The sequence below is a fragment of the Eleutherodactylus coqui genome, chromosome 12 (genome assembly GCF_035609145.1).
Source record: "Eleutherodactylus coqui strain aEleCoq1 chromosome 12, aEleCoq1.hap1, whole genome shotgun sequence".
Taxonomy (NCBI): Eukaryota; Metazoa; Chordata; class Amphibia; order Anura; family Eleutherodactylidae; genus Eleutherodactylus; species Eleutherodactylus coqui.
This window is the reverse complement of record NC_089848.1, coordinates 100,424,756-100,496,844: the sequence shown is the minus strand read 5'-3', so window position 1 is coordinate 100,496,844 and position 72,089 is coordinate 100,424,756.

Genomic DNA, 72,089 nt, shown 5'->3' with positions numbered 1-72,089 from the left:
TGATAGGCAATCTGGTAAGGCAGTACGGGGGGCTTTCATTAGGCCCCTGGCTGCCATGACACCTGCACGGCTGCCCCGATCTCACTGCGGGGGGGGGGGGGGGGGGCTGTGCGGGACCCCAGAACATCATTTGGGGCATTTTAATGGTTAATAGCCGTGATCGGCCAAACGGCTGATAGCAGCTATTGCCTGCGGGTGTCAGCTGTTATAAACAGATGTCGCCCGCACTGTATGAGGAGAGGTTGCCACGCAACCTCTCTTCATACATACCCCGCCGCTCCATGACGTACCGGTACGTCATGGAGCGGGAAGGGGTTAAAGAAAGGAAGACAGAATTTCCTGTGGCTGAGCATTTTTCTAGTTACAAGCACAACATAGAAAATATGAAAGACACTATATTAAAAGGCAATTTCAAATCACAAAGCCATAGAAGAATTTGGGAGTACAAGTTTATAAGCATCTATGACACTTTCAACGAAGGCCAACATTTTTCAAGAGGATTCATGTGTGAGTGGGTAGTATGAGAAATCTATAGCACAGATAACACTCTGGTCTGGTGACCTCCCTAAAGCTCCATTTACACGCAATGATTATTGCTCAAAATTCATTCAAATGATGGATTTTGAGTGATAATCTTTGCATGTAAACTCTTTCATATTTCACTGTTTGGCTGAACAATGATTTTTAGGTGAGCTGGAAATCCATTGTTCAGCCGGGGGGGGGGGGGGGGGGTAGCAGGGACCGCACGCTGTGTTCTTTATACCCTTTACACTCCCTTTACACTAAAGACTCGTTTAGACAGGACGGATGTCGGGCAAACACAGAATGTTGCTTTGTACAGGAGCGGGTATCGTTGCTTTACAGCAGGCAGCTGGAAGAGATTTCTCTCCTCGCACTCCCTCACCCCTTTCTATTCACTTAACATAGTGGCCATTCAGTACTGAACAGCTGCTATTTACACTCATCGCTCATCGTTCAGGTTTTTGTGGAGTTTAAAATCCTGTAAATAGCAGACATTCGGTACTAAATGGCTGCTATGTTAAGTGAATGGACAGGGGCGGGGGAGCGTGAGGAGAGAAATCTCCAGCTGCCCCGCTGTGAAGCAACGATACTCGCTCCTGTGCAAAAGCATGTGAGCGGGTACTTGCGGGGACGAGTGTCGGGCATCGTTTGCCCGACATTTGTCCCGTCTAAATGGGCCTTTATGCAGAGACCATAAAACTTTCACATCTTTATCAGTGGACTAATTAAGTATTTACTTTTCTACTCATCCTGTTCTGGTATTTTTTTAAAGTGCAAATTAATCACACTTTGTCTGTGCCTTTTCATATATATGTGTATATAAGTGCATGTTTATTCTATTCTATAAGCCTGGAGAACCGTAAGGAGGTTCGAAAGCTCGCTATAACATCATGTATTTTTGTTAGCCATTAAAAGGTATCATATCTACAAGATTACTTGGTTTTTCTGATTACTTCAGGGGGATTGACAGTACAGGAGCGAGCATCCAAGTTAAATAAAGTTACAGTTTCTCCTCCCCTCATGGATTGTATCTATGAGGGGAGGTGAAAATACTCAACCCCGTCCTCCGTGATGTCCCGCGGCGATATGGTCCTTCCAGGACCTCACGTCGCCTTCTGCGCAAGCGTGCCTGACGGAAATGTTGGGCATGTGCACCGAAGGGCTCATGCCTCAGGAGATTTAAAATCTTTCTGCTCCAGGCCAGCATGTACAGCCTGGAGCAGACAATGGGGACCGCTTTTTATTCCGTTTCTTTCTAGAGGCAAGATTAACAAAATCTGTACTTTTTTTTTAACAATATATATATATATATATATATATATACACACACATACATATTCCTCTTTCCTAACTTGTAAGATATGAATCAATTCTTGTACCCTACCCAGTTAAGCTATGATAAGTAACAAACTTGTCAGGAAGACAAATATGGATCCACCTTGCCACACACAGATTTGACTTTGGGCTAACTGGGGAGGCAATACAGGGGGAACCCTGGTTTTTCCCCTTGACCCTTCCAAGTAGGAGACAGTCTTTGTTATGGGGACCTAAGCTGTTACTTGTCCAGATAGTCCTAGTAGTCTGGCTGCTGACACTGCACATAGCTGAGGCACAGTACTTGATGGTTCAAACAAGGGCTTATCCAGAAAGGTAGCAGAGGTCGAGGCTGGCAGCAGAGGTGCAATAACAAGTTGCCAGAAGTAGAGCAGGAGTCAGAACTAGAATGCAACTAACAGGGGCTTTATCAGAAATTGCTTGCTTTATAGTCTTCCTCCTTTGTTTGGACCTCTACTTGACTCAAAAAATTGGCACAAAAACTGCATGTGTGGCTCCAGCCTTTAGAGCAGAGTAGGCTACTGATATGTTGGGAACTCCTACCCCAAGACCATTTCCATATAAGCCTATTACTACTGCAAGTTCTGGTCCAACCTTGGGTCTAATGAGCCAAGCTATGTGCATCATAACAATAATACTGTTAGTTTGGGATTTTAGATCTATGAACGGGTAGGAATTTGTGGCCATAATACACTTCTGTAAAATAGTGTCTTAAAATACATTTATATAAAGTTTATTTTGTGGTTTAAAAAAAATGAATTTTTATGAATCTTAAAGGGAATATATCACTTATATGTGTTCTATGTTTTTTTCTATTGTTTATACAAGACAAAGGGGGCAGCCATCTTGCCTGAGCTGCAGTTAATGCAGCATCCGAAGAGCTGGCCCACAGCTGAGGAGATAGTGGGGTAGATAAAGACCTTGTCACGGGTCTCTACCATTTCCTTTCCTGGGGGTAGCTCGGGACCCGACCAAGTTACTGCTGGGAGAGGTCACAGGGAAAAGTAACGAGAGGTTACCTGTAGTCTTCTTTGTCACTCGTGATGCCACCGTTCTGTCCTCTGCGGTGAACCTTGACAGTAGAATAAAGTAGTCCACACACAGGGAAACGTTATGGACAAACCGGGTACGGTCGGTAATGTCCGTTTACTGTAACTTCAGCAAAGTCCACTTTATAACAACAGTTTGGCACAGTTACATCCAGAGAAGGTGGTGTGACAGGAAGGATTCTCAGGGTATTCCGGACAATCCACAGTCCCAGTTACCTGTGTGATCCAGCTCCCGGCTAATCTCTCTCTCTGCAACTCTCTACCGGTCAACACTCACGCTTCTGGTGTCTTTCTCTCGCCAAGCAATGGTCCTTCCTTCTCACTCAGACCTTAGTGGTAGCACTGGAATATCCTGGGTAGACTGGTCCCAAGCCAAGCAGAAGGGAATCGTTCAGCTTCCACCATTCTCTCCACACACAGGCCGATCACTGAAGTGTGGGTGTGAGACTTCTCTCACTTGCAAACTCAGACTACAAACTCTTGGAAGACTAACCTAGCATAGACTGCCTAGCATAACATCCTTGCAAACACATTCTTGTGTCACACGACACACAACATGATACATTTTCCAGACATAACCCAGACATTCACTCATTCAGTGCTGTAGAGGTGCAATACACATAACTCTGATGCATTTCACAATTAAGATACTGACAGGACAATGGCACGAGACAGACATATAACATTATGGAGGGTCCCCACTAACTCTGGGCCACTACATTAACAGCATTTAGAGAGATGCTTTACAGCAGCCTCACCTTATATATATTAAACGCAAAATTCATTTGTTTGTGTCATATACAAATTCACAGTTCTGGTCCGATTTGAGTGTAATTTTGCATGAGCGTTCTTCAGCACCCGGCAATGAATACTAGGGTAAATAAAAATACTGCTGAGGTTAAATGAAAGCTGCACTGTGATTGGTTCCAATTTCTTTTACTGCTGAGGTAAAATGAAAGCTGTGCTGTGATTGGTTGCTATTTCCTATACTGCTGAGGTAATATAAAAGCTGCTCTGTGATTGGTTCCTAGAGCTCAGCTTTCATTTCTTATACTGCTAAGGTAAAATGAAAGCTGCGCTGTGATTGATTGCTATGGGCAACGCAGATTTTCTTTTGGACAGCTTTCATAAGAGTCTGGTGCTGGACTCCTTTCTGTGGCCCACTTTGTATATTCCAGGACTGCTATTCATAAATTCGCTGTGCAATGCACCGGTATATCTCCTACTGGATCATAAACACAATGGACAAGAACTGACCTATTGACTTCTGTGGGAGAATGTTGCGAGCATGCTCTGTGACCTGTGCAAAGAGGGAGAGGAGGTGAGCTGTGACATCAACTATTGTGAAGGGAGGATCCTGTGTTATCTATATATAGATGTCACCTCTCACTGTAATCCTGTCTGTGATAATGAGATGAGCACTGAGAAATTTTCTCTACAAAATAGGAAGTGTCAAACTATTATTAGGCTTAGTGATCAGCATGTGAACTGCAGGATTTGGGGATTTTTTAAATCTATAGCGACATCGCAAATTTTAAAAAAACTGAAATAAAAAAAAAAAAAGTTTTACCCCTTAAGGGCTCAGTCACACAGGCGTTTTAACGTGCGTTTTTCCACACGTAAAACAAATCGCACTAGATAGAACCAATGCTTTTCAAAATTATAGGACACCGGTTTGCAAAACGCATGTAACTGTGGAAAACCGGTGTTTTGTGTATGTGAAACCCCTGATGCTGTCGCATCCAGGGGTTTCACCTTGTGCTCAAAGGGGCCGGCGGCAGCAGCACCGATGCCATTGAGAACATACAGTGAAGATTGCGATCCTCTGCCACAGCTGTCACAGCTGTGGCAGAGGATCGTGATGTTCTCCCATTGAATTCAATGGAGCCGGTAATACAGCCAGCACAATTGAAAGCACTGGGCTGCTTAAAATATAAGCCCTTCCTGAAAATCAATCCAAAAATGTGTAAAAATTTTTAAAAATCTATATTCACCTCTCTGCAGCTACCGAGGGTCATCTGCGTCCAGCCGGCTCTTCTCCTGCACTGCTATGAGGAACTTTCAGCAGGCGGGGATTTAAAATCCCGGCCTGCTGAAAGTGCTGCCTCTGATTGGCTGAGCACTGTGACCAATCAGAGGCAGCTCTCAGCTATTGAATGACAGCTGAGAGCTGCGTCTGATTGGTCCCTGCGCTCAGCCAATCGGAGGCAACACTCACCCATTCATGAATTCATGCCACCAGCCCCATTGACCACAGGCGAAACCCCTGGATGTGACAGCATCCAGGGGTTTCACATTCAAGGAATCTCCTTCTGCAGCTGTCACAGCTGCAGCAGGGGATAGCGGGCAGCCCTCTCTTTGAGTGAATAAACGCTGCTAGGTGCGGTTTTTCCGTCGTGATACCTGCTTCGGTCACACGAATTTTTGAACGCATCAGTTATGCGCACATAAATTCGTGCGGCAAAACGCCTGTGTGACCGAGCCCTGAGGATGCAGCCATTTTTTCAAAATTGTTGTTTTCTCCCTATTTTTTTAAAAATCATACCTTTTTTATTTTTCTATTGACAGCCACTTAAGAGCTTGTTTTTTTGTGGCATGAGTTTTTGTTTTTTTTATAACACCATTTTATGTACCATATAATGTACTGGAAAACTTTCAAGAACTTTAAAGTGGGATGAAATGAGGAAAAACACTCAATTTCACAATTTTTTGGTGTGTCTTGTTTTTACGGTGTACCCGACATGTGAAAAATAACATTTCAACTTTATTCTCTTACAGGGATACCAAATTTATATAGATTTTTCGTACTGCTTTCAAAAAATTAAATATTTTTAGTATCTACATATCTATATTTTAAATTGCTCTCTGTCGCCATCTTCTAACCACCATAACTTTTTAATTTTTCCATCAATTTAATTTATTGAAAACTTGGTTTTCACGGGACAACCTGTAGTTTCTATTAACACTATTTGGGTTATATATGAATTTCGATTGCTTTTCATAATATTTTTTTCTTGGAGAAAGTGTGACCAAAAAAAGCACAATTTTGATGTTGTGTGTTTTTTTTTACTGCATTCGCTGTGAAGGATAAATAATACATTATTTTAATAGATCACATTTTAGAGATGCGTCAATACGACACAATTTTTTTGTTTGTTTTTTCATGTTAGAATTGAAAAAAAGGGTTTTTTACCTTTTAATATTTTGCAGTAATTGAGAAATGTTTTATTTAACTAATTTTTACTGTTTTATTGAAGACCCTATAGGAGACGTGAAGTACTGATCATTTGATCACTTAAACAATATACTGCAATACTCTGATATTGCAGTATATTATTTCTTCAGGCATTCTATTAAGACAGACCACAGGCACATCTTAGTAGGTCCCAAATGCATTTGAGAAGCAAAAAGAGCAGGCATTGTAATAAGACAGGCCATAGGCTTGTCTTAATAGGCAGATGTACATGACAGCCCAGGGGACCTTCACTACTTGAGTGAGTAGTGCCTTTTGCGAGTACCTGCCCGCTCATCTCAAAACATTCGTGTGCCGGCGGGGGGGAGCGGTGAGTTGCGGGAGTGAGCAGGGGGGAGCATGGGGGAGAGAGTGAGAGAGAGATCTCCCCCCTTTCCTCCCCGCTCCCCCCCGCTGCTCCCCGCCCCCCGCTGGCACCCGAATCTTGCTTGAGTAGTTTGCCTTAGCGAGTACGCTCGCCCATCTCTAGTGGCATCTAAATAGTTAACAGCTACGATTGATGTTGTCTCCAATCACAGCAGTGGCAGATGGGTATCAGCTGTCAGACAGCCTGAACCTGCCATGTATGGAGGAAGCTTGGCTTCTGGGCCAGCTCCATACATACCGCAGCACCAGAGGTATATATGCACACCCTTTAGGGGTTGATAAGTGATTTATACAAGAGGTAATTTTTTGATAGCCGATCCGCTTTAATTATCTTGTCTGCAAATTTGCGGTTCTACTTTCTCTGTCCGTTTGCAGTATATTCTAATTTCTTATAGACAGGCATTTATTCTAACTATGATGAATTCTGTAAAATCCTTTAGTCAAAAGTTTAAGTTTTAGGCCAAATTCTAAAACATAAATTCTATGTACAGCATCGTCATTAGAAGCCATTAGTCATAATAGTGTTATATAGTATAATCTCCTATGCTATTGTTGCACATGATGCATTTATTATAAGGACACAGTTCATCCCCCATGGCTAATGTTTTCTGGAAGAAACGTGGTCTTTTTTTTTATCAAGTCCTCGAATATTTTAATATTGAGCAGCAGATGGCGCTGGATGGTAGTTTGATTTCATCATGAGTTAGCGGAGAAAAGTAATTGTGCTTCATAAAACGTATCTTACAACCCAGTGCAATTCTATTCTGACTAATGAACTATTGTAGGCATTGCTAATTTTATAATACCTCCATAGTGTATTACCACACAGAGGCATATGCAAAGTTAGCATTAAAAAGCTGAGGGAAACAAATTAGGGGGTAATTTGTATTTCATAACTGTTTTCTATATTATATGTCTGGAAATTACTTTATGTATATTAGAAATGCATGTGTAGCAAAGGCATGTCATATATAATGAATGGCCCCTTTATTAGAGACCCGCTCACGATTGGAGCTTCCCTGCATTGAAATTAGAGCCGTGACCTCGGAGTGCAGCATTAAGGCATGTGAAAAGTTTTCTGAAGATCAGCTACATTGTGAATCCACATAGGAATAGAAAAATCCAGCAATTTGAGTGACTTACATCGAGGCCGGGCAATTGGTGCTTGACTAGCCAGGTCCAGGATTTCAAAGAGCTAAATAACGTGACAAGCAGACGTCATAAAAATATGAAGTATGTATCAACACAATGAAAACACAAATGCAGTGAGAGACTTGCCATAAGATGACAGGGGCATATGGCGGTGATAACCGGATGATGAGGATGAAAATGATACTGATTAATATAATGAAACTTCTTGTGGAGACTGGAAAAGATGGTATGGACCTGAAATAAGAGCTAGAGAAATGCTGACCTTGCGCTTGACACCAGACCCCTAAACAGTCCGACGTTTTCCCTATCGATGACCCTGTCTAAAACACTATCCCTGAAAATAGCTGGAACCTAGGACCCAGACAAGAGGCATAAAAAGCAAATGCTGGAATGACCCAGGACAGACAGAAACTAGTCAAAAAAGATTAGACAAATCACAAATTAGGACACACAGGCTGGAGTATAAAATCAAGGAACAAGAAACACTAACTGGACGGGCTAGATAAAATTGGATTGGAAAATCAAGGAGCAAGACACACTGACTTGCCAGTTTAGATAAGGCTGAAGTAGAATGGGTACTAGAACAACTATATACTGAAAAAATGTAACTATGTAAAATTGTTTGCTTCAATACACCTTAGTGGATCACTCACGGCTTTTGGAGTGTTCCTCTTCTCCAACAAATCCTGCATTTGGAACATTTGCCATCTTCCATCTCGAATTTCATCTAATTTATGCCCCAATGGTCTTCTCTCCCTGCACTCGCTCTTGTTCTTTCCTCTACCTGCATTTTCACTCTTTGCTCCCTTTTGCTTATTCCTCTCTCTTTCCCCATCTCTGGTGGTGTATATTGTGAGTACTGGTTATTATTTATGGAATCAATCTGAATGATAATCCTACTTTTTATATAGTTGGCAGGTGCCAAATAGTTTCTTATTTTTATTTAAATTAGATTATTGCCTCTAAGGCAACATCTTGTCTTGTCTTTAGTACTAAAGTATATTCTAAGCTACATGGGCCTTCTATACCTTTGCTAACCTCCACCATATAGTATAAATAACATGTTAAAGGGGTTGTACCAAGATAACAAGTTATCCTCTAACCACATGATAGGGGATAACTTTATGATTGGTGTGGGGACCCCATCCTCCTCACTGTGATCTTACTGCACCCCTCACAGAAAACTCAATGGAATGATGGTCATACAAACGCGCTGTTGATCTTTTCACTTACAATGGGATTATTAGAGATAGTGATGGGGCAAGCGCTTGGGCATTTCCATCAGCACCATTAAAATGAATGGAGGTATAACCACGCATTCTCTGCCAGTACTCCCTTCATCCTGACATCACTGCAAGAAAAGAAGCGACCCCACGGTGATAGGTAGAGAGGGGCACGGGAACCCCGTTCTCAAGATCAGCGGGGTCCTTATCAGTAAGACCCCCCCTGATCAGCAAGGTATCCTCTATCCTGGATTGGGGATAACTTGTGATTATGGAACAACCCCTTTAACTTTATTCTGATAACAGTATGTACTGAAAAAAGTCTTTGTTGTTTTTTAGTGGAAATAGCAAATAATCAGTACTTCTGCATTTTTTACAGTGTTCACTCTAGGGTATAAACAACGTTAATTTTATTTATTTTTTGGATGGTGAGGTGACCCAAAACAGTAAATCTCACATTGCTTTTTATTTTTTCTTTTTTTAAATGGCATCCACCATATAGGTCGGTGTGTTAGTTTTATATTACAGGTTATATGACAGGTTGGGATAATATGATAGTTCGAATATTCTATATTGCAGTGTATTATACCTACCTGGCAGTGTAACACAATAGGAGTACTAAGTTGGCAGACCTGGGGGCCGTTGACAGGCCTTGCCTGCCATAGAAAACCATCAGCACCCCAAGATCACGTTGCAGGGGACCAGCGGTGTGACACAGGAACCTCCTTCATCTAAGCATTTATTGATCGTGACATCTCAGATATTAAAGGGGTTGTACCAGGGTCACAAGCTATCCTCTTTCCAAAAAATAGGGGATAGCACGCTTGTTGGTGGAGGTCTCACTGTTGAGACCTCCACGGATCCCGAGAACAGGGGTCTTGTGTCCACCTCGGCCTATTTCTAGGGGGGGTCACTTTGGCATTCTCTGGCAGTCTCATTGAAAATGATTGGAGAGGCAGCAAGCTTGCACGACCGGCACTTCATTCTGTCTCTTCCTCACTGCGAGGGGTAAGCCTATAGTGAGGAGGACAGGAGATACAGGACTCCCATTCTTGGGATCATGGGGTCTCAGCACACATCGATCAGCAAGTTATCCTCTGTTCTGTGGATACAGGATAACCTGTGATTCTGGCCATTGCAGCAGAATGCCAACTGTAATATTCAGCTGACACCTGCGACTGCTCATGGTGGCACTGCACTTTAAATAGGATTAGATAGCTGATGCTGGTTCATTTGATGAATGGCCAACCATGTCATTCATAGATGGGATTGGGTCCCCTTTAAGATGCCCATATGTCATAATACCTGCAACAGTGACTTCCATAGTGATGCATCTGTGGCTGGTGCTGCAGGCCAGACCCATTTAAGTGAGCAGGGCCGAGCATGGTTAAATTGCAGTACCAGCGACTGTCACACTAGTCTTGATGTCACTGTACTGGATACCACAGTGGAGCGGCTGCAACGCTCTAGCGAGCACCATTGTCCCTTCCTTCTGCTGACCAGTGGAGTCATGGGGACCTAAGAATAGCCCATCAATGTAATGTCACTGAAAACGCCTGTAAAGCGGTTGTCCAGTGAAACCCTCCAGAATGCACCACCACTCTGTTTCATTTCAATGGGGTTGCCGAAGGTAACGAATTCAAGCATTCAGCTATCCCTGGCGTTCCGACTGAAATGAATTGACCGGTGGTGTGCATGCTTGACCATATATACTATGTATATATAATCCAACCTAAAGTGTTTAGGCTCCCCTATCAGTAGAATGAATTGTGTTATATTAGAATGTCACATGTACTAGACCGTACTACATAAGACGCAGACCCTTGGAAGTGTCAGCCATAATTTGTGACGGGAACTGTGTACTATTGGATATATGAGTTATACTGCTGCACACCAGCCGTCCATCACGAAGCACAATTTCCACCCTCCACTAACCGACCGCATCCTGACATCTCCATCTCAGTGTGTGGCATCACCATATCTCCCAGACAGCATGCCCGCTGCCTTGGGGTCATATTTGACTCTGATCTATCATTTACCCCCTACATCCAATCTGTGGCCCGAACATGTCAGCTGCACCTCAAAAACATCGCAAGAATCCGCTCTTTTCTCACTGTAGACACGCTAAAAACGCTCACTGTTGCCCTCATCCACACTCGGCTAGATTATTGCAACTCGTTGCTGATCGGCCTCCCCTGCACCAGACTCTACCCCCTCCAATCCATCCTGAATGCAGCAACCAGGCTCATCTTCCTGTCCAGCTGCTACTCAGACGCCTCTGCCCTGTGCCAGTCACTGCACTGGCTGCCCGTCAAATACAGAATTCAATTTAAGCTCGCTACCTTCATCCACAAAGCCCTCCACAGTGCAGCGCCCCCCTATATCGCCTCCCTCATCTCAATCCATCACCCAGCCCGGGCTCTCCGCTCTGCTAACAAAACTAGACTGCGCACCCTTCTAATTCGAACTTCTCATTCCCGCCTCCAAGACTTCTCCAGAGCAGCACCGGTCCTCTGGAACGCATTACCAAAGGCTACCCGAGCAATCCAGGACTCGCAGAATTTCAGGCGTGCTCTAAAAATGCACCTCTTCAGGGAGGCATACCGCATTCCCTAAACAAACCCCTCTGTACTCCACCTGATAACATGCTGCCTGACCTACTGACTGCAATCCCTGCTAGCCATCATAAACCGCTCCTGCAGTCATACCGATTCTGCCGTCACACGGCTTAATGTCTGATCATTGTCTGTGTGTATAGCATCCCTCACTCTCCACCCCGCCATACCGTGCACATCTCCTGCCCCTTTACCTTCTGTATCACCCCATTACTTGTAGTATGTAAGCTCGTTGGAGCAGGACCCTCACCCCTATGGTTTCCATCAGCTGATTACTATGTAACCGTGGTTCTGTAATGTTTGTATTTTGTCTTTCTGTATCCCCCTGTCTATGTAAGCGCTGCGGAATATGTTGGCGCTATACAAATAAAGTTTATTATTATTACAATGCATCGGCCCATCTACAATAGTGCATGAACCATCATTGGACAGTTGAGCAATGGAAAAATGCTCTATGAGTGATGAATTACACTTCTCCATCTTCACATCAGATGGTGGTGCCTGGGTGTGGAGGATGATGGGGAACGAGTTCTGCCTGAGTGTGTTGTGCCAACAGGTAAGTATGGTGGAGGCTCCATTATGATCTGGAATGTTTAACATGGCAGGGTCTTTGTTGGTTGGTTATAGTGACAAGAACCATAAACATGGAGGTGAACCCTGACATTCTAGACAATAATGTCCTGCTGACAATGTCATAATACTCTGGGAATGGTCGGCCATACTTCCAACGAGGCAACGCGCCGCGTCACAATCCAATGCTGTTTTATATTGGTTTGGGGACATGGATGTTCTATGATTGGACCGGCTGCACAAAGTCCCAACCTGAACCTACTGAACATCTTTGGGATGAAGTGAAACATCGAGCCAGGAAATAAGAACAGCAGCCATCTTCTATGAGAGAACTCCCAGGATGAATGGAGGGATATACCAGCTGAAGTGTATCAGACGTTAGTAGAAAGTATGCCACGGCGAGTATCTAATGTCATTAGGGCCAAAGGAGCCCCACTAAGTATTAACATATGGAAATACTGATTACTACTACTGATTCTTGCTCAAGTGTCCAATGACTTTTGGTAGGATAATATACAGTGTATGTATACATATATATGTGCGCGTATATATTCTTAGCTTTAAATTTCACAACGGTATTACTTTAGGAAAATATTGAGGTGAACCTAAAGTTCAAAAACTTCTACAAAGTTTGAATAGATGTGGGGAAAAAAATGACCGAAAACTGAGTTGGAAGCTGCAACTTCATGAATTGTTAGTTCTTATTGTGGTGTCAAAAAAATGAAGCGTGCATGTACATTACTATTGACTGGTGCCCTTTAAGCAGCTGTCTGTTTGCCTTATTCCCGAAACAAACCTCAAATGTCACAATGCAGCAGAAGCTGCCACATCGGAGACGCTCCACCTTTCCACTCAAGCATAAACTTCTCCTGTGATTATAAACCTCCGTTAATGTATTGTACTTTGTAATATGCTTCAAATAAAAGACAAGGAAATTGTCTGGAAAAATTAGCAGGAGAGAACAGAGAATGAGGCTCGCTATTCAAGGATGCCAAGTTCTCAGCGTGAGTGTGCATTCCTTGCCCAGCGTGAAAATCAAGGACAGGTTTTTTCTTTTTTTTTTTTTTTTTTGAAAGGGTTAAAATTTTGTAATGTTATGTATGTGTCTTGTAAGAATTCTACGACTTGCCTTGTACAAACCTGTTTCCCTTTCTTGTAAGAAGTTCTTGGCAGCTTAGCATGTGATCACTGAATGATATTGTAATTAGTATAAGTATACAGTTTAGATTGCCTTCTAGTGGCCCTTCACTTCATATGTAGTGGCTCTTGGGGTTTGGTTATTTTATAGCCTTGAAATCACCTCCGCACGGCCTCAAGCCGGTAACACAAATTCATTTTCAGTTGTTTGCTCAGTCTTCTTGTATCACTGGGTGTTGGGTTAAAGGGGTTGTTTGCCAAGAGCACCCCTCCCCCCCTGTTCATATGTCCTATTAGGGCATATGAATGTTATAAAGCAGGGTCTCCCATTTGGGATCTCCCTATATGTCCCAGAACGGAGAGTCGCTCAGTAATAGTAGTTTTGGCAAACCTTTTGTCATCCTGGTATTACCAGACCAGGGATGGCCCTACCATAAGGTGGTCTGAACCTGCTGCCTCAGGCTGCAGGCATCGGAGTGGCGGTACTGGGATTTCCACCTAGCCAGTATTTATTTTTTACCAGCCATATTAATGGTTGTTGAAAAAATAACAGGCAGCCGTCTGATAAACATTTTACTAACTCTGCGTGCAGATCTGGTTCAGCGACCCCTGACCTCTCCCCCTGGCATCTGTGTTCCTGTATACAGATGCTGCTGATCTGTAGGCAGTGCAGATGCTGGGGGGAGAGGTCAGGGGTTACAGTCTGATTACAGCAGACTGGAGCTGCACGCAGAGTGAGTTAAATGTTTCATGTTGTCGGGTTGCTGTCTAGTTGAAAGTCCACTACGGGGTTGCTATTATTACTGTGACTACTATGGGGGTCACTCTTACTATTGGGATCACTATAGGCGACAGTATTACTGATAGAGGTACTATGGGGGTCACTATTACTACTGGGGCCACTATGGGGGCCACTTTTACTACTGGGACCGCTATGGACTCACTATTACTACTGGGACTCCTAGCAGGGTCACTAAAACTATTGGGGGCCTTAATGGGTTCACAATTACTGCTGGGACCAATAACAGGGTCACTATTACTTATGGGGCCATTAAAGGGGACAGTTCCTATTTATTTGAATGTCCGTCCTGTAATACTACATTTCTAAAATGTGCAACTGGCCATAGCTTCACTCGGCAAATCAGCTGATTGCTTTGTTTCCTGTCTACAGCACCCTAGGCAATCAGCTGATCGCCCCAGGTCCCAAATTCTGGGAGGGTTTGTGCATCTGGCACAATCGCTATAAATGTCTACAGAATAATAAAGACATACTGCATAGCGTACTATTTTATAGGGTTGCTGCCACACAGTTTATTTTGCTACCTTTTTTTGCAGTTGTTTTGTGTCACTTTTGTTTCTCGCTTTTTGTGCCTCTTTTTTGGATCCATGGCATTTTTGCTAAATTGCAGTATGTGCTGAGTCTGACATTTTTTAGACATTTCCCAATAGGCTTTAAAAATAAAGCCAAACAAAAAAAATCCAAGAGTGAGTAGTAAATGCCACGGATAAAAAGCTGGTTAAAAGCAGGCATCATCCAAAAAGTTGCAGGTGATTCTTCTGGTGTTTTTGTTTTGCTTTATAAAAAATGTCACAAAGAGACTATTTAGCATATTTAATAATTACACCAAAATTCTAGTGGCAAAAAGTCACAACTGTAGCCCCCAAATTATGACTTTTTAATTACGCTATGCCCCATGTAAGGGCATACTTACTCCACATTATGGGTACTGTTCCCATTAGGGCTCACCATTTTTAAACTCATCAGATATTGGTATGTTTTTGGAGTGTGAGAAGAACACGTGCATACACAAGGAGAACAGCCAAACTCCATGTAGATGTTGCTCTTAATCAGATTTGAACCTAGGAGCCCAACATTGCAAGGCAACAGTGCGAACTACTGAGCCACCATGCTGCTTTCTCTAACTGTGTGATCACTTTCCCGTTAATCTTTTTTGGTAGACAGTGACAAAACATCACCACAGTTCTAGCATTGTGTTCACTGTGTGGAATAAATGCTGCAATATTTTAATAGTTTAGACTTGTTGATACCAGTTATGTGTTTGGTTGGCTTTTTATTGTTTACATGTAGAGATGAGCGAGCACCCAAATGCTCGGGTCCGCGTTATTCGAGTCGAGCTTTTCGTAAAATTCGAGAGCTCTACTCGAGTAACGAACCTCATTGACTACAATGGGAAACTCGAGCATTTTTGCATGTGGAAGCAGGGTCCCGAGCTTTTCTCTCTCTCTCTCTCCCCGCCAGACCAAAAATTTTCAAATGATGCGCGCTGTGTCGTGGCGGGGAGGAGCCAAAATCTGGGGCGGGGGTCGAACGCGATTTAATGCTCGTTCGAGTAACGAGCACCATCGAGTACGCTAATACTCGAACGTGCATCAAGCTCGCCAGAGTATGTTCGCTCAACTCTATTTACATGTTTTTTGGTAAAAGCTTTTTTTTTTAACTTTTAATATTATTTTGAATGCTTTATGAAACTTTTTTAATACTACTTTTAGCCCCATCAGGTGACTTCCTGTGACATCATCTGCCACAACAAACACTAGAAGGATGGTGGGGCTACAGCACTTGATCCCTGTAGCAGAAGAGGGGTAAGAACTGCTCTTTTTGTTAATTGAACACAATTGGTGGTATAGGGGCACTGTTATCTGTAACATCCCCTTTGACCTATTAAGCCTTGCCATTGGCATTAATACATGGCAACACTGGGAACAATCACTAGGTTCTGGGTTGTCATGTTAACCCTTTGGCACCCTGCTTACATACAGCTCTATGCTTCCTCCTTGACCAGATTATGTATATCTACATTTTGTGGTAAGGGTAAGGGATTAAAAAGTAAAAAACAACGCTATAGAGTTACACAGAAGCAGAAAAAAATTCTATTAAGAATACAATTTGTTGCTTCATTACATGAACTTGTTGACAGTTGTACCCCCTGCTACGGCTCTTCTGGCATTGCTGCCCTTCCTTGTGATCCCCCGCGAATACTAGTCCTGGCACAAGACTCCTTGGCGCTATCTTCTGAAGAAGCAGAGAAGAAAAAAAAAATAGATGCTATTTCCCCTTTAAGTATTTATTGTCACTATGCTCTTAGATGAATTAAACATTTAAATGTAATTAACAAACACAGACGTCTCCCCGTATTTGCATGTTAGCGTTATTAAAAACGTAATTAGTAATTAGAAATGATTCATAACTAAGCAGAACGTTCTCCGTAACATATTACCAGCCTGCGCTTAAGCTTCGGGGCCACTATTTGTCTTCAACACACGGCTTCGTCAGAAATGTGTCAGCCCACCATTTGCCAGGTGTTTGGAAGGCCATCTGCAGACATATGTAAATTTCTTTGGTTATTTGCATCCTGCAACATTGGCACAAGCGCGATTTTGTAAAGTACGGTGCTATCCGGAGCCCGAATCGCGCACATGTGACAGCTGCTCGTATTCTTACCCAAGTTTGATTTATTCTGGATTTTAATTCAGTTGTACTAAATAATAGACACAAACCGTGTTGCCTCTTTGAACTTCTTGTACGGCCCTCCAGCTTTTTCCAATATGCAAATGTCTTGACTGCTAATTCTATTCATTACGGCTTTTCAAGAGGTGTGCTAGTAATAAGTGCTTTCAGCGCTGTCCTTTACTCCCAAGTCAATGCGACTTAAATCACTAAATGCTTATGTCAAAATGTGCAGTCGGTGACAGGAAGAAGGAGGATTTTACTATTCTGTATCCTTAGAACGAATACGTCTCTTGATCCGATTATTGTGACTTTCTAGTATGGATGTTTTCATAAATGTTGCAAAAAGAATTCTTCATGTTGCTATTAGAGCCAGGCGATGCAGCCGAGAATTAAAATCTAGATTTAGATACTTTTTGGCTAAACAAGCTAAAAGAATATCAATAAACATTTTTACATCAGGGAATTGCATGTAAAACAATTCCTTAACCCTTTCCAATCCACTATCTGACGTCTGAAGACATTATGATTTAAGGCTGTACAGCTCCGATTTTGCAAGACGTCCGTCAGGGTTCTCTTACTGTATATTGCCAGCCTCTCTGCTGTCGGAGCCATTCCAACGTGTCACCTCATGCAGTACTGGCTTTAGCCAGCAGATAGCGCCGTTGTATAACAGCAGAAAAAGGGTAAGCCCCCTAGGAAAACCAGGATACAAATTGGATTGGAAAGGGTTAAGCCCTTAATGACACAGCCTATGTTGGACCGAAGATTTGCGGGGATTTTTATTTCCACTTTTCAAAAGCTATAGTTTTTTTATTTTTCCATCGACATGGCTGTATGAGGGCTTGTTTTTTCGCCTGGCAAGCTTTAGCTTTTATTAGTACCGTTTTTTTAGTATATTGTAAAATTTTTATTCAATTTTTTTGGAGGGCAGGGAGAAAAAAACACCTCAGTTCTACCATAGTTTTTCTTTACAGCATTCAACATGTAGCCTAAAGAATATGATACATTTTTGTGCGAGTTGGTACAATTATGTCAATAGGAAAATTACATTTTTTTTAAAGTTTTTCCACTCTTTGTACAATAAAACACCTTTTTTTAGGAAAAGATTATTTCCCCCTATCACTAGATTCAACGTCACATAACTTTTTAAATTTTCCATTGATAGATCTGTGAGAGCTTGTTTTTTTCCGTGACAGGCTGAAGTTTTTATCAGTACCATATTAGGGCACATATGGCTTTTTTGGTTGTTTTTATTGCATTATTTGTGAGGAGAAATTGACTAAATAAACATTTTGTCTCGTTTTTTAAAAAAACAGTTAAAAATGTTTTTTGAACAATATGTTCAATTTATTGTACAGGTCGTTATGGATGCAATGATTAAAAACCCACAAATTTGTTTTTATTTATATTTTTTTAATTTATAAACATAGAGCGGAACGTGCAAAAATAAAGATTCACTTTTAATTACTATATTTTTACGTTTTCTTTTTAACTCCGTTTTTTTTACACTTGAACCTGTGAAGCTATGATCGCTATGATTATACATTGCAGTACTTCTGCACTGCAATGCATTACTGCTTTTATTCGCGATCATGGGCAAGGGCAGACCAGGACGCTATTGTTTGGTGGCCGATTACCATGGCAAGTCATTGACCTTACATGATTGCATCATGGCGGGCCGATGACATCACCCTCTACCTAGCACCCTCCCTCTGTGAACCTTTTCACACAATGATCAGCATTGATTGCGCCATGTAAAGGGTTAACACGGGGGCTTGGGTCTCAACAATCCTTATTGTTACAACTGGCTCCCACTATGGATGGTGCATGCTCATCTTCTGAGCCCATGCCCTCCATGTGACATATGTTTAAATCCATTTGCAGGACCACCTTCCCAGCCAGTATGTAGATTTATGTCCTGCAGTGGGAAAGGGTTAATATATTCTGGTTAGAACTGTCCTTTAACCCCTTCCCAACAGCATCACGGGAGCTAAGTCTGCTTCATACGCGTCATCAGCTGTTTTTGATAGCTGCCAGAAACTGCTGTGATCAGAGTCAGTTCAGATTACTGCAGGTAACTATTTGGATGCCACACTTAAAACTTGCTGCGCCTAAACAGCCAGCCATGGAAGGGGGTCACCCTCCAGTACCCCATTGGCTCCCCTTGGTATGCAATCATGGGGGAACGGTAGGTTAGTATGAAAGCCCAGGGCGTATTGAAGGCTTCCACGGCTACCATATAGGGATACATATTAATCCCTGCAAAGGGCAGAACTTAATATGCAACATTGAAAATTACTATATATTACAACATTGCAAAGCTGAAGTGTTGTAGTATACAATACAAACGATGACTGCAAGTTCAAGTTCCCTATGGGGCCTAAAGAAAAAATGTGGAAAAAAGTTTGATAAAACATTTTCAAACATTAAAAAAAGTCTAAAAACACACATATTTTGTATCGGAGTGTTCATAAAATTCTAAACTACTCAAATATTGCACTATTTATCCTGCACAGGGAACACTGTAAAGGAAAAAGTACAGAAAGCCAGAATTGTGGGGTTTTTTTTTGGATACCACGGCTCCCAAAAATTGAATTAACAGTAATCAAAAAGTTTTGTGCACCCCAAAATGGTGCTAATAAAAACTGCAGCCTGCCCCGCGAAAAATTATCCCTCATTCAGCCCAACTGACAAAAAAACCCCAAAACATTATGAGTTTCAGAATACGGCGATGAAAGCAATTTTTTTTTTTAAATAAAAGTTTCTTTACTTTTAAAAGTAGTAAAACATTAAAAAACTATATCAATTTGATATTTCTGTAATCATACTGACCCACAAACTAAAGTACAAAATAACCCCCGAAAAATGGAGCAATTGCAGTTTTTTCATTAGACCCCACATTTTTCTTAACTTCGTTTTATTTATATATCAGAAGTTGTATACAATACAAGAAAAAGGAATCATTATCCTGTACAGCAACTCAGCATTGATATAGATTTTCATTTTCTTCATAGGCCGCCTGCAGACGGCCGGGTTGGATCCGGCTGCGAAAATTCTTGCAGCGGGACCTGACCCGAGTGTCTGCAGAGAGCACCGCGGACTCACCCGCTTCCGCAGCTCTGGCTCTTTCATGTGGCGGCTGCCGGGCAGCCGGCGCATGCGCAGAGCGGAGCCGGTGGCCGGGCAGTGACGTCTCTGTGCGGGGCTCCACGAGCCCTGCACAGAATTAGAGCATGTCGCGGTTTGTTTGCAGCGCGTGATTTCACGCAGACAAACCACTGCCGTCTGCATAGGATTGCATGCTGTAATGCAATCCTATGCAGGGAACCCCACCATGGAATTTCCCCCCATCTGCAGGCGGCCTTACTGTAGGGTAATTATTCTAGGGTCAACGTAGAATTTGCGCCAAGCCAAGAGCCCAGATCTCCTGGAATTTACCCGGGCAGCCTCTATTCTGGTAAATAACTTTTTCATATGGAATTGCAGTGTTAGGCCTTAGTCAGACGGGCGATTTTTCGCGCGATTTGCGGATCGCATGACGGATGCGCATCCGCAAATCGCGTGACCGGTGCGCGCAAGTCGCCCGCAAATCGCCCAAAAATCTGCTCCTAGCCGCGTTTCATTAGAAACGGGCCGGAGCTGTCCAGCGCATTGCATTCAATGGAGACGGCAATAGAGCCGCCTCCATTTAAAGCAATGCGCTGCGGGCGAGCCCGGGATGAATTGTTGGGAAGGGCTTAAATATATAAGCCCTTCCCTGCAATTCATCCTAAAATGTGTTAAAATAAAATAAAATTGTATACTCACCTTCTCCCGGCAGCCGGAGCTCCGCGCGGCCGTCCTGCAGTGGGTGTGAAGGGGGTGTGAGTCAGACCTGCCCCCTGATTGGCTCAGCGCTGAGCCAATCAGAGGCATGCCTCACTCACACCCATTCATGAATTCATGAATGGATGTGAGTCAGACCTGCCCCTGATTGGCTCAGCGCTGAGAGGCAGCAGTCACTCACCCATTCATGAATTCATGAATGGGTGTGTGAGTGAAACCTGCCTCTGATTGGTCAGGGCTGTGACCAATCAGAGGCAAATCATTCAGCAGGCGGGGATTTTAAAGCCCCGCCGGCTGAATAGTGCCCAGAAGCAGTTCAGGAGAACTGACAGCAGCCGCGGCTGGACTCCGGCTGCAGCGGAAAGGTGAGTATACAATTTTTTTTTTATTTTAACACATTTTAGGATGAATTGCAGGGAAGGGGTTATATATTTAAGCCCTTCCCGACAATTCACCCCGCGCACGCCGGCAGCCCATTGCTTTCAATGGAGCGGCTGTATTGCCGGCTCCATTGAATTCAATGGGCAAACATCGTTCTTCTCTGTCACAGCTATTACAGCTGTGGGAGAGAAGAATGATTTGTCTTCTATATGTTCTCCCATTGAGCGCATATAGAGAAGAGAACAGGAATCGCAGATAGCAGATAGGTGCGATCTGCGATTTTTTGTTCTATTATTTATCGGACGAGCGCATAAAAAGCGCTCATGTGTCCGATACCATTGCAAAGCAATGGTTTTATAAAATCGCCGGACGCATGCGCATGCGCAAATCGCGGCTAAAAACGCCCGTCTGACTAAGGCCTTAACCATCTGGATCCAATGTGATATTGATGCGGCTCAGCAGCCATCCATTGCATAGCCACTCCTTTATGTGTTTTTTTCACGCGATATCGCTGCGTTTTTTTCATGCGATTGTCAATGGGACCCTCTAATGTTAAAAACGCATCGCAAGTTGATTTGCAAATTTTGTGCGATGCCTGTTTAACATTAGAAAGTCCCATTGACAATCGCGTGAAAAAAACACAGCGATATCGCGTGAAAAAAACTCACAAGAAAAACGCAAGTGTGCAGGAGCCCTAAGAAAAATATGTACGTATTTTGGTAGTGTTCTTCTGCTGATAGGCCAAACAAAATGATTTGAGGGTGTAAGTTTTTTCAGTACATTATATGTTATATTAAATAGTAAAATAAAAAAACTTGTCCCACAAAATACAAGCCCTCATACATTGGTGTCGATGGAAGTTGGGATTAAAAAATGAAAATGAAAAAAAAAAATCTCTGGTCTTAAAGGGCAGTAGTGCAGTTTTACCGACATTTGTAAGGCTATAAGTAGAGATACGAGGGGCAGCTGATAAGTCTTTGGCTTTACTCAGAAAGAAACGAGATAGGAAGATAAAACTTTGCATTTATTCCACATACTCTCCACTGATGTCAACAAACGTCTTATATCGGTATTCCAAGTTTTGTAAGCCTTGCAAAAAGAAGGATTTTGGTTGCGCCTCAAACCAGTCATCCGTAGCAGCCATGGCATCAAAAATGGTGTGAAATTTGGTCCCTTGAGGTGTTTCTTCAGGTTTGGAAACAGATGATAGTCGGAGGGAGCTAGATCTGGTGAATAAGGCGGGGGTCAACCAGCTGGAAGCCTAGCTCAACCAGTTTTGCCGTGGTTGCTTGTGCAGTGTGAGCGGAGGCATTGTCTTGCAGGAACAAGATTCCTTTGGACAGCTTGCCTTTTGGCCTTCAGAGCTGCTTTCAATTGGTCCAAAAGTTCAATGTAATACCTTGCATTGATGGTGGAACCATTGTGAAGGTAGTCCACTAGCAGCAGGCCCTTCTTATCCCAGAGCACAGACGCCATCACCTTAGTGGCTGAACCTCTTAGGGCGAGGAGAACCACTGTGCCTCCACTCTTCTGACTGCTCCTTGGTTTCAGGGTCATACAAATAAATCCAGGTCTCATCCATAGTAACCAGTCGATCCAGGAAGTTCTTGTCAGTCTGGAAACGCTGACAAACGGACTGGGACGTTTTCACTCGCATGCTTTTCTGATCTGTTGTCAAACAATTGGGGCCCCACTTTGCAGATAGCTTCTTCATGTCCAAATGTTCATGGATAATAACACAAACTCGTTCACAAGAAATCCCCATGATGTCTGCTATTCCTTTAGCTGAGATTGGCCGATTCTCCAGTATGAGGTTGTGCGCAGCATCGACGATCTCCGGAACAACAACCTCTCTCGGTTGTCCAGGACGTTCCTCACTATTGGTGCTGAAGTGTCCCGTTTAAAATGTGGCAACCCAGTTCTTAACTGTAGAATATGAAGGGCATCGATCCCCCAATGTCTGCGACATATCACCATGAATATCCTTCGCGGACTTTCCTAGTAGAAACAAGAATTGTATCACTCCTCTGCTCTCATTTGGTGTGAATATCACCTTAGACTCCGCCATTTTGTTTTCCCGCGTGTCTAGATCACTGTTGCCATAAGCTACAAACATAAAATTTTGAAAACATACATAAGACATATAAGGCTTTCACGTGATTTAACATTCGTTACCATAGAAACAAAAAAGAACACAAAGCCAAAGACTTATCAGCACCCCCTCATATGCAGAGTAGCACTGATGCAATTTCGGTGTGGCTTAAAACTGTGTTAGCTTGCGGCCACTGCAGGTTTCCAATAAAGTGGCTACATGATTCACGAGAAAACAACCGTTTCACCTGCAAAGGCGAGCATCCATTACAATTATCCATATGGTTTTGTAGGTGAAGCAGAGTATTTTTGAACAAAATTATGTGGCCACTTAATCAATTTAGAAACCATATGCCAATGTGGTTTTGGGCAGCATTGCAGTTCTGCCGCTTGTGTCTCTAGGCTATGTAGACTTAGTCTAGCATTTTAGCTGTGGTGCAAGCCAATTATCCTTTCTGTGAAATTTCGATCCTCTTGAACGAGTTTCACACTCCATATCCAATCAGAAGTGTTTCCCATTGATTTCAAAGGGAAGCCTCGAATCGCATGGCATACGAGAGCCATGCTATGTATTTAAAATTCCACTGAATGCGAGGAATGCAAAAAATAGAATATGCCTTCGCCAATTTTTGCCTTTGCCACATCTCAGTGAGGGAGAACTTTGCTCATGTGTATGATTCCGTTTGAAAGAATGGAGCTCATATTCCGGCGAGCTTTGTGAGTCTCGCAATGCACAAAACTCGCGCGAGATACTCGGCCGTGTGAAACCAACCTTAGGGCGAGCACCCACTGGCGTTTTTTTACCTGCGTTTTGCGTTTTGCGTTTTTCCTGCACAGGCATAGAGATAACATGTGTTCCTGTCCACTGGCGTTTTTTTTGCGTTGCGTTTGCGTTTTTAACATAGGAGCTGTCAGTTGCATATGTGTCCTTATTTTTCTCCATGGAAATTAATGGAAAAGCCGCGAAAACGCCGCGAAAACGCCGCGAAAAACGCCGCGGAAAACGGGCGGAAAAAACGCGGGAAACGCGGCGAAAACGCTGCGTTTTTTTCCCGCGGAGAACGCAAACGCCAGTGGGTGCTCGCCCTTAAGGTTACATGCAGACTCCCTGAATGACAGCTGCTAAGAATACATACAAAGTAACTTAAACTCAGATTATTGATGTCTTGAGTGCTCCGGTTCTCCTTTGCTTTACTCTAGCCTCTGTCTGCTTTTGGGTACTATGGTCATGCACCATCTAAGTGGCCCCAATGGTAATGTCATGGGTTGCTGTATGACAGCACAAGGCTCAGGATACGATGCAGCAAATACAGTAACCAAAGTGTAAAATATTTATTTGAGAACACAGATATAAAAGTAAACAATTGGATAGTAATGATCATGCAATTATTTTGACCTCCTATGACTTTTAAAACACAATGGAAGAGATTTATAAAACTGTTTTTTAAAACACTGTCTCAGTTGCCCCTAGCAACCAATCACAGAAATCTAACAGAAATACAAATTATGGAATATAACACACAGTGTTTAGGACTTGAATCGTGAACCTCTGGAGCATCCCTCAGGCTCTGATGTCCGCATGGCACTGCCTGCAAAGTTCGGTGGAGATCGTCGTCAGTATGGAGGCTTTCTTCATTATTGCCAGATTTGTTTCCAGATGCAGCCCACCTTGCTTACCAACAATAGAAAAAAGGTGTTTTCCATTAATAACCTCCTCATTAGGCCTTAGGGCGAGCACCCACTGGCGTTTTTTTACCTGCGTTTTGCGTTTTTCCTGCACAGGCATAGAGATAACATGTGTTCCTGTCCACTGGCGTTTTTTTTGCGTTGCGTTTGCGTTTTTAACATAGGAACTGTCAGTTGCATATGTGTCCCTATTTTTCTCCTAATGCACCCATGAATGTCAATGGAAATTAACGGAAAACGCCGCGAAAACGCGCGGAAAAAACGCGGGAAACGCGGCGAAAATGCTGCGTTTTTTCCCCGCGGAGAACGCAAACGCCAGTGGGTGCTCGCCCTTAGTCAGACGGGTGTTTTTTCGCGCGATTTGCGGATCGCATGACGGATGCGCATCCGCAAATCGCGTGACCGCTGCGCGCAAGTCGCCCGCAAATCACCCGAAAATCTGCTCCTAGCCGCGTTTCATTAGAAACGGGCCGGAGCTGTCCAGCGCATTGCATTCAATGGAGACGGCAATACTGCCGGCTCCATTTAAAGCAATGCGCTGCGGGCGAGCCCGGGATGAATTGTTGGGAAGGGCTTAAATATATAAGCCCTTCCCTGCAATTCATCCTAAAATGTGTAAAAATAAAAAATATATATGTACTCACCTTCTCCCGGGAGCCGGAGCTCCGCGCGGCCGTCCTACAGTGGGTGTGAAGGGGGTGTGAGTCAGACCTGCCCCCTGATTGGCTCAGCGCTGAGCCAATCAGAGGCATGTCTCACTCACACCCATTCATGAATTCATGAATGTATGTGAGTCAGACCTGCCCCTGATTGGCTCAGCGCTGAGAGGCAGCAGTCACTCACCCATTCATGAATTCATGAATGGGTGTGTGAGTGAAACCTGCCTCTGATTGGTCAGGGCTGTGACCAATCAGAGGCAGATCATTTAGCAGGCGGGGATTTTAAAGCCCCGCCGGCTGAATAGTGCCGAGAAGCAGTTCAGGAGAACTGACAGCGGCCGCGGCTGGACTCCGGCTGCAGCGGAAAGGTGAGTATACAATTTTTTTTTTATTTTAACACATTTTAGGATGAATTGCAGGGAAGGGCTTATATATTTAAGCCCTTCTCGACAATTCACCCCGCGCACGCCGGCAGCCCATTGCTTTCAATGGAACGGCTGTATTGCCGGCTCCATTGAATTCAATGGGCAAACATCGTTCTTCTCTGCCACAGCTGTTACAGCTGTAGCAGAGAAGAATGATTTGTCTTCTATATGTTCTCAATGGGGTCGGCGCTGCTGCCGCCGGCCCCATTGAGCGCATATAGAGAAGAGAACAGGAATCGCAGATCGCAGATAGGTGCAATCTGCGATTGTTTGTTCTATAATTTATCGGACGAGCGCATAAAAAGTGCTCATGTGTCCGATACCATTGCAAAGCAATGGTTTTATAAAATTACCGGACGCATGCGCATGCGCAAATCGCGGCTAAAAACGCCCGTCTGACTAAGGCCTTAATGAGGCGTTTGCATGGGTCTTGCCATACATAGAGACCAATAGTAATATCCTTGACAGCCTTGATGCCTTCACGACCGTTATGGGTCAAATCTTTGATGATCCGAATCGTTGTGCCATGGCTGAAGGGAGACTACATAATCTACGACAATGACTACGAATGATACCAAGTGGAACCCAGCCACGCAACAGAGCCAATTTCGTCGGGGAGTATCTGAGTGGGTAAAAGATGAACTTGCCAGAGTGGAGACCCCTGATAACCTAGAAGATTTTATCTAGCTGTGCATTCAAATTGACCAGAGACTTTCTGAGTAACAAAAAGAGAAACTGCGGGGTTTGGGCACCAATACCCCTTACTCTTTCAGTGAATCCATGTTGAGTCCCCAGCTGAGGACCGAAGCCGTACCAGAACCAATTCCTTGGTTCTCTACCCATAATTCCTCTATCAACTGGGAAACAAGGACCATTGCCTTCCCTTCAGAATACTGTAGAGAGAACTGCCAGATGGCACCATCTGCCCCTAAGCCAGTGCAAGAAATTACCAGTTCACTATCACATGTTCAGGGATGTCTGCAGCAAGAAGAAAGCTGACCAACTGCCACCTCATCAGTCATATGATTGTCCTATTGAGCTGCTTCCTGGATCTTCTATTCCATTTGGGCATATCTACAACCTTGCAGAACCAGAGTCAGGGTCCCTTCGGGAACATTTGGATGAAAATTTAAAGAAGGGCTTCATCCGGCCCTCTTCCTTCCTAGTGGGTGCACCCATTTTCTTTGTTAAAAAGAAAGACTCTACTCTTCGACTGTGCATTGACTACCAGGAACTAAACAAGATTACTGTTAAGAAATGCTATCCTCTCTTGTTAATCCCAGCACTGGTGGAGATGCTTCGGGCAGCCAAGGACTTTACTAAACTGGACCTCAGATGAGTATATAATCTGGAACAGATCTGCCCCACAGATGAATGGAAGACGGCTTTCAGAACAACATATGGACACTTTGAATCTCTAGTGATGCCGTTCGGTCTCTGCAATGCTCCTGCTACCTTCCAGCACTTTATCAATGATGTATTTCAAAACCTGTTGGATCAATTTGTAGTGGCATATCTTGAGAACGTCCTCATCTTCTCTGACAATTTAGAGGAACATTGCAGGCACATTGGCTGGTCTTGGAACGACTCCAAAAGAACGACCCCTACATTAAGCAAGAAAAGTGTGAATTTGAATAGACCGAGATGCAATTCCTGAGATACATTATCTTCCCAGATGGCCTAAGTATGGGTCCCAGCAATATTAAAGCCATCCTAGATTGGCACATTCCAAGAAATTTGAAGGAAGTACAGTGCCTGATTGGTTTCACAAACTTCTACAGAAAATCTACCAAGGACTTTTCAAAAGTTATCTCTTCCATCACCTCCCTCACAAAGAAAGCACACATGTTTTCCTGGTCCCTGCAGGCACAAGTCGCTTTGGGGAAACTAAAGGTTCTGTTTACTTCAGCATCAGTACTGATCCACCCAAGACCAGAATTGCCTTTAGTCGTGGAGGTGGACACCTCTGATTCTGCTGTTGGGAGCTATCCTATCACAGTGAGTCAGAGATAAAATGAAACTACATACTTGTGCATTTCTGTCCTACACCCTATCACCCACGGGGAAAAACTGTGATGTCAGGGACAAGGAACTTTTGGCCATAAAGGTAGCTTTCACCAAATGGAGGCACCTCTTGGAAGAAGTCCATCATCCAGTAACAGTTCTTACTGGCCATAAAAACCTAGAATTTCTCAGTACTGCCAAGAGGTTATCTGCTAGACAAGCACGTTGGGCCTTGTTCTTCTCCAGCTTTAATTTTGTGGTGTGTTACCGCCCGGCCTTGCCCAGGATATTTTCAGAGCCTGAAGAGAAGTTAAATACAGACCCCACAATTCTGTTCCCAAAATTTATTTGGGTATCTTGCATTCTGAGGACCTGCTAACAAAGCTCAAGGGAGGCTACGAGAGTGACCCTTTCCTGAGTCATCCTTCTAAGAATGTGAAGCTCTCCTTCAAGAATGGACTTTGGTGGCGAGAACATCAACTTTACGTTCCTGAGGCTGATCGACTCGAAGTCCTCAAATGGGTCCACAATTCCAAGCAGGCTGGCCACCTTGGGGGGTCACAAAGACTTTAGAACTTTTGCTTCGCTCCTTCTGGTGGCCCGTTTGCAGGAAGAATGTGAAGATGTATGTCACTTATTTTAAAGTATATGCCTGGAACAAGACACCACAAGCTCGTCATCTGGGTTTCCTACAACCTCTTCCAATCCCATCCAGGTCATGAGGATCTATATCAATAGACCTCGAAAGCAATGACTACCATCCTTGTGGCCGTGGACCGACTCATGAAAATTGCTCACTTCTCCTCATAAATAAGATTTCCATCACCAAGCACCCCATGGAGTTGGTAATTATATCGTCTCGGACAGAGGGGTTCAGTTCACTTCAAAGTTCTGGAGATACTTCAGCATGGCTGTGGGAACTACCATAAATTTATCTTCCGCCTTTTATCCTCAGTCCAACGGCCAGACCGAGAGAACCAACCAGACTCTGGAGCAGTATTTCTGCTGCTTTATCTCCCATCTTCAGGACAACTGTGTGGATTATCTAGCAACAGTGGAGTTCACGTATAACAATTCCCAACATAGTTCTACCACCCAGAGCCTGTTTTATGCCAACTACAGAATGCACTCCGCTTTCATTCCTGGCCTTTCTGTGAACACTCCTGTCCCGATAGTAAACCACAGACTGGCACCATTGGAGAATATTCAAAAGCAATTAAAATTAAAAGAAGCCCAGGATGCCTATAAAAAAAACTGTAAACCGACACTGCCAAACAGCTCCTACCTTCCGGGTTGGCGATAAGGTGTGGTTATCCACGAAGAATCTGAAGACCCACGTACCCTCTTCCAAACTCGCACAAAGGTTTATGGGACCTTTTCCAATCTCAGCAAGGGTTGGCCAGCCAGCTTTCCACCTGAAACTCCTGGGCAGCTAAAAGATCCACCCAGTTTTTCATGCATCCCTACTGAAGCCATTCCGGAAAAATACCTTCCCGGGGAGACAGCAATACGATCAATGAAAGATTTATGGTAGCCACTCTGTGGACACCCATAGTTCCCTCAAAGGTTGGCCTCACTTACAGTTTGATGTCTAAGATGTCCCAGCCTCTAATATTTAGAGTTAGTCCTTTGCTCTACCCAGGCCAGGAAATGTTTTTCCTAGTTCACTCTCTTCAGTTCGTGTCGCTGGCATTGCACTTCACCTGCTCAGGGATATTGTGTCCTTGTTCCTCCCTGGTCAGCACAGGCTCCAATTTTCCCAATCATCCCTCCTGTGTCAGCTTAGGTCACTACACAGCAAAAACTGTACTTTTTATATCAGAGTATCAACCAACCAGCCAGTGTTTAGTGAGCTTGCTCAGTTCCATTGTGACAAATTTTGGTGCAATTTCTGGCACATCTCTTCCATTGTACCTTTATGATCACAGTACACATTAGTGTGAGCCCTTACAGTAACAACACCGAGGCAGATGATTAGCCGCAGCAGTCAAATGTTTAGACAGTATAACCAGAAGCAGACAGAGGCCGGAAAAGAATAGAGTGGCAGGTACTGGAGGGCTCAGGACTAGAGATGAGCGAGCATACTCGTCCGAGCTTGATGCTCGTTCGAGTATTAGGGTGCTCGAGATGCTCGTTACTCGACACGAGCACCACACGGTACTCTTCTCGATTAAACGAGCACTGACCATTGAATTCAATGGAGCCGGCAATACAGCTGGCTCCATTGAAAGCAATGGGCTGCCGGCATGCCCCGCATGAATTTTCGGGAAGGGCCTGAAAATATAAGCCCTTACCTGAAAATCATCCTAAAATGTGTAAAAAAAAAAAAAAATTTATACTCACCTTTGCGCTGCAGCCGGAGTTCAGCTGTGTCTGGCCGGCAGTTCTCCTGAACTGCTGTAAGTAGTATTCAGCAGCCGGGGATTTAAAATCCCCGCCTGCTGAATGAGCTGCCTCTGATTGGTCACAGTCTCACCAGTCAGAGGCAGATCTCACTCACACCCATTCATGAATTCATGAATGGGTGAGTGAGTGCTGCCTCTGATTGGCTCAGCGCAGGGACCAATCAGAGGCAGCTCTCACTCACCCATTCATGAATTCATCAATGGGTGTGAGTAAGAGCTGCCTCTGATTGGTGAGGCTGTGACCAATCAGAGGCAGCTCATTCAGCAGGCGGGGATTTTAAATCCCCGGCTGCTGAATACTACTCACAGCAGTTCAGGAGAACTGCCAGCCAGACGCGGCTGAACTCCGGCTGCAGCGGAAAGGTGAGTATACATTTTTTTTTTATTTTTAGACATTTTAGGATGATTTTCAGGTAAGGGCTTATATTTTTAAGCCCTTCCCGAAAATTCATCCCACGCTCGCGGGCAGCCCATTGCTCTCAATGGAGCCAGCTGTATTGCCGGCTCCATTGAATTCAATGGGCTAACATCGTTCTTCTCTGCCACAGCTGTTACAGCTGTGGCAGAGGAGAAAGATCTTTATGCTGACAGTGTGTGTGTGTGTGTGTGTGGGGGTCTCACTCTTGCCACTATTGTGGCTTAATAGTGAGACCTTGAAGCCCGAAATGCAGCCCAGCATGTTGCTCCTTGCCTGCCCTATCCATTTCTGTGTTTTTTACATGACTTTGGTGATTTGCTAAGATTTTCACAAATGAAAACCTTAGCGGAGCACCAGTCATATACAAAAATGCTCCAGTCGCCCATTGACTTCCATGGGGTTCGTTACTCGAAACGAACTCTCGAGCATCACTGAAAGTTCGACTCGAGTAACGAGCACTCGAGCATTTTGGTGCTCGCTCATGTCTACTCAGGACATCAAAAAGGTGAGTATAAGTTACGGTACTTTATTTTAACGCAGTGCACTTTTTTGGGATATTCTCACCCCCCCACTCCACAATACAATACAATTTCTGCCAGTGTAATACAATAGTGAAAACAACATAATAACATTCTCATTTTTCATTTCTCTGGGAGATGATTGCAGCGTGATGTTCATGGTCTTCATGTCAACCTAATATCTCTGCAATTCCAAGAATTGACAAACCTTTAGAAAAACAGCAATTTATCAGTTTTGAAGGTGGAAAAAAACATTAGCTCTCGATTTATTGATATATTTCTATGATAGTCTATTCTATAGTCACACGGTATAAACCTCACATTTATTTTTGGATTCTGTTGGGCTTTGACCTTGACCGTAAGAGCACAAAGGCATGACCTGCTTATGCATTAAAATGTTGGGTCAGTAAATCCATAAGGTTAAATTACAGAGAAATGCTTCATAAAAACATTGCATGCTGCTACGTTGTTGATCTACGATAATGGGAACGGGCAAAAACACCTGGGGACCGTTATGTGCTAAGTGAATATCTAACTCATGTACTTTTATCAGTAAACGTGAGAGCAGGGATGAGACAAGGAACATTTTACCAAACCATATTAAGATTTAAAATACGACTATATATTTTATTTGTGCCAATGACCTAAATGGAAATGTCATTAAAGGGGTTGTCCAGCTGTAAACTATTGATGGCCTGTCTGTAGGATAGGCTATTATTAGTAGATCAGTGAGAGTCTGCTGCCCGGGACCTCCACCGATAAGCTGTTTGCTAGGCCGGTACACTCCATACACTGAGCTTATTTCTGCAGGAAGCTGACAGCTCTGTTCCCACTGCACTGGCCAGGCTTGGTATTACAGGCAAAGTTCCTATTGAAGTGAATGACCTGCAATACCAAGCCTGACCACTACACTGAGAATTGAGCTGTCTGCCTCCTGCAGAAATCAGCTCAGTGTATTGAGTGCACCGTTACAGCAAATAGCTGATCCCGAGCGGTGGATCCTCATGATTAGAGATGAGCGAGCATACTCGTCCGAGCTTGATGCTCGTTCGAGTATTAGGGTGTTTGAGATGCTCGTTACTCGAGACGAGCACCACGCGGTGTTCGAGTCAATTCCATTTCCTTCCCTGAAAAATTTACGCCATTTTATGGCCAATAGAAACGCAGGGAAGGCATTACAACTTCCTCCTGTGACGTTCCAGCCCTATCCCACCCCCCTGCAGTGAGTGGCTGGCGAGATCAAGTGACCGCCAAGTATATAAGGCAGCCCCACCCACTGCTCGCCTCAGACACACGCTGGCAGAGATTAGGGACAGTGCTTCTGCTGCTATAGGGAGAGTGTTAGCGTCTTCAAGAACCCAAACGGTCCTTCTTAGGGCCATAGCTCACCTAGTGCACTAATGTTGTGGCTGCTGAGAGCAGTTTTGCACAATATTTTTTTTATATCGGACGTGCAGGCTATAGCATTCTCACGCTGCAGTCTGTACTACGTAGTATAGGGGCAGTATTGGTCAGGCAGGGATAGTGGGTAGTGTACAAGAAACCCAACGGTGTTTCTTAGGGCCACATCTTACCATGTGAATTACAGTTGTTGCTGCTAGGAGAAGCTTTGCACCAAATTTTTTCTTTCATCTTGGGCTCTGCAGACTATTGCGCTCTCAGTCTGCAGCCAATTCTACAGAGTATAGGGGCAGTACTGGTGAGGCAGGGACAGTGCTACTGTAGAATCCTGTCAACAAGTACCCCAAAAAAGCACCCGTTTAGGGCTAATTGTGACCGTCTGCATTTAACTTCGTGGCTGCTGGTAGTTGTAGTACCTCATTATTGCACAGCTAGGCGTGCTTGCAGTCTTCCAAATAATTTTTTCCCTGGCTGCAGTTTGCGCTGTCTCACTCCAACTGCAGGCCAATAAGAATTCAAAAATTTTACACACTGCGGTGTGTCTGCTGTACATTGCATACACGGTGACAGACTCCCCTACAGGGAAACTCACATTGACGCAATATACCCTGCATTGCATTGCACTAAAATTACCAAAAAAAAGGAAAATCATTACGGCTAGCTGTGATTTTCTGCATTTCCCTGCGTGGCTCAGGACTACCAGTATTGTATATTGCACAGCTCGGCGTGCTTGCAGTCTTCTGAATAATTTTTTTCCTGGCGATAGTTTGCGTAACATAACCGCAGCTGTGCAGGGCACTGCAATGGGATTTATTTATCTACCACTGGTGGGTTCCAGGGAGCCACCCATGCTGTGGGTCCACAGGGACTTCACATAGGGGAGTTGTACCTGCCTGTGTATACTTATAAAAAATCCCAGTCTGACTGGGGCATGCAGTGTGGGCCGAAGCCCACCTGTATTTAATATAATGTTACCCCAGCTGTGCTGGGCACTGCAATGGGATTTATTTATGTACCGCCGGTGGCTTCCTGGGACCCACCCATGCTGTAGGTCCACAGGGACTTCCCATAGGGGAGTTGTACCTGCCTGTGTCTACCTATTAAAAACCCCAGTCTGACTGAGGCATGCAGTGTGGGCTGAAGCCCACCTGTATTTTATCTGACGTTAGCTCTGCTGTCCAGGGCACTGGAATGGGATTTGTTTATGTACCACCGGTGGGTTCCAGGGAGCCATCCATGCTGTGGGTCCACACAGACTTCTCATAGGGGAGTTGTACCTGCCTGTGTGTATTTATAAAAAAACCCAGTCTGACTGGGGCATGCAGTGTGGGCCGAAGCCCACCTGTATTTATTTAGTCGTTAGCTTAGCTGTGCTGGGCAATGCAATGGGATTTATTTATGTACCGCCGGTGGGTTCCAGGGAGCCACCCATGCTGTGGGTGCACACGGAATTCCCATTGCGGAGTTGTACCTGCCTGTGACTATTTATAAAAAAAACCCGGTCTGACTGGGGCATGCAGTGTGGGCCGAAGCCCACCTGTATTTAATCTGACGTTAGATCTATTATCCGGGGCACTGCATTAGGACAAACTACTGGAGCAATACAGCGCTAATGAGACGTTCACAGCTACACTAGCATAGGAGTCCGCTGTAGGCCCGCGATTGCTGAGGGTTTGTGCAGAGGCCTATGTCCTTGGTGCAGTGAAAGTCCGCTTCCTGCCTACGATTGCTAAAGCTGTGGGCCGAGGCCTATGTCGTGGGTGCGGTGCAAGTCTGCCATGTTTGGCCGCTCAGATTTATTAATTGTTCACGTCTTGGGTTGCCTAGAATCCACCTATGCTGTTGGTGCCCACTTAGTTCCCATCGTGGTGTTTGACCTGTCTGGCACAAAAGCACTGACTGACTTGGGTAGGGGGCAGAGTGCAGATGGCTTTGCCCTTGCAGTGTCGATTGAGCTATGTGACACCTTGACAGAATGAATACTGTGTGGGCACATGGATTCCCCATTTCTATGCCCACATTTGCAGCTCCTGACGGAGGTGGCACAGGATTGGAGTTCTCATTGCTTCTGTACAGCATTGTGAGCTATCGCCCCGCCCCTTTTAAAGAGGGTTGCTGCCTGGCCGTGCCAACCCTCTGCAGTGTGTGCCTCCGGTTCCTCCTCATCGCAGATGTACTGAGAAATAGACATGAGGGTGGTGTGGCTGTGAGGCCAGCGTGTGGCATGAGGGCAGCTGAAGGGTGCGCAGGGACACTTTGGTGTGCGCTGTGGACACTGGGTCGTGCGCGCGGGGGGGGGGGGGGGGTTGGGCAGCATGTTACCCAGGAGAAGTGGCAGTGGAGTGTCATGCAGGCAGTGATTGTGCTTTGCTGGAGGTAGTGTGGTGCTTAGCTAAGGTATGCATTGCTAATGAGGGTTTTTCAGAAGTAAAAATTGTTGGGAGGGGGCACTCTTGCCGCTATTGTGGCTTAATAGTGCGACCTGGGAACTTGAGATGCAGCCCAACATGTAGCCCCTCGCCTGCCCTCTCCGTTTCTGTGTCGTTTCCATCACTTTCTTGGGTTTTCCAGATTTTCACAAATGAAAACCTTAGCGGAGCATGAGTGATATACAAAAATACTCGAGTCGCCCATTGACTTCAATGGGGTTCGTTACGCGAAACGAACTCTCGAGCATCACGGAAAGTTCGACTCGAGCAACGAGCACCCGAGCATTTTGGCGCTCGCTCATCTCTACTCATGATCTACTATTGAGGGCTTATTATAAAGATAGACCTTCAATAATTTACACACACAATTGAACTGTGTCACGACATGCTTATTGTACCCTTCGGGCATCGCTATTATCTACCTGTCGCTCTCCATACTCAAATCTCTGCTTGACATCTGGTATCTGCCCGTAGGACTCACACGTACTTCCATTTTCTCTTGAAGGCCCAGTGCATGCTTTCTAAACCTGTCCCTCTCCAATCCTGTCTCAGCATCTGCTATACTAGGCATCCACACCCTAGGGTGAATGTTTAAGCAATTGATCTCATTAGCCATTGGGATAAAGCCCCTATTAGTTGTATTCTAGTGCTCAACTCCTGGCAACTTGTTAGTGCACCTCTGCTGCCAGCCTCGACCTCTGCTAGCTTTCAGGATAAGCTCTTGTTTACACCATCATGTACTGCGCCTCACCCTGTGCAGCATTTGCTTTCACAGGTGCTGCCTTACCAGTTAGCCCAAAGTCAAACTGGTGTGTGGCAAGGTGAATCCACATTCGTCTTCATGACAAATTGGTTCCCTTCTTACTTGGCAAGCTTAGCTGGGAAGGGTACAAGAATTAATTCATACCTTACAGCTGGGTTACACGGGGCGGAATTTCCATACGGACTTTCCGCACAGAAATTCTGCATGCATTTTTAAAACTTAAACTAAGGCCTCATGTCCACGGGCAAAAGATGATTTTAAATCCGCAGTGGATCACCCGCACGCGGATCCGCACCCCATAGGGATGCATTGACCCCCCGCGGGTAGATAAATACCCGCGGATGGTCAATAAAAGGGAATTAAAAAAATACGGAGCATGAAAAAAAATGGACATGCTCTATTTAGGTGCGGGTCTCCCGCGCGGACGGCTCCCGCAGGCTTCTATTGAAGCCTATGTAAGCCGTCCAGATCCGCGGGAGATCTAAATATACTCACCTGCTCCTGATCTTCCCTTCTCCGTGGCTTGATCTTCTCTCCGTTGCGGCTAGATCTCTTTTCTTCGGGCCGGCGCATGCGCCTGGCACGCAACCGGCGTGCCGTGCACATCCGCCGGGCCGAAGAAAGAAGATCCGGCCGCAACGGAGAGAAGATTAAGCTGCGAAGAAGGGAAGATCCGGAGCGTGTGAGAGGTGAGTAATTGTTATTTTAATGCCTCATGTCCGCGGGGCAGGAGGGACCCGCTACGGATTCTCCATGGAGAATCCGTAGCGGGCCTGATTTTCCCAGTGGACATGAGGCCTAAGTAGCAAAGTAGACAAGATTTGCAAAAATCTCGTTCACACATTGCCGACAGTCCACCGTGGCCAAGCCAAGCAGTAACTGACATGCGTCGCGGCATTCAGATCTGCGACATGTCAATTGTATTGTCGTTTCCGCTGCAGGCTCTCTTCTCTCTATGGGGAGAGATTTCCATAGCGGAATACAGATGCAAAAGCCGCTTCAAACCCGCACCAAATAGAATTTTTAATACACAGATTCTGCCCTTTAAAGGCCTTTTTCTATGTACCACTCATGGGGAGTAAACATTTGTCTCCTGGAGGCTGATTCTTTTTGGTCTCTGAATCTCCGGCCAGTTATCCCCCTTCGGCCTCCTTCAAGATTACCAGTCAGAAGACTGTGGAAGAAAGTATCAATCATACCACTGCTGTTGTGGATGATAAATACTTGTGATAAAGACCATGAGTTCTTACAAATACAATCAAGTGTTGAATATTGTGCCCACAGAGCCAGGAGAAGCCTAATAGTAATTAAGAAACACTTTGTGTTTCGAGGAAAGGCTGTAGAATGTTTAAAAAGTTGAGAGTAACTAAGTGGCCAGAATGTAACAGAGTGACTACATTAAACATACTGGATACAGTGACCAGCAACAAGGGTCTTATTTTCGGGGGGTGTCTTATACTTACCTAGCAGGTGCCTACTGGGTCCCTCCCGTCGGTCTCCGGCGCTCCGGCAGGCATCTGTGTAGTTCTTAACGCTGATGGAGTATCTCTTGCTGGTAATGGGGCTTGAATACCCTACCTCCAGCAAGCGATTGCCATTAAATGATGTAATTCAATGAATCATGATTGGTTCATTGAGCGCCGGCTTTGAATGGCTGAGGCGGCGCTCATGATCCAATCAGACCAATCGCTTGCCGGAGGCGGGGTGTTCAAGCCCCATCACCAGCAAGAGATGCTCCGTTCGCATTCAGGACTGCATGGAAACCTGACAGAGCCCTGGAAGACATTTTTCTGTAGTGTAGCTAGGGCTTATTTTCAGGGAAAGGGGTTATATTACAAGCCCCCAACCCGAAAATATGGGTAGGGATTATTATCGAAGTAAGTCTTATTTTCAGGGAAACGCATAGTTGCAGCATCCTGGGACTTGTACTGGAAACTGTAACAGATGCTACAGAGTTTGAAACTGTGATGTAGAATTTTAAAGAATGTGAAACATAAAATTTTTTGTACCGCTGATTTCTACAAAATGACTGGAGCATTAAAACAGCTGCCCAATAAAGTTGTTACTTTCTTGGATGCACGCTCCGTCTCTTAACTTGTTCTTGCCTGTTCGGTTCCCCCCCAATGTTTGCCTGAGATGGGAATACCTTTTAAACTCTAAACACTTTTAAAGCATACCTGAGTTTTCAACGTGTTTTCTACAGTTCCCTTACCAGCTCACTTGCTGCTGTTTGCACCTTGTTTCATGTATGTGAGTTCTGATTTTTAGGTTGTCTTTCCCATTTTTCTGTTGTTATGGTGTTTGCAATCCACTTTTAGGGAAAGGGCAAGCTTCCATTCTACTAGTAGTTCATGTCCTGACTTCCTTGCCCCTACTTCCTAAGGCCTTAGTCAGACGGGCGATTTTTCGCGCGATTTGCGGATCGCATGACGGATGCGCATCCGCAAATCGCGTGACCGGTGCGCGCAAGTCGCCCGCAAATCGCCCGAAAATCTGCTCCTAGCCGCGTTTCATTAGAAATGGGCCGGAGCTGTCCAGCGCATTGCATTCAATGGAGACGGCAATACTGCCATCTCCATTGAAAGCAATGCACTGCGGGCGAGCCTGGGATGAATTGTCGGTAAGGGCTTAAATATATAAGCCCTTCCCTGCAATCTATCCTAAAATGTGTTAAAATAAAAAAGAATTGTATACTCACCTCCCGGCAGCCGGAGCTCCGCGTGGCCGTCCTGCAGTGGGTGTGAAGGGGGTGTGAGTCAGACCTGCCCCCTGATTGGCTCAGCGCTGAGCCGATCAGAGGCATGCCTTACTCACACCCATTCATGAATTCATGAATGGATGTGAGTCAGACCTGCCCCTGATTGGCTCAGCGCTGAGAGGCAGCAGTCACTCACCCATTCATGAATTCATGAATGGGTGTGTGAGTGTTTTCAGCCTCTGATTGGTCAGGGCTGTGACCAATCAGAGGCAGATCATTCAGCAGGCGGGGATTTTAAAGCCCGCCGGCTGAATAGTGCCAAGAAGCAGTTCAGGAGAACTGACAGCGGCCGCGGCTGGACTCCGGCTGCAGCGGAAAGGTAAGTTTCCATTTTTTTAAAATTTTAACACATTTTAGAATGAATTGCAGGGAAGGGTTTATATAATTAACCCCTTCCCGACAATTCACCCCGCGCACGCCGGCAGCCCATTGCTTTCAATGGAGCGGCTGTATTGCCGCTCCATTGAATTCAATGGGCAAACATCGCTCTTCTCTGCTACAGCTGTTACAGCTGTGGCAGAGAAGAATGATTTGTCTTCTATATGTTCTCAATGGGTCGGCGCTGCTGCCGCCGCCCCCATTGAGCGCATATAGAGAAGAGAACAGGAATCGCAGATCGCAGATAGGTGCGATCTGCGATTTTTGTTCTATAATTTATCGGACGAGCGCATAAAAAGCGCTCATGTGTCCGATACCATTGCAAAGCAATAGTTTTATAAAATCGCCGGACGCATGCGCATGCGCAAATTGCGCGAAAAATCGCCCGTCTGACTAAGGCCTAAGCTGCATTGCACGCACCTATTAGAAACATTGGTTCCTTATGATGTGTGTACATGTCCGTGTTTTACAGGCATGCAAACGCACATACCAGCAAAACATAGGACATGCGTGCAAAGTCACAGCTGTGACATCTGTGGCAGAGGATTTCTTCATCTCCGTGGAGAGTAATTCATCCCCTGCCACAGCTGTGGCAGAGGATCACCATGTTCTCCCATTGCTTTCAATAGGATCGGCACTTCTGCACTGCCATTGAAAGCAATAGGCTGCTGGCAAACCCTGCAGGGATTTTTGGGGAAGGGCTTTAAATATAAGCCCTCCCCTGAAAAATCATCCCTCGAATGTGTTAAAAAATTCTTTAAATTATACTCACCTCTCTGCAGCTGCCGGGGCTCAGGCGTGTCCAGCCTGTCTTGTCTCTGCACTGCTCTGAAGCTCTTTCAGCAGGCGGGGATTTGATGTTTCACATTTAAAATCCCCGCCTGCTGAAAGGGCTGTATCTGATTGGCTGAGTGCTGAGTGCTCAGCCAATCACAGGCAGCTCTCAGCCATTCATTGAGTTAAAGGCTGAGTGCTGCCTGTGTTTGGTCACAGCACTCAGCCAATCACAGGCAGCACCTGGCCATTCATAGAATTCAATGAATGGCCAAGCACTGCCTGTGATTGGCTGAGTGCTATGACCAATCACAGGCAGCACTCAGCTGTCTTGCTGACATTGCTTTCAATGGGACTGCAGAAGTGACGGCCCCATTGAAAGAAATGGGAGAACATCGTGATCCTCCCCCACAGCTGTGACAGCTGTGGCAGGGAATTCTTTGCTCCCCGCAGGGATAAAGAAATCCTCTGCCACAACTGTCACAGCTGTGGCAGGGGATTCTGTACTCCCCGTGGGGGGTCCCCTTGGCACTGATCACTGTAATAGTGCTGTCAAAGTGTTCAGTGACAAGGGAACTCCCTGTGGGGAATATTTACACGGCAGCGGCGGAGAGGTGTGTATATATATATATATATATTTTTTTTTTTTTTTTTTTTACACAAATGGGGTTGATTTTTCAGGGAAGGGCTTATATTTAAAGCCCTTCCCTGAAAATCACTGAAGCGGTTGCAGGCAGCCCATTGAAGGCAATGGGCACGGACCTGCATTCACGCCTGTTTGTGCAGGTACATGGGTGTGCCATTTTGTGCGCATCTATGTACGGCACACACACATGCTCGTGTGAATGCACCCTAATACAAGATGAGCAGAAGTTGTCTGAAAAGTCAATGGCTTTTAGATTATTTTGATTGGTCACCAATAGATATCCCCTTAATCGGATACCATTTGTCTCAAACCCCTGGTGACAAATCTAAAAAACTTCATATATACAGTCCCTGCTGCAGTTTTTCACCTACCACAATTCTGGAATCGCAGTCCGTCTGTCGCCATATTTTTTATGTGCTTTGCCTGTGCAAAGGATTTGCCTGTAGTGTGAGCAGAAGGTAAAATGTGGAGAACATTATTTGGTTATTGCCCTCCTGTCAGCCATTGTTTGTAGTTAAGGTCAAACTCTTTAGTGTTGTATTTGTTGTAAGAGAGTGTAATCTGTGAATCACGTTATTAATGATGTGACATCTGGTACTGTGAGGGGGAATGGGGTTTACTTAAGCACTGAAGACATGTTACATCAAGTTGTCCTTGAAATGCTAAGTGATTACTTATTATATGTAGAGGGTAATTGACTATGTACACTGTACTATCATTATATAATGTCACGGTTGTGTAATACATCTACAAAATCATTACACGTGTTGCAAGAGCTGCTCAGAACAGCTACACATCTATGGACATCCGTGGACTATATTCGGGGCTGCTTTAGACATGATATATAATTGACTCCAGTGCAACTTTACTTTTGTCTGTATTTCCCCCATTCTCCTTAAAGGCATTGTGCAAATTAAGGAAGCCCCTGTCACAGGGTTCCCCATGCCTTAAAATAGCAAAGCAGCGGATACTCACCTCACTCTGCATGTCCCCTGCCGGTGTCTGCAGTCTCTCCTTATTTTTATAAAAAAAAACTAAAAACAGCGGGGACCGGAGCTGGTAGCGGGGAAGAGTGGGGAGAGATAAGTAACTGCTGATTTGTTATTTTAATGCATGGGGAACCCAGTGACAGGGGTTTTCTTAACTTGAGCAACCCCTTTAAAGGGAATCCATCACCTCGGAACTGAATCTGCAAGTGGGCAGTCTCTACTGCTTGCTGTCAATGTGTGACATTAGTGGGTGGAGGAAAACTGACATCACCCATTGACAATCAGTGGAGGAGGCCACCCACTTGACAAATTCACAGCGCCAGGAGCTTTAAAACAACCATGCTTCAGAAGCCAGGATGAAGTGTATGGAGATGCGAACCAAAACTAAGAATGGGGCTCCCCCGTAAGAAAATTATATTAGAGGAAGCATAGCTATATTTCAGTGGGTTTAGATGAAATGGCTCAGCTCTAGTATACCTTTATATAATGCAGTCAGCATATAATAGTCAGAGAACAGCTCTACACAGTGATAGTGATAACTGTGCGGTTACCTCCAGTGAACATAGTTGGCATCTTCTCTGATTGATAACATCTATTTTGCTCTTTATCTGGGCCCTAATAACTATGAAGATTTCTGCCAGCCATGACTTGTCTCTGCGTACTCTTACCATCATGTTACTGCCCCATATGAACCATTCAGTAAAACCCCCTAAGACTCGTGGCCCCCCCATAGGAGTAGTGTCCCCTTTGTGGCCCCCCCATAAGACTAGTGTCCCCTTTGCGCCCCCCCATAGTACTAGTGTCCCCTCTCTGACTCCTATAGGATTACTGACCCCTCTGTGGTTCTCATAATATTAGTGTTCTTGCTGTGGCCCTCCCATGGTACTAGTGTCTCCTCTGTGGCCCACCAAAAGCATCTCTTATCTGTCGCCACAAAAGCACTGGTGTTTCCTCCTTTTGGCCCCCCAAGGTAATAGAGCCCCTCTGTGTCATCCCCTTTCCTTGAATGTCCAGCAGCACAAATCTTACTTACATTCCAGCTGCTCAGGCCTCTGCTCCCTCAGTCAGTGCAGGCTGCTTCTCCTCCCTTTCGGCAGTGCTGCACTGGAAGCAGGAAGGTGGAGTATCCTGCACTGACTGAGAGAGAGTGACCCAAGAAGCTGGAATGTAAGGGAGATTTGTGCTGCTAGATATTCAGGGGAAGTGGTGGGAGTCAGTCAGCGGTGGGAAAGGGATTATGGCCATCCAGCCCTGGGCCCCCTTGTTCCACAGGTCCCATAGCAGTTGTGTTGCCTTCCTACACCGGTGGTACACTACTGGATCAGTGATATTGTCACACTTGTAGAGGATTGTCCTTTCATAAAATACTGTTTGATTCAATAATAAGTAGCAAAAAGCCGGGTTGTAGAACTCTGGATGTTCTTATAAATGAAATGTTCTCCGAGGTTGAATAGAAGTTAATAAATAACAAGAGTAATCTCTGTATTACATGAGCTTTAGCCACACTGTCATTTTCTTTCCTACGTTTGGTACTAAGATACTAAGTAGTGTTTCTTAACAGAAATGTGATAACTTTTAAAAGACGAAGTAAAGCCAAAAGCTTAGATAGCCGGTCACGCACTGCTTCAGACTGTTAACGTTCTGAAAACAGCCCCCATTCTGGAGGGAGATAATCTGAGCTTATTCTGATTAAAAGGAAGTGAAGCATTTTAAGTGGATGGAAGAAGGATGGGAACGCTAGGACGTCCATGACATTTGATAGGTTAAGATTTTAGCCACTGTTGACAGCCGAGACGATGTGACACGGTAAGGAATGTGTTTCCAAATCAAGAACGCCAGTTTGTTTACATGCAATAAACAGGTTAGAACGTTTTTGGAGTTTTTTGATCCATTAATTTCTCAAGAGACTGTGATTTTTTTCATACTGCTGCTCACTTTTTGGATTATTGATTGAAGAACACTGTTTTTTATTAAGACACATATAGACTTGCTTGAGTGATGACTCTATATATCATTGGAGAACTATAAAGTCATGCCTTATGTTGTAAGGTCTGTCTGTAAGGTCAACCCAACTGATGTTTGGGTTCTCGCCAAAACAAACTTTTAGCAAAGTTTGACCCGAAACAGTGTTCTACTGGTTTGGTTTGTTCAACACTATTTAATATGTTATGTTGCTGTGCAACATTGTTATGTGTATTCTACATTATACTCAACCCATTCGTGACCAAGGGTCATTCATGCACCTGCATCCAGGTCACATTCTGAAGTTCTGGTATTCCCACTTTCAAAACTTTTTTTATTTAGAATTAGAGATGAGCGAGTATACTCACTAAGGCTAACTACTCGAGCGAGTAGTGCCTTAGTCAAGTATCTGCCCACTTGTGTCTAAAGATTCGGCTGCCGGCGCGGGTGACAGGTGGGTTGCGGCGGTGAGCAGTGGGGAGCAGGGGGGAGAGAGGGAGAGAGGGATCTCCCCTCCGTTCCTCCCCGCTCGCCCCCGTCGCTCCCCGCCCGCCGCCGGCACCTGAATCTTTACACACGAGCGGGCAGATACTCAACTAAGGCACTACTCGCTCGAGTAGTTAGCCTTAGAGAGTATACTCACTCATCTCTATTTAGGATATTAAAATCTCTAAAAAGTAGGACATTTAAATGCCACTGTCAGAACTAATAGTGGCATTTAAAGTGTTAACAGCCGTGATCAGAGTCCTCATTAAGTGCCATGATCAGAGTTCTCACTAAGTGCAATTATTGTGGGTGGGCATTGGTTGTCAGAGACAGCTGGTACCCACCGTGTATGGAGCAGGCTCGACTCCCGAGCCCACTTCTTCCACAACATGTGCTATGGATGGCTGTTTATGTCCTAACGTATATGGAGATAGAAAGTACATAGTCATATTTTGGTCATGAAAAGGTTAATGTAAGACTGTTGACCTTGTAGATAGGGACCCAGGCGAGGATCCTAGAGGAGGAGTTAGAAGTGCAGAAGATTTATAAGGATTTGACTCAGCAGAGGGCGTAAGCAGAGAGAATACTGAGCTTCTATGTTCCGCTGACTGAGTAATTGAAGCTACAGTTCTATTCTGGAGACAATAAGTTCAGGTGAGGAAAGTCTAAAAGCAGATAAGGCAGACTAAATTCCCGAACCTAATTGATATGGACGTTTATCTTCCCTGGGTCGACCTGATCAATGGTAGTTGAGATGCAGTTATCAGCAAGGGTCCTGTAGCCACTGGTCCTTGCGTAAGGTTGGACTGTTGTAAAGTTATACCTGTTAAAACTGAATATATGCATAGTAAAGATTTTTCAGTTTCCAGACCTCCTGTCTATGACTTTTTGTCCATAGGGTTACAGCTTAGGGTTATAGCTATTTTTGCACCTGGACCCATACAGCCAGTCTGCAACCTGTAGTAATGCCAGCATTACAGAACCGGGAGAGCAATGTTTCTCCTTGTGGAGAGCACAACTAAGGTGTAGAAAGTTTTATAGACTGGGCAATGCTTACTGGGAGAAAGCTATGCAAATGAGTGAAGTAATAATCCTCCACAGCATCACGTATTTGAAGGTAGTTACCAGCTGTAACTTTATCACCATCCTGTACTGCAGTAATTAATATATCCTATAATTAGTGATGAGCGAACTTTTGAAAAGTTTAGTTCGTCCACTTTGCCGAATCTAAGCAGAAAGTTTGGTCTGGTCTGAATTTGTTCGGACGGAACTGAAACTTCACCAATACCCCTAAAAGAGGTGTATAACACTGTTTAAAAGCCATAAAAGCCCTGTATAACCTTTTTAGGTCACCTATGAGTGTAGCTAATTACTAGAGATGAGCGAGCACCAAAATGCTCGGGTGCTCGTTATTCGGGACGAACTTTTCGCGATGCTCGAGGGTTCGTTTCGAGTAACGAACCCCATTGAAGTCAATGGGCGACCCGAGCATTTTTGTATTTCGCCGATGCTCGCTAAGGTTTCCTTGTGTGAAAATCTGGGCAATTCAAGAAAGTGATGGGAACGACACAGCAACGGATAGGGCAGGCAAGGGGCTACATGTTGGGCTGCATCTCAAGTTCACAGGTCTCACTATTAAGCCACAATAGCGGCAAGAGTGGCCCCCCCCTCCCAAAAACTTTTACTTCTGAAAAGCCCTCATTAGCATGGCATACCTTAGCTAAGCACCACACTACCTCCAACAAAGCACAATCACTGCCTGCATGACACTCCGCTGCCACTTCTCCTGGGTTACATGCTGCCCAACCGCCCCCCCTCCCCCCCACAGCGCACACCAAAGTGTCCCTGCGCAGCCTTCAGCTGCCCTAATGCCTCACCACCCTCATGTCTATTTAGAAGTGCGTCTGCCATGAGGAGGAACCGCAGGCACACACTGCAGAGGTTGGCACGGCTAGGCAGCGACCCTCTTTAAATGTGGCGGGGCGATAGCCCACAATGCTGTACAGAAGCAATGAGAAATAGAATCCTGTGCCACCGCCATCAGGAGCTGCACACGTGGGCATAGCAATGGGGAACCTATGTGCCACACACTATTCATTCTGTCAAGGTGTCTGCATGCCCCAGTCAGACCGCGGTTTTTAATTCATAGACACAGGCAGGTACAACTCCCTATTGTGAAGTCCCTGTGGACCCACAGCATGGGTGGCTCCCTGGAACCCACCGGCGGTACATAAAAATATCCCATTGCATTGCCCAACACAGCTGAGGTAGTAATGTCGTGCTTAATGCAGGTGGGCTTCGGCCCACACTGCATGCCCCAGTCAGACTGGGGTTCTTTACAAGTGGAAACAGATGCATTTATAATTCCCTGTGGACCCACAGCATGGGTGGGTGCCAGGAAGCCACCGGCGGTACATAGAAATATCCCATTGCATTGCCCAACACAGCTGAGGTAGTAATGTCGTGCTTAATACAGGTGGGCTTCGGCCCACACTGCATGCCCCAGTCAGACTGGGGTTCTTTACAAGTGGACAGATGGAGGTTAAACTCCGTGTGCACCTACAGCATGGGTGGCTCCCTGGAACCCACCGGCGATACACAAAAATATCCCATTGCATTGCCCAACACAGCGGATGTAACCTCAGCTGTAATGCAGGTGGGCTAAAAATTCATTTGATTACACTGTAGGCGAGGGCCCACAAAAATTGCTGTATCAACAGTACTAATGTACATCCAAAAAATTGGCCATGCCCAACCAAGATGGCAGGTGAAACCCATTAATCGCTTTGGTTAATGTGGCTTAAGTGGTAACTAGGCCTGGAGGCAGCCCAGTTTAACGAAAAATTGGTTAAAGTTAAAGTTTCAACGCTTTTAAGAGCATTGAAACATATAAAAATTGTTTAGAAAAATTATGAGTGAGCCTTGTGGCCCTAAGAAAAATTGCCCGTTCAGCGTGATTACGTGAGGTTTCAGGAGGAGGAGGAGGAATATTAGACACAGATTGATGAAGCAGAAATGTCCCCGTTTTGGATGGTGAGAGAGAACGTAGCTTCCTACGTATTGCTTACGTATCGCTGCTGTCCGCTGGTGGAGAAGAGAAGTCTGGGGAAATCCAGGCTTTGTTCATCTTGATGAGTGTAAGCCTGTCGGCACTGTCGTTTGACAGGTGGGTACGCTTATCCGTGATGATTCCCCCAGCCACACTAAACACACTCTCTGACAAGACGCTAGCCGCAGGACAAGCAAGCACCTCCAGGGCATACAGCGCGAGTTCAGGCCACGTGTCCAGCTTCGACACCCAGTAGTTGTAGGGGGCAGAGGCGTCACGGAGGACGGTCGTGCGATTGGCTACGTACTCCCTCACCATCCTTTTACAGTGCTCCCGCCGACTCAGCCTTGACTGGGGAGCGGTGACACAGTCTTGCTGGGGAGCCATAAAGCTGGCAAAGGCCTTGGAGAATGTTCCCCTGCCTGCGCTGTACATGCTGCCTGATCTCTGCGCCTCCCCTGCTACCTGGCCCTCGGAACTGCGCCTTCTGCCACTAGCGCTGTCGGATGGGAAGTTTACCATCAGTTTGTCCACCAGCGCCCTGTGGTATAGCAACACTCTCGAACCCCTTTCCTCTTCGGGAATGAGAGTTGGAAGGTTCTCCTTATAGCGTGGGTCGAGCAGTGTGTACACCCAGTAATCCGTAGTGGCCAGAATGCGTGTAACGCGAGGGTCAGGAGAAAGGCATCCTAACATGAAGTCAGCCATGTGTGCCAGGGTACCCGTACGCAACACATGGCTGTCTTCACTAGGAAGATCACTTTCAGGATCCTCCTCCTCCTCCTCTTCAGGCCATACACGCTGAAAGGATGACAGCCCAGCAGCATGTGTACCCTCACCAGTGGGCCAAGCTGTCTCTTCCCCCTCCTCCTCATCCTCCTCATGCTCCTCCTCCTCCTCCTCAACGCGCTGAGATATAGACAGGAGGGTGCTCTGACTATCCAGCGGCATACTGTCTTCCCCCGGCTCTGTTTCCGAGCGCAAAGCGTCTGCCTTTATGCTTTGCAGGGAACTTCTCAAGATGCATAGCAGAGGAATGGTGACGCTAATGATTGCAGCATCGCCGCTCACCACCTGGGTAGACTCCTCAAATTTTCCAAGGACCTGGCAGATGGCTGCCAACCAGGGCCACTCTTCTGTAAATAATTGAGGAGGCTGACTCCCACTGCGTCGCGCAAGTTGGAGTTGGTATTCCACTATAGCTCTACGCTGCTCATAGAGTCTGGCCAACATGTGGAGCGTAGAGTTCCACTGTGTGGGCACATCGCACAGCAGTCGGTGCACTGGCAGATTAAACCTATGTTGCAGTGTCCGCAGGGTGGCAGCGTGCGTGTGGGATTTGCGGAAATGTGCGCAGAGCTGGCGCACCTTTCCGAGCAGGTATGACAAGTGGGGGTAGCTTTTCAGAAAGCGCTGAACCACCAAATTAAAGACGTGGGCCAGGCATGGCACGTGCGTGAGGCTGCCAAGCTGCAGAGCCGCCACCAGCTTACGGCCGTTGTCACACACGACCATGCCCGGTTGGAGGCTCAGTGGCGCAAGCCAGTGGTCGGTCTGCTCTGTCAGACCCTGCAGCAGTTCGTGGGCCGTGTGCCTCTTCTCTCCTAAGCTGAGTAGTTTCAGCACGGCCTGCTGACGCTTGCCCACCGCTGTGCTGCCACGCCGCGTGACACCGACTGCTGGCGACGTGCTGCTGACACATCTTGATTGCGAGACAGAGGTTGCGTTGGAGGAGGAGGAGGAGGAGGAAGGTGCTTTAGTGGAGGAAGCATACACCGCCGCAGATACCACCACCGAGCTGGGGCCCGCAATTCTGGGGGTGGGTAGGACGTGAGCGGTCCCAGGCTCTGACTCTGTCCCAGCCTCCACTAAATTCACCCAATGTGCCGTCAGGGAGATATAGTGGCCCTGCCCGCCTGTGCTTGTCCACGTGTCCGTTGTTAAGTGGACCTTGGCAGTAACCGCGTTGGTGAGGGCGCGTACAATGTTGCGGAAGACGTGGTCGTGCAGGGCTGGGACGGCACATCGGGAAAAGAAGTGGCGACTGGGAACCGAGTAGCGCGGGGCAGCCGCCGCCATCATGCTTTTGAAAGCCTCCGTTTCCACAAGCCTATACAGCAGCATCTCTAGGCTGATCAATTTTGCAATGTGCACGTTTAACGCTTGAGCGTGCGGGTGCGTGGCGTCGTAGTTGCGCTTGCGCTCAAACTGTGGCACTAGCGACGTCTGGACGCTGCGCTGAGAGACATTGCTGGATGGGGCCGAGGACAGCGGAGGTGAGGGTGTGGGTGCAGGCCAGGAGACGGTAGTGCCTGTGTCCTCAGAGGGGGGTTGGATCTCAGTGACAGGTTGGGGCACAGGGGGAGAGGCAGGGGTGCAAACCGGAGGCGGTGAACGGGCATCGTCCCACCTTGTGGGGTGATTGGCCATCATATGCCTGCGCATGCTGTTGGTGGTGCCTCCCCAGCTGATCTTGGCGCGACAAAGGTTGCACACCACTGTTCGTCGGTCGTCAGGCGTCTCTGTGAAAAACTGCCACACCGTAGAGCACCTTGACCTCTGCAGGGTGGCATGGCGCGAGGGGGCGCTTTGGGAAACAGTTGGTGGATTATTCGGTCTGGCCCTGCCTCTACCCCTGGCCACCGCACTGGCTCGGCCTGTGCCCACACCCTCACTTGGCCCTCCGCGTCCTCGGCCGCGTCCACATCCTCTAGGCCTACCCCTACCCCTCAGCATGGTGTATTACCAGTGATTTGATTTCCCAGGCAGGAAAGAAATTGGCGCAAGGCTGCACTCAACCGTAGCTGGTTGCGTCTGATTTTTGTACGTTGTCCACGCAGCACACACGTACACGGAGACCTTAGGACTGACACAGGCAGGCCAAATATAATTTTTTTCCTTTTTAGCTTAGGGAAGACTAGACTGCGTATATTCAATGAACAAGAAGTTTAATATCTGTGGTGTGGCCCTCAAAAAGTGTCACACAACTATAGTGTAGCAGAGTTATTAACTCTAGCAGAGCAGGTATTTGCCAGTCAGGAAAGACAATGGCGCTAGGCTGCAGTAAAGCGTAGCTGGTTGCGTCTGATTTTTGTACGTAGTACACGCAGCACACACGTACACGGAGACCTTAGGACTGACACAGGCTGGCCAAATATAATTTTTTTCCTTTTTAGCAAAGGGAAGACCCCACTGCGTGTATTCAATGAATAATGTATGTCTTCTGGCCCTGCCTACACAATTCTATCCCTGTAGTATTAATGCCAGGTGCAATGCTCTGCACAGCCGGTTTTGAGAAAAAAAAAAAAATGCAACACTGCTAATAGCAGCCTGGACAGTACTGCACACGGATAGAAGTGGCCCTAGAAAGGACCGTTGGGGTTCTTGAAGCCTACACTAACTCCTAACACTCTCTCTGCCTAACCCCCACTTCTGTCCCTATTGCAGGGCGCAATGCTCTGCAGATCCAATTTTGGACAAAAAAAAAAAAAAATACTGTGCTAACACAGTACTGCACACTAGTAGATGTGGCCCTGAGAAGGGCCGTTGGGGTTCTTGAAGCCTACACTGACTCCTAACGCTCTCCCTACAGCAGCACCAGCAGCAGCACTTTCCCTCAGCTAAGTCACAAGGCATGTGTGGCGAGCCGCGGGAGGGGCCGATTTTTATACTCGGGTGACATCTGATCTTCCCAGCCACTCACAGCAGGGGGGTGGTATAGGGCTTGAACATCACAAGGGGAAGTTGTAATGCCTTCCCTGTCTTTCAATTGGCCAGAAAAGCGCGCTAACGTCTCAGAGAGGAAACTGAAAGTAACCGGAACACCGCGTGGTACTCGTTACGAGTAACGAGCATCCCGAACACCCTAATATTCGCACGAATATCAAGCTTGGACGAGTACGTTCGCTCATCTCTACTAATTACTTTTGAGCTCTTTTAAGGCAAAGTCAATGATTCCTTCTTGTTTTTCCTTCCTTTTCCTTATTTTTTCTTCTCCTTTTTCTACTTCTCTTTCCTTCCTTAAACTTCTTTCCTTCATTTTTCTTTTTGTGGGTTTGGCAGAGATGAACCACTCAAGCTTCTTGGTCTTGCCAAATTAAATTTTTAGCAAAGTTCAACCAATTCATTAATGTAATTAAAAATCAAAAACTCACCGACTTCGCCTGTAATTTTTGTTGCCAATAGCAACCAATCACAGCTCAGCTTTCACTTATTATATTGCTGAGGTAAAATGAAAGCTGGGCTGTGATTAGTTGCTATGGGCAACACATATTTCCTTTTGGACAGCTTTCTGTGTGGTACATAGTGGCTTACTGCTGGTGGGAAGCTGTGTGGTAGTTGGAGCAGGGGAGGAGGTTGTCTGTGTAAGATATTATTATCTGAGGAGAAGGAGGTCTGTGTAATGTATTAGTATTTGAGGAGAAGGAGGTCGTCTGTGTAATAGATTAGTGTATGATGAGGAGGAGGTCGTCTGTGTTAGATAAGACCATGAACTAAAAACCATCTGCTCAAGTGCAATTCTGGCATTCCCCCACCGACCACCAGGAGTAGTGGGGCTGTCTTTCCTCCCCCCCCCCAAATTTGTCCCCATGAGATGAGTTATATATGTACCAAGTTTGGTTAAAATTGCTCCAGGCGTTTATGAGTTATGGTGGCACATACATACATCCTATTTTATATATATATATATATATATATATATATATATATATATATATATATATATATATATATAGAGAGAGAGAGAGAGAGAGATTATCATAAGATGTACTGTCTAGCATACATTTCATAATTCATAATTCAACTTTTGCCAAGTCTCAAAAAAAATTTGGAATTTAGAAAATAAATCTAGAATCTACCATCAAAGAAAAAACTATTTTTGGTGTTCAATCCCGGCAATGTAAGGGTATTTTTGCAAGGTGGAAATCAAAGAATTTGGAAAATGAGTGGAATTCTTCACAGCACACCTTAGAATGAGCATATATTGTTAGAAGGGATTACAGTTTCTTCTTAAAAAGTTTTACATTTTCTTCAAGAAATAGAAGAAATCACTGAAACCAACAATAATATTGTTGGAAAGCAACTAATGGCAGACATCTTAGATGTTTAAAACAAGTTAAAACATAACCTTTATTAAAACTTACCATGCAATGCGTAAACAGTGGTGAAGAATATGTATGGACTGGCGTGGTGCTGAAGAGAGGAAACATCTCAGCACCAAAAAGGATCAATGGAGGATGTCAGGAATTGTTCTGACCAACAGGCACCGCACAGTTAAGCAAACTGTGGTGGTTCTCAAACTATATGTTTCCAAATGCACAACCCATTGAATATAACAGCAGACGACCAGATCCAGCACCATTGTGTTTAAGAGAGACAAAAAGGTGAGACTCCAGGGGGTAAAAGAGCGCAAAAAATAGATCAATCAGTAGTGGAAAAACATCACCTGTTCAGATGAATCCCAATTTCTGTTGCACAGTGCTGATGGGTGGGTCAGAATTTGGAGGAATCAGCATGTAATGATCAACCATTTCTGTTAGATGTCCACAATTTAGACTGCTGGGGGTAGACTAATCATGTGGGGAATGATTTCTTGGCACACCTTGGAACTTCTGATATCTGTAAATGGACCCTACAAAGAATTGGTGCAATGTAATACTAGATGGGTATCTCTAATAAAGTGACAATTCACTGTATATCAAACTGAGAAAGCTAATACCTTGAACAAGAATTACACCAGTATAGGAAAATGAAGAGGGAACCTATATATTGAACTCTCCCAGAATTTTATAAACTTGATTAACCTTGTCAAATGAAAGGGAAGAATCACATCATCTAGAGTTACAGGAAAAAGTAAGTACACACTAACCAATCTTTCTTGAGAAGAACAGATCTGTAAGTAACCATGCTTTGTGTGACTTTATTTAATGGGCATAGCACCTATGAAACCCATGCTTTCAATCTAATCTCTTTAATTGAAAGACCTTTTGCGAATTCGCTCTTGAAAAGTCATTAACACAGAGGTTCATTTACCTTTCTCTTGGCACTGTGGATGCTTACTCAACATGCTCAATAAAAGACATGAATGGTACAACAGTCTGTGTTTTATTAGTTACATGGGCTTATTTATTAGTACTGCACCAGATTTATCACAGTGGCTCTGCTGAATGATAAACCTGTTGAATTTAAGACTGTTTAATTTACGTTTAGACCATCTATTAGTTAGCTCAGTTTTTGCCAAAAATCGCAGCAACATTTTAGCGCAATTTGTTGCAATTTTTTGGTGCAATTTAGGCCACATCCCTTTTTGTAACCAGTCTAGAATACTGTCCAAAGTGTCTAAAATGCAGTAAAGGGAGGTTGGTACCGTGTTAGCCAGTAAAGCAAAATGTGATTGTTCTCAGTGAGAGAAACCAAGTAATCTTGTAGATATGATACCTTTTAATGACTAACAAAAATACATGAAGTTACAGAAAACTTTCGGGTCTTCTATCGATCCTTCATCAGGTTAAAATGAAACTGGTTTGGATGGGGGACATATATAACATACAAATGCAGAGAGGACAGCCCCCTTGATTGAAATACAAATGTGCACACAGAAATTTGAGACTGTTTTGCTCTCCAAACTTCAAACAACAGACAAACTGAGCTGAGACATAAACACTTAATCAAATAAATATAACGAGTGTTAGGCAGGTACGGAGATAAGACTGGGAGTCCCTAAAAACCATCCACACCTCTGACCCTACCTACATGACTTGACCTGGCTAAACCTAGGGGGACAACTGGGCGGCAGTCCCTATACTGTCTAGGGATAACCTGATACTATAGGGGAAAAAAGAGCACAAAAATTAAGGAAGGTACTACCACGGAGAAACACAAAAGGCTAAATAAAACTACAGCAAAGGAAGGCAAGGGTTAAAGCACAAAGACTAAGAGGACCAGAAAGACTACCTAGTTAACCTCACTAGACACAAACAAACACTGGCAATGAAATGTGCCAGCTGCTGCCTCTTATCTCTAGAAAAGGGGCAGAGCTAATGACATGCTGGTGGGTGGAGGAAGAAGACCCACCCACTCACTTCAGAATAGGCTTCCAGAGCCACGCGGGCACCCTAAGGGAAAGAAGAACGCTGTGCCTGGACCCCGCAGCTGGAATGGTGTACTGCCGAGACCCGACCGCACTGCTGGTAAGTTTCCTCCTAACAACGAGCAGCATAGCCAGATCTTTAAGAAATCACTGCATCAAAGTGATGCGTCTTTATTGCTTCCAAGATACAGAAATACACTACGTTTCAACCCTACAGGGGTCTTTGTCCAGCTTAGCTTGACAAAGACCCCTGAGGAGTTGAAACATTGCGTATTTCTGTATTTTGGAAGCAATAAAGAAGCATCCCTTTGGATGCAGTGATTTCTTAAAGATCTGGCTATGCTGCTTGTTCTATTTATTCTATGAAGTTTTCCTTGGATCCTAGGAGTTGGGTTCCCTTATTGAGCTTTGCATGCCGTGTATTTCTCACACCATTGGTGCTTTACTTGTGGAGTGCTGCTGCTTCATTTACAATAAACACTTAATCAGTCCACTGAGCTCAGGAATGTGACAGTTGGCAGTGATAAGATGCCTGGGACATTCACATGTTGCATGTCCAATGTGGTGTACCTGATCCTGTGCAGTGAATGTCCTGTTGGGGAGGGGGGGGGGGGTTGTATCAGGGAAGCAGGACAAAAACTGAATGGGTCAAAAGGCATGCACTGAATACTGCATGCAGTTTTTTTAATTGTGGTTACAAAGTTCAACAAAAAACATGAACACACCCTAAGGCCACTCCCACACATGTTTTCAGAAAATACAACTCGAAATTGTGGCATTTTTGCTGCAATTTTGAACAGCGGTTTTGAACACATGGTACAGAGTTTGACAGCGCTTTTTAATGCACCACATCATTGTGTTGGGTGAGGAGGTACATTAAAAAACAAAAATAGAACAGACAGCTTTCAAAAACCGCAGCGTTAGAAACACCGCGTTTGAGCGCAGGTATGAGTAACCCCATTAGAATCAATAAGAGCGTTCTACCGCAGTTAGTACGGTGCTCAAGATGCCATGCTAATAGTGGTGAAAATCGGTGTGTGTGACAATGGCCTACGGGGCTACAAACAAATTTTCACGTAGTGCAGTAAATGAGTTATGCTTGCAAAGATTACACCAAGGGGCTAGATCATGTATGGAAATTCATTTTGCAGCTGTAAGCAGCATGGTTAAGGTATGAGTACTGGACAGGGGGAACTCCCACGCTGGACTTTTGCACCCGGGCCCCTGAGCCTTTAGGTACGCCCCTGCTCCTACCAATTGTTAATACAAAGAAGCCGAGCATTCTTCCTCTTCGGCTATTATTGACCAGCAATGTATAGACTCATAGACTTTCAATGATGCTCAAACACTGCTCTGAGCATGGATGGAAACAGCCAAATGGGCACACTATGACATGCCTCAGAAGCTTTTTTTAATTTTATTTACACTTTAAAGGCTATGGACACATTTGGAGGGGGAGCACATTTAAAAAAAAAAAAATGTTTTTTTTTTAACTTAAATTCATGTACACTCATTAACAAAAAAACTAATGTACCCAGATAGAAATGTTGGATTGCGGCAAAACACAGCATGGAGTTATGTCTCAGGCAGCTATGTAAATAATAGTTGTAGTCTGATTACACACCGGGTCTTGCCACCAGAGGCTGTAAAAGTGCTTTCCTTGTTGCCCTATAAAAAGGCTCTCAGAAGCTACTTTTGTGTAGTGGACCTTTTGTTGAGAGATTGTTGACCACTAGACATGCCTCTATGATACATTTGAAAACATTTTGCACAGTTAACAGACTTTGAGAAGGGGCGCATCATTGGAATGAGAGAAGCAGGATGGCTGTTTTGAAGAATTGCCCAATCTGACCAAGTTGTTAGGAGATGTTGGTGTAGTGGCCCAGAGTTAATGGGGCCCATTCCCGGTTCTCATTCAGAAAGTTACCCTGTGTGTGGGCTATTTTATTACATCTGGGAAATCCACTGCAAAGGAAGGAATGGTGGCGTCACGAGTGACAAATAAACTTAAGGTAACCCCTGGTTACAACCCCCTTAATCTCTCCCAGCAGTGACGTGGTCGTGTCCCAAGCTACCTCCAGGGGAGGAGATGGTAGAGCCACATGACAAGGCCTTTCTCCAACCCCCTGTCTCCTCGGGTGTGGGCCCGCTCCTCGGATTGCAGCTTTGGTGTCCTTAAAAGGGTGATTCCTCTGCACTTTTATCTCAAACGGAGAAGTGTCTCCACCATTTCTAGAAATGGAGAAAAGTGTATGCCATGCCTGAGCCGATATGGAAAACCGAGTTATTTCCGGTTCTAGCCGTCTGAGATCTCTGAGAAGGTCCAGGACAAGAGTTCTCCAAGCCTCTAAGCCTGAAGAAAAACAGAGAGACAACGCTGAGCTACATGCAAGGATGCAGAGTATAGCATCCTTGCGTTATAATGCTATTAGGATAATGTGCAGGAGGGGCTATTCAAAGTAAAGTTTTTTTGCTGCTTGCACTGAATGACCTCTCTCAATGAATGGTGTGTTTGTATGGAAGCGACAGGAGGTCTAGATGCTACACCCTACTATTCACTAAGTACACCAGTGTCTGTCTGTTGTCTTATCTGTCGCAGTAGATGCAGCCTCATTATAATTTTTTCTCTAGTCAGCTCTCTCTCATGTCAATGTGTTGTCAGAATCTTGTTTGTGGAATGCCTCAGATTTATGTGTATTGGATGTTTGCAGGACTGAAAGGGGTAGTGTCTAGTATGTTCTGTCCTGTCTGGAAAATGTAACGTTTTGGCCGCCTGCACACGAGTGTTCCGGATTCCGCTAGCGGATTTTCACGCGCGTATGGTACCTAAATGTGCTTGCAGATAGGTGCGGATGCGTGAAAAATCACGCGCAGATATACGTGGATGTGTTGCGGGAAAAAACGCGCAGAAAAACCAGCAGACACCCCTTATTGTAAACCCAACCCCTAGAGAACTGCCCATTCCTTGGAAAACAGCTTAAAAACCAACACCCAGACTCCGTTTTGTCCCTCTTGCTAGTGCGAGCACCGTTAAATTATTGATGTTTTTGTGGGCATGGTTGATCCATGTAACTTTTTTCGGGCGCTTCTCCAGCATGAATTTATTTCAATCACCGCAAAAAAATTCACAAGAGGAATTCAGTACTACAGATTTTGCATTCTTAGATCCTGCATTGGCAAGAAATACTACCTATCTCCCTCTACAATTTGCCTGTGAAGCTCTGTGCTGTGTGTTGGGACGCCTCCTACCATGCCTACTTCCTGTAGTCATAGCAATCAGTGACTCCATCCGCAGCTACACTGCGGATGTACTGCGTGAAAAAACGCACCCATTCACTTGTATTGGAGGCTTCACGTGCAGAATCCGACCCAAATTAGAACAAGTCGCAGATTTTTTCAAGCGCGTGAAAAAACGCGATACAAATCCGTCCGTCTGGCCGCCTGCACACGGGCGGAAATCCCGCCGCGGGATTTCCGCCACTGAAAGTTTGCATAGGAGTGCATTACAATACGCACTCCTATGCAGACGGCCGCGGTTTGGCCGCGCGAAATATCGCGCGGCAAACAAACCGCAACATGTCCTATTTTTGTGCGGGGCACGCACTCACCCGGCCGCCGGCTCCGGTCTGCGCATGCGCCGGCTGTGCCGCAGCCGGCACATGAAAGAGCTGGGGCCGCCAGGCGCAGGAGATTACGCGCTCGTCACTGCAGGCTCTCGGGTCGGGTCCCGTGGCGAGAATTCTCGCTGCCGGATCCGACCCGCTCGTGTGCAGGCGGCCTCTGGGGACAACTGCGGATCCTCATAGGAGTATATTGGCTGCGGTCTGGGGCAGATAATGTGCCTAAAATAACGCGCTGGAAATTCCGTTCGTGTGCAGGCACCCTTTGTGTGTATTGTTTGTGGTCATATGATCATGCCGTATGTATATGTGTTTGCAAAGATGCAATGAGAGACAAGTGGGGAGAGTCTGAGAGCAGTCAGTCCATCAGACACAGGGCTGGAGAGTCTGACACATACACACCGGGCAATAGGTCTGTGTGTGGAGCATGGAGGAGGCCGAGCAATGGCCGCATGCATTTAAGTGAAGAAGAATTGCCCACCCAGAGGTGTTCTTAGCTTTTAAAAGTTAACTAACTGTCAACATTATAAGACTGAGACCCCCAACCAATTTTTGCAAACGAGCCTCCACCAACCTTAATCTGGCCCTAGTGTTATTTAAAAAAATACTCCATAACACATCCAGTAACACCGTATGAGGATAGTCCCGAGCACATATGCCAAGACCTTCATATTAATTTTCAAATGGTTGATACTTAAGGCATTGTGTAACAAGTTTACAACAAAGAACATGCAACATTGATTTATAAACAAATTTACCTTGACTTTCTACGTCTTAAACCTCAAGCATCGATCTTTTGTTGTAGATACATTAGTTAATCTGTGCATATAGCCAGCGTTTGATGTAAATAGGATTGTCTGGAAGGGTTCATTCCTCTAACAAAAGCCATGCAGCTGCAGGTAAGCAGACATCTAAGTCCTGAAACATGTAAGTGATACATTTTTGACTGCGTTCCATAAGCATCATTATGTTCTCGCTCTTCGTATGTTGCAGGCGTACAGGTTCATGACCTAACAAGCAAATATTGAAATACCCATTACGACTGGAATAATGGCAAGTTGTAAATTTCTATGGATTTCTTGTACAGAAAAGGTTATTATAGTGTTTGCTATTACCACTTGAATACAGATCCTGGCTGGTGTCTATACTGTGGTAGACAACAAGAAACAATAGATTTACTAATGAGCTTCATTAATTGTTAGCAGTGATAAATCTCAGATAAGAGGTTTGAAAACAATTCTTAAAAAGATGACATTTGGTTGCATTCCAGTTTTTTAAATAATAATAGTGTTTATTTTGTGGGGACTAATTCTGCAGGGCTTTACATTTTGGAAGATGCATGTATGGAGAAAAGCAGATGTTAAAGAATTACAAACTCTTTAAAGGAGGTCTGTCACCATATTTTTGGCTTAGTAACACAAGGAATCCAGAGGCATTTTTATTGTTTTCCAATATGGGTCCCATTTCAAGTTCTTCGTGTACCATATTGTAATTAGCAGCGGACTATCCAATGGGCGGCCCACCTCTGTCAGTGGTCCAGGCCTTCTTCCTGCCTATTGTGCTAAAGAAATGCCCTCTTCCTTGCTCAGTGATGTCTAGAACTGGAGACATCATGTATTCCACCTTCAATGCACTTGCACTGTGGCTCCTTCCTGGGCCGGATGAACATCATGCGCATGCACTATTGTCAGTGCGGTGCAAGCGCATTGAACTTGGTATGAATGACATCCCCAGTGGGTAGAAGTGGACCGCCCATCAGACAGTCCACCGATAATGAACATATGTTCCGCAAGGAATTTCTGGAGCTATAACTCAAGATGAAAAAACATAAAGCTACCGCTGGATTCCTTGTGGCATTGCCCATATAAAGGTAGATTGTGTTACTAGGCCAAACATATGGTGATAGACTTCCTTTAAAGTGATTTCCTTAGGAGAGACCATTTATATCAGATCACTGGGTTCTAACTCTCCCACCATTCAATTGATGGAAGGGGCTGTGGTTAGTGATGAGCGAACTTCTGAAAAGTTCAATTCGGTCATTGAGGTTCGCTGAACTGTTGCAAAAAGTTTGGTTTGGTCCAAAATAGTTCGAACCAAATGGAAAGTTCTACAAAATCCCTAAAACTGGTATATGACGCTGCCTAAGAGCCATAAAAGCCCTGTATAACAGGGTGGAGGCATTGGTGTCGGACAGAAAGATGAGCCTGGCTGTTGCATTTAGGAGGAATTGAAAAAGTGAGAGTTTATTGAGGGGAAGACTGATCAGTAGTGAGTTATAGTAGTCAGAACCAGAATGCATCAGCGTTATTTAACTAGTAATAACTTTCATATCTCCTGAACTTATAAGGCAGTCTCATCATTACAGGTGACAAGACCTCATGACCCTTCAAAATATTAACGTAACCAATCAGTACAGTCATGAATTACATTTTCCCCCCTTCATTTGAGATCACGAGCCCCAATAGGGACAAAGACTGATGTACGCAATTCCAATCTTTGTACAGTACTAAGGAATATGTGTGCGCTATATAAATGATGAAGACAAATACATATAAAATAAATAGTAGTCATCAAGGAAAACCACATTTTTCCTGTAATGACTGACCCCAGAGAAAATATGGGACTAGCTGGCCCTTCCTCCTGCCAATGTCATCTGATCACCAGGGTGACTTGCTTTTAACCCTTTCCAATCCACTGTCTGACGTCTAAAGACATTCTGATTGAAGGCTGTACAGCTCTGATGTCAGAAGACATCCGGGAGGGTATTCTTACTGTATATTACTGGCCGCTCTGTTGTCGGGGGCCTCTCCAGCATGCCCCATACCACAGTACTGGCTCTAGCCAGCAGATGGGGCTATTGTATAATGGTAAAAAGAGAAAACCCCCTAGGAAACCCTGAAGCCAAAATTAGATGGCAAAGGGTTAAAAGGGGTTACCTTGTTTCCCACTCAACATGAATGAAATGTGGAATTCTGGTCCCCTTAACACAACTGATCTTAATGAGAAACATCTGACCGCAGTATTGTAAATGCTTTTGCTGCAGCTTTCATGGCTCATTAAACTGGCATACTACATGTCAAACAATCCAACAGGACAGGTCCCTAGCAAACGGGGATGACCATTGACAATGGTTGAAATAATGTTTAAATAAAGCCTTAAAGAGAACCTGGCACAAACTTTTTTCTGTCCACTGTGGGGGCAATATAAGGCCGCTTTCACACGGGCAACAAAATCGTGTGATTTTCCGGTGATGCAACAGTGCTACAAACTGCATGCTTGTGAAACCCATGCTTTCCAGTGGGTTCCTTCACATCAGTCATGATGTTGTCACTATGTTGCGAGAAAAAAAATGGTGGCCTGCTCTATCTTTCTGTGATTTGCTATTTTTTCTCTCCCACGTTTCCCTATGGAGCGTCCTTGTTTATTGCATCGCACGAACGTGCGATTTTAATATTAGAAACTCCTATTGACTTTTCCAATAAAAAATTGCATGATTTTAACGCGATATTATCACATGCGGCCGCAATGTGAGATTATTCTCACAAAAAAGCAGCGATATCGCTGAAAAATCGCGTGAACAAAGATGTGATTTTTGCCGTGATTTTCTTGCTGTCAGCCCCTTGTGAAAAAGGCCCAAAGTAGAGACTGATTTCAGCAGCCATTTACGTACAGTATATGTATTTACGCAATAGTTGTTTAGAACTTTAGAAAGTTTAATTGTTGCAGCACGATGCCCACAGTGTGAGTCAGGAGTGCAGTGCCAGCCTTAGGATAGATAGCACTCTGTGCAGAATTATTTCTTAGGTGCCCCACCATAAGGAAAAAACAACATACATTGCACTGATATAGGCAATATGCCTGTATTTAACTTGGCAGTAAGATAGCAGCATACCCACACCAGATCAGCTTAGTGAATAAATACTGTACTAGAATAGCTCAGTATATAAATACAGTACCAGTACCAAGGTAATAACATAACTACAGCCTCAGAACTAAGCTCATAATGTTAAGACAGCACCTGAACCAAGCTTAGTACATAAATACAAATCCTCAGAACTAAGCTTATATAATAAATACATCACCAGTACAGTGTCCCGTGTGGAGCAGAGTACTAAGTCAGCAGAGGTGCAGTCCAAAGCTCTTGCTCACAACATGAAGGTTGTGAATTCAATCCCCGCATGGTTCAGGTAGTTGGCTCTAGGTTGACTCAGCCTTCCATTCTTCCGAGGTCAGTAAAAGGAGTACCCAGCTTGATGGGGGTAATAAATAAATTACCAGAAAGTGCTACGGAATAAGGTGGCACTATACAAATAGCAAGTTTTATTTACCATGTTCATAACATAAATACAGGTTTAGGATAGAGAGCACTTTGTGCAGAATTATTTCTTTGGTGCCCCGCCATAAGGATAAAACAATATACATTGCACTGATATAGGCAATATGCCTGTATTTAACTTGGCAGTAAGATAGCAGCATACCCACACCAGATGAGCTTAGTAAATAAATACTGTACTAGAACAGCTCAGTATATAAATACAGTACCAGTAGCAAGGTTATAACATAAATACAGCCTCAGAACCAAGCTCATAATATTAATGCAACACCAGAACCAAGCTCAGCAAATGAATACATTTCCGGAACAAAGCTTAGTATCACAAAATAAATACAGCACCACACCCAGGCTCATAACATAAATACAGACCTAGAACCAAGCTAATAACGTACATAGAGCTTCAGAACCTAGCTCATAACATATGTACAGCACTAGCATCAGGCTCAGTATTATAGATACAGCATCGGAACAAAACTCAGTATCAGTACATAAATATGGCACCAAAACCAAGCTCATAACACAAATACAGCCTAGGAACCAAGCTAATAACATAAGGAGGAAGATCATCTGGCCTGGAAGAGCTAAGGAGGGTGATCGCTTCCCAGCCTGCATCTGTCTGATATCTCCCTACTTGATGGTGGCCAGTGTCCTGTGCAATCACGTGTAGTAAAGGCTGACCATGCAGGGGTCTTAAATATCTATAAGATGCAGACTCCCCCAACCCACCTACTGCTGCTTGACAGATTTCTCACTATTTATAGTAATGGGGAGAAATCTGTCAATCAGTAGTGGCTTGACCAGTGGATACATCACACTACTGCCCTATATCACAGGTTTTTTTTCTCCCAGGCCATGTGTGACACAGTCTTTAGTAACCGTTTCTATATGTCCAATCATTTATTCTTGCAGCATCTTTATCAGATCTGTGATCTCACTACGATGACATCATTCTGAATATTAGGTCTTTAATTTGTTCTGTTCAGAACCAAAATGAGAATCCATCTTTATCTTGACAGGGAATCCCTCTCCTAACAGCAAACCTTCAGTGTGTGGCTATAAATTCTTAATGTCATCTGTCCTGACAGCGATGGCAGCCATTTTGTCGTCTGTCAATTTCTGATAATCGTTTCACATTTTATTAGCTGGTAACGACATCCTTTACAATTAAACAATTAATTTGACCGTTTCTAAATGTCTTGTACATGTCCTTTGAGCATTAGTTAAAGCCGGCTTAGAAGAAGTGTATTAAATCCTTAATATAAATCGTACTCCTGACAGCTAATTGGACGCCTGCCTATTTGACTTGTTGTTTTAACTCCTTGCCAATGTACACAGGTGTGCTGGATGTCTGCTCTCAACTTTGTAAAGTATCAACCCTTGGCAGGACCAGCAAAGTTGCATAACTCAATCGGAGGTTTTTTTCATCATTGTTTTTCATCAATTCATGTCAATGTTTAGTGCCCGAAAATATTCTGTGGGAGTATTACGTGGGTGAGAACATGATTATTTATTCATTCATACATCTATTAAAGTAGGGCTCATAACTATGGTGAAGTGCATCATGGTAGAAAGAATAGGCATTAGAGATGAGCGAATCTACTCGGTTCGGGTGTTTTTGAACTCGAGCACCGCTTTTTTCAAGTAACTCACTACTCGGACGAAAAGATTCGTGGGGCTCCGGGGGTGAGCGGGGGGTTGCAGAGGGGAGTTGGCGGGGGGAGAGAGAGAGAGCTCCCCACTGTTCCCCACTGCTACCCCCCGCTCCACCACGCCGCCCCCCGGCGCCCCCTGAATCTTTTCATCCGAGTAGTGAGTTACTCGGAAAAAGTGGTGCTCGAGTTCAAAAACACCCAAACCGAGTAGGTTCACTCATCTCTAATAGGCATCTAACTTAACTTCTTGTATTTCCGCCATCTACTGATCCACTTAAACCTGATACGTCCATCTCAATCTGTGGTACTACTATAACTCCTTGGCAGCATGTTCGCTATCTTTGGGTCATATTTCACTATGATCTTTCCTTCACTCCCTGTATTCACTACTTGTTCGCTCATGTCACTGTAGTGGCCAGAAGTCTATGTTGCTGGCTCCTCCATAGATGTCATTCATGTTATGGCTTTTGTAGATGCACTGTGCAAAGTTGTCTAGCCATTTTGTTATGTGTATCGCACAGCTGCAGCAAGTGAGAGGTTAATGTTTGCATGATACTGGTAGATGTCTGCAATGTATCAATATATTGTTTAGTCACATGCTCTATGTTGTTTATAAATATGAGTATTTTGGGTGTGGTAGTCACTTCAAGAGAAGTAAGAGAGAGAGATTGAGAGTGTCCAGAAAAGACCGAGAACACCGTGCAGAGGTACTGACCTACGTGAGTATCTGTGGAGTGATCCTTTCCCTAGCCTCCTCTGGAGAGTTCCCCTGCCAGGAGGGGTTCTTGTCAGATTACTGATACTTCAGGACCAGTGTCATCCTGTGTTTCCTCCCTGACCTCAATTCTGCTGTTTTACCTGCACGGCCGTCTTTTGCATTTTGTGCCTTGTACCAAGTTTACAAGTAAAGTTTTGCCAGTTCCTGACTGTTGCCAGGGACCTGAGGTACTTTAATACTGTCTGCGGCTCCTTTGTGGGTAATGGAACGGTGGCGTCACCTGTGACAACCCTTTCTCCTGTTCGTATGTGTATTGGCCGTCTGTCCCCTTGGGGTGTCCGGAAGAGGCCCAGCGCTGCTCTGGTCGAGGCTACGTGTGTCCATCCAGGAGGGAGCCTGGTAAGTGCCACCGTGACAAGTGTGCCATTCACTATACTGATGCCTCAACCATGTGCCAGTCACTGCACCAATGCCTCCTCCCTGTGCCATTCACAACACTGATGCCTCAGCTATGTGCCAGTCATTGCAGCACTGCTTCCACCCTGTGCCATTCACTACATTGATGCATCGACCCTGTGCCAGTTACTGCACCAATGCCTCCTCCCAGTGCCAGTCATTGCACCGCTGCCTCCACCATTTGAATGTCATTGCACTGATGCCTCCACCCTGTGCCAGTCATTGCACTAGTTGTCCGTCCACTATAGAATACAATTTATACTTATCCCTCTCATCCATAAAGCTCTCCATAGTGCTGCACCGTCCTATATCTCCTCCCTAATCTCTATCTACTTCCTCACCTGTGCTCTGCGTTCTGCTAATGATCTCAGTCTAACATCCTCTAAAATATGAACCTTCCACTGCCGTCTCCAAGACTTTTCCTGAGCTGCACCTGTTCTCCAGAATGCGCTACCCCATCCAAGCCCTTATCCTTAGTAGTAGGGTAATACTGTATGTAATGTCTGATTCTGTCTGTTCAGGTTCCCTCTGATTTATAAAGTGTTGCAGAATATGTTGGCTGTACATTAATAGAGATTCTTATTACTGCAGCAGTAATCAATGCGTGAATGTGCAGCGATGAATGGCCTGCTATTGATTTTGTCTATCATACCTACGTCTAGCCAGTTACCGATGATCCTCTTGATTTACATTAAACTGGTAAGTGGCTGCTGTGGTCCTATGTCCCTGTGACCCAATGTTGGCACTGGAGCTAGAGGAAGAGTTCAGGGGAAAACCAGGCACCATTGGAATAAGAGCTGCAGGGGATCAGCTGAGGAGAGAATAACTTGTTATGTTTAGTGCAGTGCTTAGTAGACTTGAATTAAAGTTTGTGGGATTATACACCAAGCAGCTACCCCCCTCTATATTAAGTGGCTGTGTGAGTGGCTGTCTCACCAGTGTCCCTCACAAGTGCAATTAGCTCCCTCATTTGGAAGTCTGCTACCTGCATGGTGAGAGGATGTAGCTACATGCACTCCTTAGTCAGTAAGTATATGGCCGATTTCTGTGATTGTCTTTATGTTTTTATATTTGCCCTTCTGTAATGTTTTTAAAGTTTTTCTCCCAAGACTTAATTTTTTTTCCTTATGCCCCACTCATTTACATAGGAAACACTCCCAGGTGCCACTGCAGAGAGCATCATGCTCTGTGCCAGGAAATTGTCTGCACCAGCATCTGGGATGAAAGGGTGATGCAGGAATAAGGAGAGCTGGGTATGTGCGCCACTTTGGAGATTTGCTAACTTTTCTCAGAGTATAGCGGACCTTCCAATAAAGTTGGCATATATGTATTAAGGAGAAAAATATTCATTCTTGTACAATAGTGTGCCATGAATAGAGGCTGCCCACTAGACTTCTATAGGGCCATTGGGACAGGGGAGCCTGAGGCCCTACAGATGGCTGGAAGTTCAGGAGCAGGGGCCTAGCAAATAGTTCATTGGGTGGGATGGGCAGGAGGGTCATTATTAGTGAAAACAAAGAGAGGCACTATTACCTAATTGGGCAACAGAAAAGTCACTATCACTTAATGGGGCCACAGAGGGTACTGTGACTTAATGGGTACACAGAGGGAGCACTATTACTTAGTGGGGCTACAGAGAGGGCACTATTAATAGAATTGTTTTGAGAGGTTCATTGGGAGTAGAGTCAGGATAGGAAGAATGTGCAGATGAGTCATGGCTAGAAGAAGTCTTCATGGTGCTCTGGCCCAGAGGGAGAAGAAAAACAAAAATGGATGATGCTAGTAGGAGAAAACATCACATGCACTATCGTTGCGTAGAACTGGCATCTAACTATTATATGATGACTGCGCGATACAAAGAGCTGCACCCCCGTTTTTGAAACTGCCATGTTATGAAAGTTTTCTAATGGAATATATGTTTTTTGTTTTTTTTTGAGGAGGGGAACAGGAGTCTGGGAACAAGTCAAAATTTTGCTTTGGTGCTCGATGAGTTCTATGTATGCCTCTGTTTTTGTGGAACTGAAATGATTATTATTATCAATCATCTAGATGTTAAGACGTAAGGCAGAATGCACATAAATGACAGTTCGGGAGTTTACATAAGTGCTTTAATTTATGGAAAGATTTTCTATTTCCGTTCTGATTAATCAAATCAACGAGAGGCAAAAAAAAAAACAATTTAAAAAAATTTGTCTATAATTAGAACATCAAACTCTCATATCTCATCCCTAATTAAAGTAATTAGAAGCAAGGAGAACATGCGCTAATGAGTATTTCAAATGCTGGAAAAAAAGTCTTCACTGTGTTGATTTGTGGTGATTGAGCTGCAGTGTACACTTGGAAATGCTGCTTCTAGAGCACTCAAGCCTTGTAACATCTTAAATCTTTATTCAAATTGTGTAGTTTTCCCATTCTGGCATTAAGTGGAGATAATTAAAGATTAACTGCACTTAAAAAAAAACATTTCATATGTCAGAGCAATATGTCAAAGGTTTTGATCAGTGAGGATTCGGATACTGAGACCCCCGCTGATCACTGAAATGAAGGGGCAGAAGGACTCAAGCTAACACTATGTTGGTTTGCCTCGGCTGCTGAAGATAGATGCATAGAGGTCTATAGAATGTGTCCATCTTCAGCTGCCAATGAGAGTCAAAAAGGAACCATAACAGCCAAAGGTGCATAGCGCTTCTGTTCCTTCATTTCAGCAATCTGTGGGGCAGAGACGTAACTTGAAGCTCCCGGGCCCCGATGCAAAACTTGTAACAGGGCCCCCAACTATAATGCTTTACTCATAGTACTGGGCTCCCTATATGGAGAAGAGAGGCCTTATGGGCCCCCTAAGGCTCCTGGGCCCGGGTGCAATCGCATCCCCTGCATCCTCTATAGTTACGCCCCTGCTGTGGGGGTTTAAAGGGATATATCAGGCTTTTTTTTTTACTGATGACCTATCCCCTGGAGAGTTCATTAGTAGTTGATGGATGTGAGTCCGTCGTTCAGGACCCACATCAATCAGCTGATTGTCCTGCCTGCTAGTCAGTGCAGTGGGCCAGACATGCATCATCAGGGGTCAGAAAAAGCCGGGCAGTGCAAACTTCACTAGTATTGACAGCATTGGGAGCACCACGAGGCCCTGATACTTCCTGCTCAGGACAGGGCATGACGTTTGTTCAACAGACTTTTACAGATGCAGCAACGCAAAATATATTTATTTGTAAAAAATGGGAAAAAGGTTTTCTTCAAACTATTCTTTGTTTTTATAATTTCTTTTGTCCCCATCGGAGATTTGAGCTTGTGATATTTTAGTATTGCAGTATACTGTATTTCTACAGGCATTCTATTAAGACATGGAGCGGGTGAGCGGTTATAGCAGGGTGTGAGCGGTTGCAGCAGCGGGTCAGCGGTTGCAGCAGCGGGTCAGCGGTCGCAGCAGCGGGTCAGCGGTCGCAGCAGCGGGTCAGCGGTCGCAGCAGCGGGTCAGCGGTTGCAACAGCGGTTGAAGCAGCGGGTGAGCGGTTATAGCAGGGTGTGAGCGGTTGCAGCAGCGGGTCAGCGGTTGCAGCAGCGGGTCAGCGGTTATAGCAGGGTGTGAGAGGTTGCAGCAGCGCGTGAGCGGAGTGTGAACAAGTCTATCTTCACTACTTCCATGAGTAAATTGTAGATCCCCATTAGGATGAGCTCCATGCCTGGCAATGTCATCCAGTGTGCTACTTGTGCAATGTATGCGGTCCTTGATCAGCCGATCGAGGGTGCATACTGTTGCGCAAGATGCGTGCACGTCGTACATTTAGAAGCCCAAATTCTGGATCTAAATGGGCAACTGGCAACACTGAGAGCTATTGACATCATGGAAAGGAGTTTGGTGCTCACTGAGCAGGCACTTGCTGGGGTAGAGGCGGGGGCGGATGGTAGTACGGAAGAGCAGGGGGAGCAGGCAGTCAGCTGGGTGACAGAAAGAAGGAGGGATAGAGGGAAGAGAACCAGGGAGGCTAGTCCTCAACTGGTACAACCCAACAAGTTTGCACGATTGGCAGATGAGGGGGATGCCATTACAGAGCCAGCACCGCTGCAGCACGACACGCCCTCTGAACGCCAGGGGGATGACTGCTCCAGTGAGACGGGGACGGGGAGCGCAGGGCAGGCTAGACAGGTTCTAGTGGTGGGGGACTCAATTATTAGGGGGACAGAGAGGGCAATCTGCCATAAAGACCGGGATCGTCGAACGGTGTGTTGTCTTCCTGGCGCTCGAGTTCGACACATCGCGGATCGGATTGACAGATTACTGGGAAGGGCTGGTGAGGATCCAGCAGTCATGGTGCACGTTGGCACCAATGAACAAGTTAGAGGTCAATGGAGGGCCCTCAAAAATGATTTCAGGGACTTAGGGTCCAAGCTCAGGGCGAGGACCTCCAGGGTAGTTTTCTCGGAAATACTACCTGTACCTAAAGCCACACTAGAAAGGCAGCAGGACCTTAGGGAGGTAAACAAGTGGCTCCGGAGTTGGTGTAAGAAGGAGGGATTTGGGTTCCTGGAAAACTGGGCTGACTTTGCGGTCGGCTACAGGCTCTACCGTAGGGACGGGCTGCATCTAAATGGGGAGGGTGCAGCTGTGCTGGGGGAAAAGATGGCTAGAAGGCTGGAGGAGTGTTTAAACTAGGGACTGGGGGGGAGGGCAAAATGAGAAATAGTGGGGTAGCCAGTGTAATTAGCGATCTGGGTCCAAGCAAAGGGAATGGGGGACGAGCAGGGGGTGGGGTTAGTACAGTTAGAACTGATAGATCAGCCATAAGTACGAATAGCAACAAAACAAATTTAAAAAACAAAAAAAATGATATAAATTGTATGATCACGAAGTCTGATCGGTAAAGTGGGCGAGCTTGAAGCAAGAATGACTGATGAAAGTTATGATATAGTCGGAATTACTGAAACATGGCTTGATGATAAGTGCGATTGGGCGGTGAATTTGCAGGGGTACAATCTCTTCAGAAGAGACCGAAGGAACCAGAAAGGGGGAGGGGTATGTCTGTACGTCAAATCGAACTTGAAGCCAAGGCTACGGGAGGATATAGGGGTAGGAGACGAACAGGTGGAATCTCTGTGGGTAGAAATATAGGGAGGAAAAAATAACAAAATCCTGATAGGGGTCTTCTATCGACCACCAAAAGCAACAGAAGAAACTGAAGACTTACTACTAAGGCAGATAGATGAGGTGTCAAAACGAAACGAAGTAATTATCATGGGGGACTTTAATTACCCAGATATAACATGGGAGAACGAAACCTGCAAATCTCACAGGGGTGATAAGTTCTTGAGAGTAATTAAAGACAATTACCTGAACCAACTTGTGCAGGAACCAACAAGAGGGAGGGCCATTCTGGACCTACTACTAACTAACAAACCGGAACGTATAAAGGGGGTGCAGGTTGAGGGGCACTTGGGGAACAGCGACCACAATATAATCAACTTCCAGCTGTCAATCAATAGGAAGCCTTATCAGGGAGAGACAAAGAAACTAAACTTTAGTAAAGCAAAATTTGATGAGCTTAGAACTACTATCGGTAACATTAATTGGGACAACATCCTCAAAAATATCAGTACGGAGGAAAAATGGGAAAAGTTCAAAAGGATCCTAATCACCTCATGTGAGCAGTTCATTCCCTTTAAAAATAAAAGAAACTCAGCTAAAAGGAAACCAATGTGGCTCGACAAGACGGTACGAGGGGCAATAAACGAAAAGAAGAAAGCGTTCAAACTACTAAAGCAACAAGGCAGCGAAGAAGCGCTAAAATCATACAGGGAAAAAAACAAAATATGCAAAGATACGATCAAAACTGCCAAGGAGGAAGCAGAAAGACGGATCGCCAAAGAGAGCAAAAACAACCCGAAGCTATTTTTCAACTACATAAACAGCAAAAGGATTTGCAGGGAGAGCGCTGGCCCTTTAAAAAACAATGCAGGAGAAATCATTGATGATGACGAAGGGAAAGCAAATCTACTAAACAGCTTCTTCTCAAGTGTGTTTACCAAAGAAAAGGAAATGCCACACGAGATGCAGGGGAATAAAACGAACCCCTCACAAAATATCTCATACCTAACGCAGGAGGAGGTGCGGAAGCGTCTAAAGAAAACTAAAATTGATAAATCACCGGGCCCAGATGGATTACACCCAAGGATACTAAAGGAACTAAGTGATGAGATAGCTAGGCCGCTATACCTAATATTTCTAGACACTATCAAGACCGGAGTAGTACCATTGGACTGGCGCATTGCCAACCTGGTTCCAATTTACAAAAAAGGGAGCAAAAGTGAGCCTGGTAACTACAGGCCAGTATGTCTCACTTCAGTAACGGGAAAAATTTTCGAGGGGATTCTGAGAGACGCCATCGATGAGTACCTCAAGGAGATTAAGGGAATAACTCCTCACCAGCATGGATTCATGAAGGGTCGCTCATGTCAGACAAATCTGATCAGTTTCTACGATGAAGTAAGCTCTAAGCTGGACCAGGGAGAATCTATTGATCTCGTATATCTGGACTTCTCTAAAGCCTTTGACACCGTGCCACATAATAGGCTAATATACAAAATGAGGCAGCTCGGACTGGGCGAAAACGTGTGTAAGTGGGTAAAAAATTGGCTCAACGAAAGAAAGCAGAGGGTGGTAATAAATGGTTCATACTCTGATTGGACCACAGTCGCTAGCGGGGTGCCACAGGGTTCAGTATTAGGCCCCACTCTGTTCAACATATTTATTAATGACCTGATAGAGGGGCTGCACAGCAAAATATCAATATTTGCAGATGACACAAAATTATACAATATAATTAATGCAATGGAGGACAATGTGCGGCTGCAAACGGACCTGGATAAGCTGGGGGCTTGGGCAGAAAAATGGCAAATGAAGTTCAATGTTGAAAAATGTAAGACTATGCACATGGGCAGGAGGAACGGATGTCACCAATATTCACTTAATGGGGTACCGCTGGGGAAAAGTGATATGGAAAAGGATCTGGGGGTATTAGTGGATAATAGACTAAACTGGAGTAACCAATGCCAGTCAGCTGCTGCAAAGGCAAATAAAGTCTTGGGGTGCATTAAAAGAGGTATAGGAGCGAAGGACGAGAACATTATCCTTCCACTATATAAGGCACTTGTCAGGCCTCACATGGAATACTGCGTACAATTCTGGACACCGGTGCTCAGGAAAGATGTCACAGTGCTTGAAGGGGTTCAGAGAAGGGCAACTAAACTAATACATGGAATGATGGGACTGGAATACCCAGAGAGGCTATCCAAATTGGGACTATTTACTCTAGAAAAAAGAAGGTTAAAGGAGATGTCTCGAGGAAGCAGTTAATTTTTTTTTTGCCCAGTCCCCCCCATTAAACATACATTACAAAGCCCCCCTGTAAATGACATTTCTAGCTGGTTCGTACTTACCGTTCCAGCGTTTCAGCAACTTATGAAAGTTTCCTCAAGATGGCC